The following is a 72,089-nucleotide window of genomic DNA, read 5'->3' as shown; positions in this document are numbered from 1 at the left end:
CAGGTCTGACGGCTCTCAGAACTCCTCATTCTAATTCTACAGTCAGGTCTGACGGCTCTTACAACTCCTCATTCTAATTCTACAGTCAGGTCAGACGGCTCTCAGAACTCCTCATTCTAATTCTACAGTCAGGTCTGACGGCTCTCAGAACTCCTCATTCTAATTCTACAGTCAGGTCTGACGGCTCTCAGAACTCCTCATTCTAATTCTACAGTCAGGTCTGACGGCTCTCAGAACTCCTCATTCTAATTCTACAGTCAGGTCTGACGGCTCTCAGAACTCCTCATTCTAATTCTACAGTCAGGTCTGACGGCTCTCAGGTCTGACGGAACTCCTCATTCTAATTCTACAGTCAGGTCTGACGGCTCTCAGAACTCCTCATTCTAATTCTACAGTCAGGTCAGACGGCTCTCAGAACTCCTCATTCTAATTCTACAGTCAGGTCTGACGGCTCTCAGAACTCCTCATTCTAATTCTACAGTCAGGTCTGACGGCTCTCAGAACTCCTCATTCTAATTCTACAGTCAGGTCTGACGGCTCTCAGAACTCCTCATTCTAATTCTACAGTCAGGTCTGACGGCTCTCAGAACTCCTCATTCTAATTCTACAGTCAGGTCTGACGGCTCTCAGAACTCCTCATTCTAATTCTACAGTCAGGTCTGACGGCTCTCAGAACTCCTCATTCTAATTCTACAGTCAGGTCAGACGGCTCTCAACTCCTCATTCTAATTCTACAGTCAGGTCTGACGGCTCTCAGAACTCCTCATTCTAATTCTACAGTCAGGTCTGACGGCTCTCAGAACTCCTCATTCTAATTCTACAGTCAGGTCTGACGGCTCTCAGAACTCCTCATTCTAATTCTACAGTCAGGTCTGACGGCTCTCAGAACTCCTCATTCTAATTCTACAGTCAGGTCTGACGGCTCTCAGAACTCCTCATTCTAATTCTACAGTCAGGTCAGACGGCTCTCAGAACTCCTCATTCTAATTCTACAGTCAGGTCTGACGGCTCTCAGAACTCCTCATTCTAATTCTACAGTCAGGTCAGACGGCTCTCAGAACTCCTCATTCTAATTCTACAGTCAGGTCTGACGGCTCTCAGAACTCCTCATTCTAATTCTACAGTCAGGTCTGACGGCTCTCAGAACTCCTCATTCTAATTCTACAGTCAGGTCTGACGGCTCTCAGAACTCCTCATTCTAATTCTACAGTCAGGTCAGACGGCTCTCACAACTCCTCATTCTAATTCTACAGTCAGGTCTGACGGCTCTCAGAACTCCTCATTCTAATTCTACAGTCAGGTCTGACGGCTCTCAGAACTCCTCATTCTAATTCTACAGTCAGGTCTGACGGCTCTCAGAACTCCTCATTCTAATTCTACAGTCAGGTCAGACGGCTCTCAGAACTCCTCATTCTAATTCTACAGTCAGGTCTGACGGAACTCCTCATTCTAATTCTACAGTCAGGTCAGACGGCTCTCAGAACTCCTCATTCTAATTCTACAGTCAGGTCAGACGGCTCTCAGAACTCCTCATTCTAATTCTACAGTCAGGTCTGACGGCTCTCAGAACTCCTCATTCTAATTCTACAGTCAGGTCTGACGGCTCTCAGAACTCCTCATTCTAATTCTACAGTCAGGTCTGACGGCTCTCAGAACTCCTCATTCTAATTCTACAGTCAGGTCTGACGGCTCTCAGAACTCCTCATTCTAATTCTACAGTCAGGTCTGACGGCTCTCAGAACTCGTCATTCTAATTCTACAGTCAGGTCTGACGGCTCTTAGAACTCCTCATTCTAATTCTACAGTCAGGTCAGACGGCTCTCAGAACTCCTCATTCTAATTCTACAGTCAGGTCTGACGGCTCTCAGAACTCCTCATTCTAATTCTACAGTCAGGTCTGACGGCTCTCAGAACTCCTCATTCTAATTCTACAGTCAGGTCTGACGGCTCTCAGAACTCCTCATTCTAATTCTACAGTCAGGTCAGACGGCTCTCTACAACTCCTCATTCTAATTCTACAGTCAGGTCTGACGGCTCTCAGAACTCCTCATTCTAATTCTACAGTCAGGTCTGACGGCTCTCAGAACTCCTCATTCTAATTCTACAGTCAGGTCTGACGGCTCTCAGAACTCCTCATTCTAATTCTACAGTCAGGTCTGACGGCTCTCAGAACTCCTCATTCTAATTCTACAGTCAGGTCTGACGGCTCTCAGAACTCCTCATTCTAATTCTACAGTCAGGTCTGACGGCTCTCAGAACTCCTCATTCTAATTCTACAGTCAGGTCTGACGGCTCTTCAGAACTCCTCATTCTAATTCTACAGTCAGGTCAGACGGCTCTCAGAACTCCTCATCTAATTCTACAGTCAGGTCTGACGGCTCTCAGAACTCCTCATTCTAATTCTACAGTCAGGTCTGACGGCTCTCAGAACTCCTCATTCTAATTCTACAGTCAGGTCTGACGGCTCTCAGAACTCCTCATTCTAATTCTACAGTCAGGTCTGACGGCTCTCAGAACTCCTCATTCTAATTCTACAGTCAGGTCTGACGGCTCTCAGAACTCCTCATTCTAATTCTACAGTCAGGTCTGACGGCTCTCAGAACTCCTCATTCTAATTCTACAGTCAGGTCTGACGGCTCTCAGAACTCCTCATTCTAATTCTACAGTCAGGTCTGACGGCTCTCAGAACTCCTCATTCTAATTCTACAGTCAGGTCTGACGGCTCTCAGAACTCCTCATTCTAATTCTACAGTCAGGTCTGACGGCTCTCAGAACTCCTCATTCTAATTCTACAGTCAGGTCTGACGGCTCTCAGAACTCCTCATTCTAATTCTACAGTCAGGTCTGAGCTCTTACAACTCCTCATTCTAATTCTACAGTCAGGTCAGACGGCTCTCAGAACTCCTCATTATAATTCTACAGTCAGGTCTGACGGCTCTCAGAACTCCTCATTCTAATTCTACAGTCAGGTCTGACGGCTCTCAGAACTCCTCATTCTAATTCTACAGTCAGGTCTGACGGCTCTCAGAACTCCTCATTCTAATTCTACAGTCAGGTCTGACGGCTCTCAGAACTCCTCATTCTAATTCTACAGTCAGGTCTGACGGCTCTCAGAACTCCTCATTCTAATTCTACAGTCAGGTCTGACGGCTCTTACAACTCCTCATTCTAATTCTACAGTCAGGTCTGACGGCTCTCAGAACTCCTCATTCTAATTCTACAGTCAGGTCAGACGGCTCTCAGAACTCCTCATTCTAATTCTACAGTCAGGTCAGACGGCTCTCAGAACTCCTCATTCTAATTCTACAGTCAGGTCAGACGGCTCTCAGAACTCCTCATTCTAATTCTACAGTCAGGTCTGACGGCTCTCAGAACTCCTCATTCTAATTCTACAGTCAGGTCTGACGGCTCTCAGAACTCCTCATTCTAATTCTACAGTCAGGTCTGACGGCTCTCAGAACTCCTCATTCTAATTCTACAGTCAGGTCTGACGGCTCTCAGAACTCCTCATTCTAATTCTACAGTCAGGTCTGACGGCTCTCAGAACTCCTCATTCTAATTCTACAGTCAGGTCAGACGGCTCTCAGAACTCCTCATTCTAATTCTACAGTCAGGTCTGACGGCTCTCAGAACTCCTCATTCTAATTCTACAGTCAGGTCAGACGGCTCTCAGAACTCCTCATTCTAATTCTACAGTCAGGTCTGACGGCTCTCAGAACTCCTCATTCTAATTCTACAGTCAGGTCAGACGGCTCTCAGAACTCCTCATTCTAATTCTACAGTCAGGTCTGACGGCTCTCAGAACTCCTCATTCTAATTCTACAGTCAGGTCTGACGGCTCTTCACAACTCCTCATTCTAATTCTACAGTCAGGTCTGACGGCTCTCAGAACTCCTCATTCTAATTCTACAGTCAGGTCTGACGGCTCTCAGAACTCCTCATTCTAATTCTACAGTCAGGTCTGACGGCTCTCAGAACTCCTCATTCTAATTCTACAGTCAGGTCAGACGGCTCTCAGAACTCCTCATTCTAATTCTACAGTCAGGTCTGACGGCTCTCAGAACTCCTCATTCTAATTCTACAGTCAGGTCAGACGGCTCTCAGAACTCCTCATTCTAATTCTACAGTCAGGTCTGACGGCTCTCAGAACTCCTCATTCTAATTCTACAGTCAGGTCTGACGGCTCTCAGAACTCCTCATTCTAATTCTACAGTCAGGTCAGACGGCTCTCAGAACTCCTCATTCTAATTCTACAGTCAGGTCTGACGGCTCTCAGAACTCCTCATTCTAATTCTACAGTCAGGTCTGACGGCTCTCAGAACTCCTCATTCTAATTCTACAGTCAGGTCTGACGGCTCTCAGAACTCCTCATTCTAATTCTACAGTCAGGTCTGACGGCTCTTACAACTCCTCATTCTAATTCTACACTCAGGTCTGACGGCTCTCAGAACTCCTCATTCTAATTCTACAGTCAGGTCTGACGGCTCTCAGAACTCCTCATTCTAATTCTACAGTCAGGTCTGACGGCTCTCAGAACTCCTCATTCTAATTCTACAGTCAGGTCAGACGGCTCTCAGAACTCCTCATTCTAATTCTACAGTCAGGTCAGACGGCTCTTACAACTCCTCATTCTAATTCTACAGTCAGGTCAGACGGCTCTCAGAACTCCTCATTCTAATTCTACAGTCAGGTCTGACGGCTCTCAGAACTCCTCATTCTAATTCTACAGTCAGGTCTGATGGCTCTCAGAACTCCTCATTCTAATTCTACAGTCAGGTCTGACGGCTCTCAGAACTCCTCATTCTAATTCTACAGTTCACTCTCTCTGATGCTTTGTGATGGACTGGGTCTCCTCCCCCATTGAAATGCATCCGTCCTTCTACAGCTCCATGTCTCAATCCCTTAACAGCTGTTCTATCTCTTTCTCTCTGCTGTCTAATCCTTTTCCAGCCCCTCTGTACTGCTGGGTGTTCCTCCAATGCTAGAGGAACCGCTGTTCTATCTCTTTCCCTCCCTCCCCTCCTTTCCTCTTTTTCTCTGTCTAACTGCTCTTCCAATCCTGGGCGTTCCTCCACTGCTCGGACTCTGTTCCAAATAGCTCCCTATTCCCTACGTAGTACACTACTTTCTGGGCCTGGTCAAATAGGGAACAGGGTGCCCTTTGTAACACTTCCATGATCCTGATGGCCTGAGTTAAAACACATTTAGTATTGATTATGGTTATTGACAATGGCCATCAATACAAAACGGAGTGCCTTAATTGATCCTTGTTCTGTCTGACTGTTTATAAACCATTAGTGGTTACTGTATGTGTATTTAGGCCATTTTGGTTTATTGTATGTGTGTTTGGGCCTGCAGATCACAGGAGGCTGGTGAGGGGAGGATTTTTTTCCAGCCATTACTTTGAGCCTGTCCTCCCCAATTAAGGTGCCACCAGCCCCCTGTGATGCAGATACAGGCACTTCTAAATTCTCACCATCTTTTTGTGTCTGTATTTCTGCAGGCGTTCTCCAAGTCACTGAATTCACATTCCATCATTATCATCATCAAGTTGAATTCCAAATCAACCTCCTGCCTCTACATGCTCCCGGGTGGCGCAACGGTCTAAGGCACTGCATCTCAGTGCTAGAGGCACTACAGACCTGGTTCGATTCCTGGCTGTGAGTCCCGTAGGGCGGCGCCCAGTGTCGTCCGGCTTAGGGTTTGGCCGGGGTAGGCCGTCATTGTAAATAAGAATTTGTTCTTAACTTACTTGAAGGTTAAAAATAAATAAAAACTTCCACCCAGGCTTTAGCCTCCCTCTCTGACTGTTGTCTTCTGCCACCTAGTGGACTCTGGAGGAAAGACATGGATAGGGGTGTGTCTGGAACAATGGAAACATTAGATTAGATCAGTCTACAGGATGTTAGAGACTGTTTTTCTCTCTGAAGATCTGTTTGTTTCAATGCACAACCTGTTACAAACATTTTAATTCTACGACATTGGTTGTTATATAATTCTGCTTAGGCTATAATCTCTTCTTGGGGGACAGACTGATCTCAGGAAATCACATTTGGTTGTAATTGCAACGTTGACATATTTGTTGTGTTCGACATCCAACTGTAAAAGTACATGGGGAAAATGTTAATTGCCATTTTTTTCCATCACTCCCTGAACTGTTATTCTCTCTTTCCACCACTAGGGGGCGATCACAGCCTTCCAGTGAGTTCCCCTATAGGAACCCCTGGTGGGACACAACAGCCTTTTTTTTGCCAAATTCCATGATCAGACTTGGGCTGAATTCCTATGGGCCCTGGGCAAAAGTAGTGCACTATATAGGGACTAGGGTGTTATTTGGGACGTTACAATGCTTCCAGGGCGACGGCGTGCGGACATCTGGAAAACATTAAACATCCTGCTGGTAAAAAGAACTGGGAAAGGAGGGAGGGAAGGAGGTGAGAGAGGAGGTAGGAAGGAAGGAGAGGGATGGAAGGATGAAGGAAGGAGAAAGGGATTGGAGTTGGAGGTGGGGGATGGGGGAGAGAGAACCAGGAACAAAATGATTGATAGTTTACAACTGTTTTTAGCCTGGCTGTTGTTCCCTCTCCTCCCCTCCTACATGCATGCACGCACACACACACACAGACACACACACGCATGTTACATTCGCTAGAGTGCAATTCTCTTCCTCCATACTAGACCTAACTGAACCACTCCCCAAAATCCCCTCCACCCATAGCAGATCCTATTTTGTCTTGGCTGGCTGCAGAGTTTGTGGGTGCTGTGTTATGGCTCAAAAACATACCGTTTCTGCTGCAATCCAGATTTTACTGAGGGAGGGAGAGTGTGTTTGAGGTTGGGCTGAGAGAAGGAAGATCTGACCATCCAGACAGATTTTACTGAGGGAGGGAGAGTGTGTTTGAGGTTGGGCTGAGAGAAGGAAGATCTGACCATCCAGACAGATTTTACTGAGGGAGGGAGAGTGTGTTTGAGGTTGGGGTGAGAGAAGGAAGATCTGACCATCCAGACAGATTTTACTGAGGGAGGGAGAGTGTGTTTGAGGTTGGGCTGAGAGAAGGAAGATCTGACCATCCAGACAGATTTTACTGAGGGAGGGAGAGTGTGTTTGAGGTTGGGGTGAGAGAAGGAAGATCTGACCATCCAGACAGATTTTACTGAGGGAGGGAGAGTGTGTTTGAGGTTGGGCTGAGAGAAGGAAGATCTGACCATCCAGACAGATTTTACTGAGGGAGGGAGAGTGTGTTTGAGGTTGGGGTGAGAGAAGGAAGATCTGACCATCCAGACAGATTTTACTGAGGGAGGGAGAGTGTGTTTGAGGTTGGGCTGAGAGAAGGAAGATCTGAATACCGTCCAGACAGATTTTACTGAGGGAGGGAGAGTGTGTTTGAGGTTGGGCTGAGAGAAGGAAGATCTGACCATCCAGACAGATTTTACTGAGGGAGGGAGAGTGTGTTTGAGGTTGGGCTGAGAGAAGGAAGATCTGACCATCCAGACAGATTTTACTGAGGGAGTTAGAGTGTGTTTGAGGTTGGGCTGAGAGAAGGAAGATCTGACCATCCAGACAGATTTTACTGAGGGAGGGAGAGTGTGTTTGAGGTTGGGCTGAGAGAAGGAAGATCTGACCATCCAGACAGATTTTACTGAGGGAGGGAGAGTGTGTTTGAGGTTGGGCTGAGAGAAGGAAGATCTGACCATCCAGACAGATTTTACTGAGGGAGGGAGAGTGTGTTTGAGGTTGGGCTGAGAGAAGGAAGATCTGACCATCCAGACAGATTTTACTGAGGGAGGGAGAGTGTGTTTGAGGTTGGGCTGAGAGAAGGAAGATCTGACCATCCAGACAGATTTTACTGAGGGAGGGAGAGTGTGTTTGAGGTTGGGCTGAGAGAAGGAAGATCTGACCATCCAGACAGATTTTACTGAGGGAGGGAGAGTGTGTTTGAGGTTGGGGTGAGAGAAGGAAGATCTGACCATCCAGACAGATTTTACTGAGGGAGGGAGAGTGTGTTTGAGGTTGGGCTGAGAGAAGGAAGATCTGCCCATCCAGACAGATTTTACTGAGGGAGGGAGAGTGTGTTTGAGGTTGGGCTGAGAGAAGGAAGATCTGACCATCCAGACAGATTTTACTGAGGGAGGGAGAGTGTGTTTGAGGTTGGGCTGAGAGAAGGAAGATCTGAATACCGTCCAGACAGATTTTACTGAGGGAGGGAGAGTGTGTTTGAGGTTGGGCTGAGAGAAGGAAGATCTGACCATCCAGACAGATTTTACTGAGGGAGGGAGAGTGTGTTTGAGGTTGGGCTGAGAGAAGGAAGATCTGACCATCCAGACAGATTTTACTGAGGGAGGGAGAGTGTGTTTGAGGTTGGGCTGAGAGAAGGAAGATCTGACCATCCAGACAGATTTTACTGAGGGAGGGAGAGTGTGTTTGAGGTTGGGCTGAGAGAAGGAAGATCTGACCATCCAGACAGATTTTACTGAGGGAGGGAGAGTGTGTTTGAGGTTGGGCTGAGAGAAGGAAGATCTGACCATCCAGACAGATTTTACTGAGGGAGGGAGAGTGTGTTTGAGGTTGGGCTGAGAGAAGGAAGATCTGACCATCCAGAAAGATTTTACTGAGGGAGGGAGAGTGTGTTTGAGGTTGGGCTGAGAGAAGGAAGATCTGACCATCCAGACAGAATTTACTGAGGGAGGGAGAGTGTGTTTGAGGTTGGGCTGAGAGAAGGAAGATCTGACCATCCAGACAGATTTTACTGAGGGAGGGAGAGTGTGTTTGAGGTTGGGCTGAGAGAAGGAAGATCTGACCATCCAGACAGATTTTACTGAGGGAGGGAGAGTGTGTTTGAGGTTGGGCTGAGAGAAGGAAGATCTGACCATCCAGACAGATTTTACTGAGGGAGGGAGAGTGTGTTTGAGGTTGGGGTGAGAGAAGGAAGATCTGACCATCCAGACAGATTTTACTGAGGGAGGGAGAGTGTGTTTGAGGTTGGGCTGAGAGAAGGAAGATCTGACCATCCAGACAGATTTTACTGAGGGAGGGAGAGTGTGTTTGAGGTTGGGGTGAGAGAAGGAAGATCTGACCATCCAGACAGATTTTACTGAGGGAGGGAGAGTGTGTTTGAGGTTGGGCTGAGAGAAGGAAGATCTGACCATCCAGACAGATTTTACTGAGGGAGGGAGAGTGTGTTTGAGGTTGGGGTGAGAGAAGGAAGATCTGACCATCCAGACAGATTTTACTGAGGGAGGGAGAGTGTGTTTGAGGTTGGGCTGAGAGAAGGAAGATCTGAATACCGTCCAGACAGATTTTACTGAGGGAGGGAGAGTGTGTTTGAGGTTGGGCTGAGAGAAGGAAGATCTGACCATCCAGACAGATTTTACTGAGGGAGGGAGAGTGTGTTTGAGGTTGGGCTGAGAGAAGGAAGATCTGACCATCCAGACAGATTTTACTGAGGGAGGGAGAGTGTGTTTGAGGTTGGGCTGAGAGAAGGAAGATCTGACCATCCAGACAGATTTTACTGAGGGAGGGAGAGTGTGTTTGAGGTTGGGCTGAGAGAAGGAAGATCTGACCATCCAGACAGATTTTACTGAGGGAGGGAGAGTGTGTTTGAGGTTGGGCTGAGAGAAGGAAGATCTGACCATCCAGACAGATTTTACTGAGGGAGGGAGAGTGTGTTTGAGGTTGGGCTGAGAGAAGGAAGATCTGACCATCCAGACAGATTTTACTGAGGGAGGGAGAGTGTGTTTGAGGTTGGGCTGAGAGAAGGAAGATCTGACCATCCAGACAGATTTTACTGAGGGAGGGAGAGTGTGTTTGAGGTTGGGCTGAGAGAAGGAAGATCTGACCATCCAGACAGATTTTACTGAGGGAGGGAGAGTGTGTTTGAGGTTGGGCTGAGAGAAGGAAGATCTGACCATCCAGACAGATTTTACTGAGGGAGGGAGAGTGTGTTTGAGGTTGGGCTGAGAGAAGGAAGATCTGACCATCCAGACAGATTTTACTGAGGGAGGGAGAGTGTGTTTGAGGTTGGGCTGAGAGAAGGAAGATCTGACCATCCAGACATATTTTACTGAGGGAGGGAGAGTGTGTTTGAGGTTGGGCTGAGAGAAGGAAGATCTGACCATCCAGACAGATTTTACTGAGGGAGGGAGAGTGTGTTTGAGGTTGGGCTGAGAGAAGGAAGATCTGACCATCCAGACAGATTTTACTGAGGGAGGGAGAGTGTGTTTGAGGTTGGGCTGAGAGAAGGAAGATCTGACCATCCAGACAGATTTTACTGAGGGAGGGAGAGTGTGTTTGAGGTTGGGCTGAGAGAAGGAAGATCTGACCATCCAGACAGATTTTACTGAGGGAGGGAGAGTGTGTTTGAGGTTGGGCTGAGAGAAGGAAGATCTGACCATCCAGACAGATTTTACTGAGGGAGGGAGAGTGTGTTTGAGGTTGGGCTGAGAGAAGGAAGATCTGACCATCCAGACAGATTTTACTGAGGGAGGGAGAGTGTGTTTGAGGTTGGGCTGAGAGAAGGAAGATCTGACCATCCAGACAGATTTTACTGAGGGAGGGAGAGTGTGTTTGAGGTTGGGCTGAGAGAAGGAAGATCTGACCATCCAGACAGATTTTACTGAGGGAGGGAGAGTGTGTTTGAGGTTGGGCTGAGAGAAGGAAGATCTGACCATCCAGACAGATTTTACTGAGGGAGTGAGAGTGTGTTTGAGGTTGGGGTGAGAGAAGGAAGATCTGACCATCCAGACAGATTTTACTGAGGGAGGGAGAGTGTGTTTGAGGTTGGGCTGAGAGAAGGAAGATCTGAATACCGTGCAGACAGATTTTACTGAGGGAGGGAGAGTGTGTTTGAGGTTGGGCTGAGAGAAGGAAGATCTGACCATCCAGACAGATTTTACTGAGGGAGGGAGAGTGTGTTTGAGGTTGGGCTGAGAGAAGGAAGATCTGAATACCGTGCAGACAGATTTTACTGAGGGAGGGAGAGTGTGTTTGAGGTTGGGCTGAGAGAAGGAAGATCTGACCATCCAGACAGATTTTACTGAGGGAGGGAGAGTGTGTTTGAGGTTGGGCTGAGAGAAGGAAGATCTGACCATCCAGACAGATTTTACTGAGGGAGGGAGAGTGTGTTTGAGGTTGGGCTGAGAGAAGGAAGATCTGACCATCCAGACAGATTTTACTGAGGGAGGGAGAGTGTGTTTGAGGTTGGGCTGAGAGAAGGAAGATCTGAATACCGTGCAGACAGATTTTACTGAGGGAGGGAGAGTGTGTTTGAGGTTTGGCTGAGAGAAGGAAGATCTGAATACCGTCCAGACAGATTTTACTGAGGGAGGGAGAGTGTGTTTGAGGTTGGGCTGAGAGAAGGAAGATCTGACCATCCAGACAGATTTTACTGAGGGAGGGAGAGTGTGTTTGAGGTTGGGCTGAGAGAAGGAAGATCTGAATACCGTCCAGACAGATTTTACTGAGGGAGGGAGAGTGTGTTTGAGGTTGGGCTGAGAGAAGGAAGATCTGACCATCCAGACAGATTTTACTGAGGGAGGGAGAGTGTGTTTGAGGTTGGGATGAGAGAAGGAAGATCTGACCATCCAGACAGATTTTACTGAGGGAGGGAGAGTGTGTTTGAGGTTGGGCTGAGAGAAGGAAGATCTGAATACCGTGCAGACAGATTTTCCCAGGGTCTGCTACACATTCAGTGTCTATGACCGAATAAACACACACAGTCCCGAGTGGCTCAGTTGGTAGAGCATGGCACATGCAACACCAGGGTGGTGGGTTTGATTCCCAGCTCAAATGTACATGTTAAAATGGTGCATATCTGTTAGTGGGAATAGTATACTGTATGTTGGTGAGAGGTCTTGTACTGTATGTTGGTGAGAGGTCTTGTACTGTATGTTGGTGAGAGGTCTTTGTACTGTATGTTGGTGAGAGGTCTTGTACTGTATGTTGGTGAGAGGTCTTTGTACTGTATGTTGGTGAGATGTCTCGTACTGTATGTTGGTGAGAGGTCTTGTACTGTATGTTGGTGAGAGGTCTTGTACTGTATGTTGGTGAGAGGTCTTGTACTGTATGTTGGTGAGAGGTCTTGTACTGTATGTTGGTGAGAGGTCTTGTACTGTATGTTGGTGAGAGGTCTTGTACTGTATGTTGGTGAGAGGTCTTGTACTGTATGTTGGTGAGAGGTCTTGTACTGTATGTTGGTGAGAGGTCTTGTACTGTATGTTGGTGAGAGGTCTTGTACTGTATGTTGGTGAGAGGTCTTGTACTGTATGTTGGTGAGAGGTCTTGTACTGTATGTTGGTGAGAGGTCTTGTACTGTATGTCTAGAACAGATGAATCAGGTTGTCTAGAACAGATGAATCAGGTTGTCTAGAACAGATGAATCAGGTTGTCTAGAACAGATGAATTAGGTTGTCTAGAACAGATGAACCAGGTTGTCCTATTGATGTCAAATAGCAGAAAGTAGACTTATCTCCCCTTATCTAGTAGAGAGACAGACTGATAGCTCTAACCCTGGGTAGACAGACAGTGATGATAGCTCTAACCCTGGGTAGACAGACAGACTGGTAGCTCTAACCCTGGGTAGACAGACAGACTGATAGCTCTAACCCTGGGTAGACAGACAGACTGATAGCTCTAACCCCTGGGTATACAGACTGACGATAGCTCTAACCCTGGGTAGACAGACTGACGATAGCTCTAACCCTGGGTAGACAGACAGACTGGTCGCTCTAACCCTGGGTAGACAGACAGACTGATGATAGCTCTAACCCTGGGTAGACAGACAGACTGGTAGCTCTAACCCTGGGTATACAGACTGACGATAGCTCTAACCCTGGGTAGACAGACTGACGATAGCTCTAACCCTGGGTAGACAGACAGACTGATGATAGCTCTAACCCTGGGTAGACAGACTGACGATAGCTCTAACCCTGGGTAGACAGACAGACTGATGATAGCTCTAACCCTGGGTAGACAGACAGACTGGTAGCTCTAACCCTGGGTAGACAGACAGACTGATGATAGCTCTAACCCTGGGTAGACAGACAGACTGGTAGCTCTAACCCTGGGTATACAGACTGACGATAGCTCTAACCCTGGGTATACATACAGACTGATAGCTCTAACCCTGGGTATACAGACTGATGATAGCTCTAACCCTGGGTAGACAGACTGATGATAGCCATAACCCTGGGTAGACAGACAGACTGGTAGCTCTAACCCTGGGTATACAGACTGACGATAGCTCTAACCCTGGGTATACAGACAGACTGATAGCTCTAACCCTGGATATACAGACTGACGATAGCTCTAACCCTGGGTAGACAGACTGACGATAGCCATAACCCTGGGTAGACAGACTGACGATAGCCATAACCCTGGGTAGACAGACTGACGATAGCCATAACCCTGGGTAGACAGACTGATGATAGCCATAACCCTGGGTAGACAGACTGACGATAGCCATAACCCTGGGTAGACAGACTGATGATAGCCCTAACCCTGGGTAGACAGCCTGATGATAGCCATAACCTTGGATAGACAGACTGATGATAGCCATAACCCTGTAGGTCTCCAGACAACATCCAGCTGGTGGGACCATAAGACACAGAGAGGCCACCCCTGGTCCCACCCCAACGGGAGCAGGCAGGTCACCCCTGGTCCCACCCCAAGGGGAGCAGGTAGGTCACCCCTGGTCCCACCCCAAGGGGAGCAGGCAGGTCACCCCTGGTCCCACCCCAAGGGGAGCAGGTAGGTCACCCCTGGTCCCACCCCAAGGGGAGCAGGCAGGTCACCCCTGGTCCCACCCCAAGGGGAGCAGGCAGGTCACCCCTGGTCCCACCCCAAGGGGAGCAGGCAGGTCACCCCTGGTCCCACCCCAAGGGGAGCAGGCAGGTCACCCCTGGTCCCACCCCAAGGGGAGAAGGCAGGTCACCTGCGATACAAGTCAGTATTCGACGTTCATCCATGTCGGAGGATGTCAGGAGATGTTGTGGAAAGTGGCCACTAGCGGAAACAGTGAGCGCTGTTACCTCTCGTCTCATTGCTGCAACTCCCCAACGGGCTCGGGAGGCGAAGGTCAAGTCATTTGTCCTCAGAAACATGACCCGCCAAACCGTGCTTCTTAACACCCACTCGCTTAACCCAGAAGCCAGCCGCACCAACGTGTCAGAGGAAACACCGTGGTCAGCCTGCAGGAGCCCGGCCCGCCACAAGGAGTCGCTGGAGAGTGATAAGCCAAGTAAAGCCCCCCCCCGGCCCAACCCTCCCCTAACCTGGACGACGCTGGGCCCAACCCTCCCCTAACCTGGACGACGAGGGACAATTGTGTGCAGCCCTAGGGGACTCCTGATTACGTCTGGTTGTGACACAGCCTGGGATCCAACCCGGGTCTGTAGTGACACCTTTAGCACTGTGATGCAGTGCCTTAGACAGCTGCGCCACTCGGGAGGCCCAGAAAGTAGTTTTATATATATATTTTTACCCCCCCCCCCCACACACATACACACAGGGGCCACCCCAGTCCCTGAGGCCAAACCCCTCAAGCATGTCACAGCCCAGGCATCTCAGGCATGCAGCAGAACCTAGATCTCTGCTCTCACAGCTACATAAACACACCCTGCCCTGCTCACCACATGTGACTCCCTATCACTGAGTATGGATGTGTGTGGGGGGGGTCAGGGGGAGAGAGAGAGAGATGAATTGTGGGATGAGGTTGTAACACTGGGTTGTGTGCGTGCATGTGTGTCCTCTCCTCCCATCCCAGGGGCCCATAAACGTGTGACTTCACCATGCTGCCTACACCCCTCTACATCACACTCCTCCTCTTCTACACCCCTCTACATCACACTCCTCCTCTCCTCCACATCACACTCCTCTCCTCCACATCACACTCCTCTCCTCCACATCACACTCCTCTCCTCTAGATCACACTCCTTCTCTCCTCCACATCACACTCCTCTCCTCTACATCACACTCCTCCTCTCCTCCACATCACACTCCTCTCCTCCACATCACTCTCCTCTCCTCTACATCGCACTCCTTCTCTCCTCCACATCACACTCCTCTCCTCCACATCACACTCCTCTTCTCCACATCACACTCCTCTCCTCCACATCACACTCCTCTCCTCCACATCACACTCCTCGCCTCCACATCACACTCCTCTCCTCCACATCACACTCCTCTCCTCCACATCACACTCCTCTCCTCCACATCACACTCCTCTCCTCTACATCACACTCCTCTCCTCCACATCACACTCCTCTCCTCTACATCACACTCCTCTCCTCTACATCACACTCCTCATCTTCTCCACCCCTCTCCACATCACACTCCTCCTCTTCTACACCCCTCTCCATCACACTCCTCCTCTTCTACACGCCTCCACATCACACTCCTCCACCCCTCTACATCACACTCCTCCTCTTCTACACCCCTATCCATCACACTCCTCCTCTTCTACACCCCTCTACATCACACTCCTCCTCTCCTCTCCATCACACTCCTCCTCTCCATTACACTCCTCCTCTTCTACACCCCTCTCCATCACACTCCTCCTCTCCTCTCCATCACACTCCTCCTCTCCTCTCCACCACACTCCTCCTCTCCTCTCCTCCACATCACACTCCTCCTCTTCTACACCCCTCCACAACACACTCCTCCTCTCCTCCACATCACACTCCTCCTCTCCTCTACATCACACTCCTCCTCTTCTACACCCCTCTACATCACACTCCTCCTCTCCTCCACATCACACTCCTCCTCTTCTACACCCCTCCACATCACACTCCTCCTCTTTTATACCCCTCTACATCACACTCCTACTCTCCTCCACATCACACTCCTCCTTTCCTCCACCCCTCTCTATCACACTCCTCCTCTTCTACACCCCTCTACATCACACTCCTCCTCTCCTCCACATCACACTCTTCCTCTCCTCCACATCACACTCCTCCTCCTCTCCACCACACTCCTCCTCTCCTCATCACACTCCTCCTCTTCTACACCCCTCTACATCACACTCCTCCTCTCCTCTCCATCACACTCCCCCTCTCCTCCACATCACACTCCTCCTCTTCTACACCCCTCTACATCACACTCCTCCTCTCCTCTCCATCACACTCCTGCTCTTCTACACCCCTCTACATCACACTCCTCCTCTCATCCACATCACACTCCTCTCCTCCTCTACCCCTCTCCATCACACTCCTCCTCTCCTCTACCCCTCTCCATCACACTCTTCCTCTCCTCCACATCACACTCCTCCTCTCCTCTACCCCTCTCCATCACACTCTTCCTCTCCTCCACATCACACTCCTCCTCTTCTATACCCCTCTACATCACACTCCTCCTCTCCTCCACATCACACTCCCCCTCTTCTACACTCCTCCTCTCCTCCACACCTCTCTTTAACACTCCTCCTCTTCTACACCCCTCTCCATCACACTCCTCCTCTTCTACACCCCTCTACATCACACTCCTCCTCTCCTCTCCATCACACTCCCCCTCTCCTCCACATCACACTCCTCCTCTTCTACACCCCTCTACATCACACTCCTCCTCTCCTCTCCATCACACTCCTGCTCTTCTACACCCCTCTACATCACACTCCTCCTCTCATCCACATCACACTCCTCTCCTCCTCTACCCCTCTCCATCACACTCCTCCTCTCCTCTACCCCTCTCCATCACACTCTTCCTCTCCTCCACATCACACTCCTCCTCTCCTCTACCCCTCTCCATCACACTCTTCCTCTCCTCCACATCACACTCCTCCTCTTCTATACCCCTCTACATCACACTCCTCCTCTCCTCCACATCACACTCCCCCTCTTCTACACTCCTCCTCTCCTCCACACCTCTCTTTAACACTCCTCCTCTTCTACACCCCTCTCCATCACACTCCTCCTCTTCTACACGCTTCCACATCACACTCCTCCACCCCTCTACATCACACTCCTCCTCTTCTACACCCCTCTCCATCACACTCCTCCTCTTCTACACCCCTCTGCATCACATTCCTCCTACTACATCCCTCTACATCACACTCCTTCTCTCCTCTCCATCACACTCCTCCTCTTCATCACACTCCTCCTCTTCTACACCCCTCTCCATCACACTCCTCCTCTACTCTCCACCACACTCCTCCTCTCCTCTCCACCACACTCCTCCTCTCCTCTCCACCACACTCCTCCTCTTCTACACCCCTCTCCATCACACTCCTCCTCTCCTCTACATCACACTCCTCCTCTTCTACACCCCTCCACATCACACTCCTCCTCTCCTCTACATCACACTCCTCCTCTTCTACATCCCTCTACATCACACTCCTCCTCTCCATCACACTCCTCCTCTTCATCACACTCCTCCTCTTCTACACCCCTCTCCATCACACTCCTCCTCTACTCTCCACCACACTCCTCCTCTCCTCTCCACCACACTCCTCCTCTCCTCTCCACCACACTCCTCCTCTCCTCTCCACCACACTCCTCCTCTCCTCCACATCACACTCCTCCTCTTCTACACCCCTCCACATCACACTCCTCCTCTCCATCACACTCCTCCTCTTCTACACCCCTCTACATCACACTCCTCCTCTCCTCTCCATCACACTCCTCCTCTTATACACCCCTCTACATCACACTCCTCCTCTCCTCCACATCACACTCCTCATCTCCTCTACATCACACTCCTCCTCTCCTCTACATCACACTCCTCCTCTCCTCTACATCACACTCCTCCTCTACACCCCTCCACATCACACTCCTCCTCTTCTACACCCCTCTCCATCACACTCCTCCTCTTCTACACCCCTCTACATCACACTCCTCCTCTCCTCTCCATCACACTCCCCCTCTCCTCCACATCACACTCCTCCTCTTCTACACCCCTCTACATCACACTCCTCCTCTCCTCTCCATCACACTCCTGCTCTTCTACACCCCTCTACATCACACTCCTCCTCTCATCCACATCACACTCCTCTCCTCCTCTACCCCTCTCCATCACACTCCTCCTCTCCTCTACCCCTCTCCATCACACTCTTCCTCTCCTCCACATCACACTCCTCCTCTCCTCTACCCCTCTCCATCACACTCTTCCTCTCCTCCACATCACACTCCTCCTCTTCTATACCCCTCTACATCACACTCCTCCTCTCCTCCACATCACACTCCCCCTCTTCTACACTCCTCCTCTCCTCCACACCTCTCTTTAACACTCCTCCTCTTCTACACCCCTCTCCATCACACTCCTCCTCTTCTACACGCTTCCACATCACACTCCTCCACCCCTCTACATCACACTCCTCCTCTTCTACACCCCTCTCCATCACACTCCTCCTCTTCTACACCCCTCTGCATCACATTCCTCCTACTACATCCCTCTACATCACACTCCTTCTCTCCTCTCCATCACACTCCTCCTCTTCATCACACTCCTCCTCTTCTACACCCCTCTCCATCACACTCCTCCTCTACTCTCCACCACACTCCTCCTCTCCTCTCCACCACACTCCTCCTCTCCTCTCCACCACACTCCTCCTCTTCTACACCCCTCTCCATCACACTCCTCCTCTCCTCTACATCACACTCCTCCTCTTCTACACCCCTCCACATCACACTCCTCCTCTCCTCTACATCACACTCCTCCTCTTCTACATCCCTCTACATCACACTCCTCCTCTCCATCACACTCCTCCTCTTCATCACACTCCTCCTCTTCTACACCCCTCTCCATCACACTCCTCCTCTACTCTCCACCACACTCCTCCTCTCCTCTCCACCACACTCCTCCTCTCCTCTCCACCACACTCCTCCTCTCCTCTCCACCACACTCCTCCTCTCCTCCACATCACACTCCTCCTCTTCTACACCCCTCCACATCACACTCCTCCTCTCCATCACACTCCTCCTCTTATACACCCCTCTACATCACACTCCTCCTCTCCTCCACATCACACTCCTCATCTCCTCTACATCACACTCCTCCTCTCCTCTACATCACACTCCTCCTCTCCTCTACATCACACTCCTCCTCTACACCCCTCCACATCACACTCCTCCTCTTCTACACCCCTCTCCATCACACTCCTCCTCTTCTACACCCCTCTCCATCACACCCCTCCTCTTCTACACCCCTCTCCATCACACTCCTCCTCTCCTCTCCATCACACTCCTCCTCTTCTACACCCCTCTCCATCACACTCCTCCTCTCCTCTCCATCACACTCCTCCTCATCTACACCCCTCTCCATCACACTCCTCCTCTCCATCACACTCCTCCTCTTCTACACCCTTCTACATCACACTCTCTGTCTGTCCCTCCCTCTCTCTCTGACCCGCCCTCTCTCTCTCTAGTTCAGGTATTCCCGAACTGGGGTACGTACAATGCCATCGGGGGTACGCCAAATAAAAATGTGATTCACTTCTTTCTTTCTTGTATTTTTATACAGTCTGGGTGAGGTTTTTGCCTCGCCTGGGTATCCTCGTTTTACAGTCTGGGTGAGGTGTTTGTCTCACCTGAGTATCCTCGTTTTACAGTCTGGGTGAGGTTTTTGTCTCACCTGAGTATCCTCGTTTTACAGTCTGGGTGAGGTTTTTGTCTCACCTGAGTATCCTCGTTTTACTGTGAGTGAGGTTTTTGTCTCACCTGAGTATCCTCGTTTTACTGTCTCAGTGAGGTTTTTGTCTCACCTGAGTATCCTCGTTTTACTGTGGGTGAGGTGTTTGTCTCACCTGAGTATCCTCGTTTTACTGTCAAAAATAAAATGCAAACGTCTAGTGTTCAGCGAGAATGTCCAATACAGGTAACCTAGTCAAACAATTAATATCCAATCACATTAACCGTTACTCTCTCTCAGGAATTCCACTAACGGTCCGTATGTAGCCTAACGTAGCTGCTGCTCATTCCGTTTGCTCCAAAAGGTATTAAGGTTTTAAAAAAGTAAGGCCCTGCGTCCATAGAGACACATACCAGCTCTACTGGTGGTACTGCTACTACTACTAGGACATCATACTGCTACCACCAGCAGTACTACACCTGCACCTGTCGACCACACAAGTTGTTCTGCTTCCCACAAGAACATCCAATGCAAGCATCAGTAATTCTACATTTGTTGTTAGCCCAGCTAGCATGGACACTAACAGCTGTGAATCTGATGCAGCCGAAGAGCTACTGCCCCCTTACCTGGGAAAGTACCGAACAACAGACAGGGATGTAGGAGAACTACGTTGATTTGGGGTTCACTTATATTGGGAGTAATGCCTTTCCTCAGCCACAGTGTGTTATATGTGCAAAAGTACTATCTCACAACTCAATGAAACCTTCACTCTTGTACAGACATTTAGAAACAAAACATGCCAATTTGAAAAATAAGCCACAGGAGTGTTTTGAGCGAGAAATAAGGTGACTTTCAAGTAGTAAGACTGTATAAAAGCAACAGATACCATTAATAAGAAGGGGCTAGAAGAGTCTTATATGGTGAGCTACCGACGGCTAGGACAGGCAAGACCCATACTATTGTAGAGGACTTCATTCTTCCTGCTGCCGCGGATATGGCTGTAACAATGGGGAAAAGGCCAACAAAAACTATACAGACAATGCCTTCATCAAACACTGTTTCACGACGCATCAGTGACATGGCAGGGGATGTTTTGAAACAATTACTGCTTCACATACAAGCCAGTGAATTCTATGTGTTACAGCTGGATGAGTCAACAGACGTGGAGGGCCTGGCACAGCTCCTGGTATATGTCTGTTACAGCTGGATGAGTCAACAGGCCTGGCACAGCTCCTGGTATATGTCTGTTACAGCTGGATGAGTCAACAGGCCTGGCACAGCTCCTGGTATATGTCTGTTACAGCTGGATGAGTCAACAGACGTGGCGGGCCTGGCACAGCTCCTGGTATATGTCTGTTACAGCTGGATGAGTCAACAGACGTGGCGGGCCTGGCACAGCTCCTGGTATATGTCTGTTACAGCTGGATGAGTCAACAGACGTGGCGGGCCTGGCACAGCTCCTGGTATATGTCCATTACAGCTGGATGAGTCAACAGACGTGGCAGGCCTGGCACAGCTCCTGGTATATGTCTGTTACAGCTGGATGAGTCAACAGACGTGGCGGGCCTGGCACAGCTCCTGGTATATGTCTGTTACAGCTGGATGAGTCAACAGACGTGGCGGGCCTGACACAGCTCCTGGTATATGTCTGTTACAGCTGGATGAGTCAACAGGCCTGGCACAGCTCCTGGTATATGTCTGTTACAGCTGGATGAGTCAACAGACGTGGCAGGCCTGGCACAGCTCCTGGTATATGTCTGTTACAGCTGGATGAGTCAACAGACGTGGCGGGCCTGGCACAGCTCCTGGTATATGTCTGTTACAGCTGGATGAGTCAACAGGCCTGGCACAGCTCCTGGTATATGTCTGTTACAGCTGGATGAGTCAACAGACGTGGCAGGCCTGACACAGCTCCTGGTATATGTCTGTTACAGCTGGATGAGTCAACAGACGTGGCAGGCCTGACACAGCTCCTGGTATATGTCTGTTACAGCTGGATGAGTCAACAGACGTGGAGGGCCTGGCACAGCTCCTGGTATATGTCTGTTACAGCTGGATGAGTCAACAGGCCTGGCACAGCTCCTGGTATATGTCTGTTACAGCTGGATGAGTCAACAGGCCTGGCACAGCTCCTGGTATATGTCTGTTACAGCTGGATGAGTCAACAGATCTGGCACAGCTCCTGGTATATGTCTGTTACAGCTGGATGAGTCAACAGGCCTGGCACAGCTCCTGGTATATGTCTGTTACAGCTGGATGAGTCAACAGACGTGGCGGGCCTGACACAGCTCCTGGTATATGTCTGTTACAGCTGGATGAGTCAACAGACGTGGCGGGCCTGGCACAGCTCCTGGTATATGTCTGTTACAGCTGGATGAGTCAACAGACGTTGTGGGCCTGACACAGCTCCTGGTATATGTCTGTTACAGCTGGATGAGTCAACAGACGTTGTGGGCCTGACACAGCTCCTGGTATATGTCTGTTACAGCTGGATGAGTCAACAGGCCTGGCACAGCTCCTGGTATATGTCTGTTACAGCTGGATGAGTCAACAGACGTGGCGGGCCTGACACAGCTCCTGGTATATGTCTGTTACAGCTGGATGAGTCAACAGACGTTGTGGGCCTGACACAGCTCCTGGTATATGTCTGTTACAGCTGGATGAGTCAACAGACGTGGCGGGCCTGGCACAGCTCCTGGTATATGTCTGTTACAGCTGGATGAGTCAACAGATCTGGCACAGCTCCTGGTATATGTCTGTTACAGCTGGATGAGTCAACAGGCCTGGCACAGCTCCTGGTATATGTCTGTTACAGCTGGATGAGTCAACAGATCTGGCACAGCTCCTGGTATATGTCTGTTACAGCTGGATGAGTCAACAGACGTGGCAGGCCTGACACAGCTCCTGGTATATGTCTGTTATGTTTACGGGGTCAATTAAGGAAGACGTCCTCTTCTACAAACCACTGGAAACCAGGACAACAGGAGAGGATATTTTTAATGTACTGGACAGTTTTGTGACATCAAATGGACTTTGGTGGTCAAGATATGTTGGTATCTGTACTGATGGTGCAAAAGCCATGACAGGGAGACATAGTGGAGTGGTAATGTGTGTGTAAGCTGTTGTTCCCTACAGGGAGACATAGTGGACTGGTAACGTGTGTAAGCTGTTGCTCCCTACAGGGAGACATAGTGGACTGGTAACGTGTGTAAGCAGCTGCTCCCTACAGGAAGACATAGTGGACTGGTAACGTGTGTAAGCTGTTGCTCCCTACAGGGAGACATAGTGGACTGGTAACGTGTGTAAGCTGCTGTTCCCTACAGGGAGATATAGTGGACTGGTAACGTGTGTAAGCAGCTGCTCCCTACAGGGAGACATAGTGGACTGGTAACGTGTGTAAGCTGATGTTCCCTACAGGGAGACATAGTGGACTGGTAACGTGTGTAAGCTGTTGATCCCTACAGGGAGACATAGTGGACTGGTAACGTGTGTAAGCTGTTGATCCCTACAGGGAGACATAGTGGAGTGGTAATGTGTGTAAGCTGTTGTTCCCTACAGGGAGACATAGTGGACTGGTAACATGTGTAAGCTGTTGTTCCCTACAGGGAGACATAGTGGACTGGTAACGTGTGTAAGCTGTTGTTCCCTACAGGGAGACATAGTGGACTGGTAACGTGTGTAAGCTGTTGTTCCCTACAGGGAGACATAGTGGACTGGTAACGTGTGTAAGCTGTTGCTCCCTACAGGGAGACATAGTGGACTGGTAACGTGTGTAAGCTGTTGTTCCCTACAGGGAGACATAGTGGACTGGTAACGTGTGTAAGCTGTTGTTCCCTACAGGGAGACATAGTGGACTGGTAACGTGTGTAAGCTGTTGTTCCCTACAGGGAGACATATTGGACTGGTAATGTGTGGAAGCTGTTGTTCCCTAACAGGGAGACATAGTGGACTGGTAACGTGTGTAAGCTGTTGTTCCCTACAGGGAGACATAGTGGAGTGGTAACGTGTGTAAGCTGTTGTTCCCTACAGGGAGACATAGTGGACTGGTAACGTGTGGAAGCTGTTGTTCCCTACAGGGAGACATAGTGGAGTGGTAATGTGTGTAAGCTGTTGTTCCCTACAGGGAGACATAGTGGACTGGTAACGTGTGCAAGAATTTGCTCTCGACGCTACTTGGGTTCACTGCAGCATCCACCGAGAGGCTCTTGCTGCCAAGGGAATGGCTGACAGCTTGAAAGATGTTTTGGGCACGATAGTGAAAATGGTTAACTCTTGTGTATTTTCTGCGTTATGTAATGCTATGGGCAGTGACCATGTAACGCTTTTACAACATACAGAAGTGCACTGGTTATCAAGGGGCAAAGTACTGACACGTTTTTGTTAAATTGAGAGACAAGCTTAAAGTTGTCTTAGTTGTCTGACCGCTTGCATGATGACGTGTGTTTAATGACTACATATGATGACGTGTGTTTAATGTCTACACACGTGTGACGTGTGTTTCTCACACGACTGACCTATCTGGGTGATGTTTTTTCTCGCCTGAATGATCTGAATCTAGGATTACAGGGACTCTCCACAACTGTATTCAATATGCAGGACAAACTTGAGGCTATGATGAAGAAGTTGGAGCTCTTCTCTGTCGGCATTAACAAGGACAACACACAGGTCTTTCCATCCTTGGTTTGATTTTTTGTGATCAAATTAACTCAAGCTTACGGACCATGTCAAATGTGATATAGCGAAGCACCTGAGTGAGTTGGGTGCGTAATTACACAGGTACTTTCCCGAAACGGTCGACACAAACAACTAGATTCGTTATCCCTTTCATGCCCTGCCTCCAGTCCACTGCCTCCAGTCCACTGCCTCCAGTCCACCAATATCTGAACAAGATAACAACAAGTGGTTCTGTGAAAATGTAATTTAATCAGAAGCCACTGCCAGGTTTCTGGATAGGGCTGCGCTCAGAGTATCCTGCCTTGGCAAATCGCACTGTGTGTGGAAAATGATTTAAGACAGACTCTTTTCTATGTGTGGCAGGCTTACAATGATGTCAAAAACACTACATTTGTGAGTGCGCTGACCCTGGTGCTAGAGGGGAACACAGCTGGAGGTTCAATGTCTGAATGGGATACAGGACTATAAGTTTGGGAACCACTGCACTAGTTGATTTAGCTGAGTCTGTTTGGACTCCGCTAAATCAATATTTACTTTCTACAATCAAAGTAAACAAACACAAGGTGAAAGGCCTGAGTAGTGGTTCTTGGATAGACAGTCTATCATGGCAGCTCTGGTCTGAGACAGTCTATCATGGCAGCTCTGGTCTGAGACAGTCTTTATCATGGCAGCTCTGGTCTGAGACAGTCTATCATGGCAGCTCTGGTCTGAGACAGTCTTTATCATGGCAGCTCTGGTCTGAGACAGTCTTTATCATGGCAGCTCTGGTCTGAGACAGTCTTTATCATGGCAGCTCTGGTCTGAGACAGTCTATCATGGCAGCTCTGGTCTGAGACAGTCTATCATGGCAGCTCTGGTCTGAGACAGTCTATCATGGCAGTTCTGGTCTGAGACAGTCTATCATGGCAGTTCTGGTCTGAGACAGTCTATCATGGCAGCTCTGGTCTGAGACAGTCTATCATGGCAGTTCTGGTCTGAGACAGTCTATCATGGCAGTTCTGGTCTGAGACAGTCTATCATGGCAGCTCTGGTCTGAGACAGTCTATCATGGCAGCTCTGGTCTGAGACAGTCTATCATGGCAGCTCTGGTCTGAGACAGTCTATCATGGCAGCTCTGGTCTGAGACAGTCTATCATGGCAGCTCTGGTCTGAGACAGTCTATCATGGCAGTTCTGGTCTGAGACAGTCTATCATGGCAGTTCTGGTCTGAGACAGTCTATCATGGCAGCTCTGGTCTGAGACAGTCTATCATGGCAGCTCTGGTCTGAGAGTCTATCATGGCAGCTCTGGTCTGAGACAGTCTTTATCATGGCAGCTCTGGTCTGAGACAGTCTTTATCATGGCAGCTCTGGTCTGAGACAGTCTATATCATGGCAGCTCTGGTCTGAGACAGTCTATCATGGCAGCTCTGGTCTGAGACAGTCTATCATGGCAGCTCTGGTCTGAGACAGTCTATCATGGCAGCTCTGGTCTGAGACAGTCTATCATGGCAGCTCTGGTCTGAGACAGTCTATCATGGCAGCTCTGGTCTGAGACAGTCTTTATCATGGCAGCTCTGGTCTGAGACAGTCTATCATGGCAGCTCTGGTCTGAGACAGTCTTTATCATGGCAGTTCTGGTCTGAGACAGTCTTTATCATGGCAGTTCTGGTCTGAGACAGTCTTTATCATGGCAGCTCTGGTCTGAGACGGTCTTTATCATGGCAGCTCTGGTCTGAGACAGTCTATCATGGCAGTTCTGGTCTGAGACAGTCTATCATGGCAGTTCTGGTCTGAGACAGTCTATCATGGCAGTTCTGGTCTGAGACAGTCTATCATGGCAGCTCTGGTCTGAGACAGTCTATCATTGCAGCTCTGGTCTGAGACAGTCTATCATGGCAGTTCTGGTCTGAGACAGTCTATCATGGCAGCTCTGGTCTGAGACAGTCTTTATCATGACAGTTCTGGAGCTCTGGTCTGAGACGGTGTTTATCATGGCAGCTCTGGAGCACACACACACACACACACACACACACCTTTTTATGTCCCTCACTGTTTGTTTTTAGTCAACTTTGCATAACTCTCCTCATAGACGTTCAGACTAAACTTTACAATATTACATCAACATCAGAGGAGATATGATGGACGTGAGGTCAAAGGGATGTTTCAACACTGTGGATGAGAACCGTTTTGTACTTCTGTCTGTTCCTCTGATACTGCACTCTCTACTGGAGAAGAGCATTCACTGAGATACACTGTGCATATACACACCCACATACACAATCACGCACACTAACACACTAACACACTAACACGCACACTAACACACACACACACACACACGCACACTAACACACACGCACACTAACACACACGCACACTAACACACACGCACACTAACACACACACACACACACACACACACACACACACACACACACACACACACACACACACACACACACACACACTAACACACACACTAACACACACACTAACACACACACACACAGCCACTGGACTAGTTAAGTGTACTGAGCCAATCAGAGCTGGCAGCCCAAAGACAGCTGGTCACAGATGAGCAAGGGTGTGTGTGTGTGTGTGTGTGTGTGTGTGTGTGTGTGTGTGTGTGTGTGTGTGTGTGTGTGTGTGTGTGTGTGTGTGGAGTCAGTTCCTCGCGTATACAGTTGTTCAGCGAGCCAGAACCCTGCAGTACTTTCCCCCTTCTCCTCTCCAACTCTGTGACGATGAGGAAAGTAGTAGTTTATATCCCTCGGTACGTGTGGTTTGTACCCCTCCTGTGTGTAGAGCACTGACAGTGAGTGTGTGGCCTTCAATCCCACAGCTACCTTGATTCATAAGGCTCCTGAGATCTGCTGAGGAGGAACAGGACAAGGCAATGTTTCCACCATGCAATCAGTGATCTGAGGCTTTGTTCCAAATGGCCTCTATATTCCCTGTAGTGCACTACTTCTGATTAGGGCCCATAGGGCTCTTACTGACCCTTTAAAAAAATATTTTTTAACAGGATGTGATGTCACAGTAATGGAAAAGTCTGCAATGTTATCTGGGCTTGCTGAGCACACACATACAAACATACACTCAGCTCTGCCATTACTGCTGATATTAACTGGGTCCATGCAGGCAGGATGACATCACCATGGTTTTCCCTATGAAAACACTGGACAGACTGTTCCCAAAACAGCCAATAAAGAGATGTACAGAACCCCATGGGCCCTGGTCAAACGTAGTGCACTAAATAAGGAATAGGGTGCCATTCGGGAGGCGACCCCAGTCCCCTTCTATAGGGACCAAGGCTGAAGTCAGAGAGATGTGGGTCAGTCCCCTTCTATAGGGCTGAAATCAGAGGGGTGTGGGCTGTGGAAGACTGTGGCTTTAAATAATCCGGAAGTCTTTAAGAGTGTATTTGAGAGATATGCCTGTACAATTACCAACTAATCATATTGCCTGTACAGTTATCAGATAATCCTATTGCCTGTACAGTTATCAGATAATCCTAATCCTGTACAGTTATCCGATAATCCTATTGCCTGTACAGTTATCAGATAATCCCATTGCCTGTACAGTTATCAGATAATCCTGGACAGTTATCAGATAATCCTAATCCTGGACAGTTATCAGATAATCCTAATCCTGGACAGTTATCAGATAATCCCATTGCCTGTACAGTTATCAGATAATCCTAATCCTGGACAGTTATCAGATAATCCTAATCCTGTACAGTTATCAGATAATCCTAATCCTGGACAGTTATCAGATAATCCTAATCCTGGACAGTTGTCAGATAATCCTATTGCCTGTACTGTTATCAGATAATCCTAATCCTGGACAGTTATCAGATAATCCCATTGCCTGGACACTTTTCCTTTTTGCTACATATGTGCTGATTATAAAAAGCATGCTCTTTAAATAGAACTAAAGGTCTATCTTTCAATAAGCTCGTGACCATTTATCAAGAGGAAGTGCATTGCTATGGAACAGAAGCACTGTGATGCCTCTAAATTCAGCACATATGACCAAAGACAAGAATCTGCAGCCCGTTGATGGTCGGTGGTCTAACTGGAAGAGTTATAAAGAGGGTCGTTGGGTGGGGTCAAGGGTTAATGCTGGCCTATAGGAAATGACTCTTCTTGATCCCTCACTTCCTCCCCCACCAGTCTCTCTGTCGCCCCTCAAAGGACTGTGTGGTCTGTGTCTGCAGGACAAGGAACGCATTATAAACTCAGACAAAAAAGAAACATCCCTTTTTCAGGACCCTGTCTTTCAAAGATAATTCATAAAAATCTAAATAACTTCACAGATCTTCATTGTAAAGGGTTTAAACACTGTTTCCCATGCTTGTTCAATGAACCATAAACAATGAATGAACATGCACCTGTGGAACGGTCGTTAAAACACTAACAGCTTACAGACGCTAGGCAATTAAGGTCACAGTTATGAAAACTTAGGACACTAAAGAGGCCTTTCTAAAACACCAAAAGAAAGATGCTCAGGGTCCCTGATCATCTGCGTGAACTCGCTTTAGGCATGCTGCAAGGAGGCATGAGGACTGCAGATGTGGCCAGGGGAATTTTTTTTTGCAATGTCCGTACTGTGAGACGCCTAAGACAGCGCTACAGGGAGACGGGACGGACAGCTGATCGTCCTCGCAGTGGCAGACCACGTGTAACAACACCTGCACAGGATCGGTACATCCGAACATCATACCTGCGGGACAGGTACAGGATGGCAGCAACAACTTACACCAGGAACGCACAATCCCTCTATCAGTGCTCAGACTGTCCGTAATAGGCTGAGAGAGGCTGGACTGAGGACATGTAGGCCTGTTGTAAGGCAGGTCCTCACCAGACATCACCGGCAACAACGTTGCCTATGATCAAAAACCCACCGTTGCTGGACCAGACAGGACTGGCAAAAAGTTATTACTCTAGTACACAGTCTAGACATAGAGAGAGACAATATGTATTCATTACTATAGTACACAGTCTAGAGAGAGATAATATGTTATCATTACTATAGTACACAGTCTAGAGAGAGATAATATGTTATCATTACTATAGTACACAGTCTAGAGATAGACAATATGTAGTCATTACTATAGTACACAGTCTAGAGAGACAATATGTAGTCATTACTATAGTACACAGTCTAGAGAGAGAGACAATATGTAGTCATTACTATAGTACACAGTCTAGAGAGAGAGAGAGACAATATGTAGTCATTACTATAGTACACAGTCTAGAGAGACAATATGTAGTCATTACTATAGTACACAGTCTAGAGAGAGATAATGTTATCATTACTATAGTACACAGTCTAGAGATAGACAATATGTATTCATTACTATAGTACACAGTCTAGAGAGAGAGAGAGACAATATGTAGTCATTACTATAGTACACAGTCTAGAGAGAGAGACAATATGTATTCATTACTATAGTACACAGTCTAGAGAGACAATATGTAGTCATTACTATAGTACACAGTCTAGAGACAATATGTAGTCATTACTATAGTACAGTCTAGAGAGACAATATGTAGTCATTACTATAGTACACAGTCTAGAGAGAGAGAGAGACAATATGTAGTCATTACTATAGTACACAGTCTAGAGAGACAATATGTAGTCATTACTATAGTACACAGTCTAGAGAGAGAGACAATATGTAGTCATTACTATAGTACACAGTCTAGAGAGACAATATGTAGTCATTACTATAGTACACAGTCTAGAGAGAGAGAGAGACAATATGTAGTCATCACTATAGTACACAGTCTAGAGAGAGACAATATGTAGTCATTACTATAGTACACAGTCTAGACAGAGAGACAATATGTAGTCATTACTATAGTGCACAGTCTAGAGAGAGAGAGACTATATGTAGTCGAGTCTTGCTGCAGCCCAGGAGAAACATCATAGGGGAGGAAGGAAGCACATGGCTGCAGACCAGGACCAGAGTGTCCTGCAGGAAGAATCAAAAGGCTGCAGGCTACAGTTGTTCTTCTCTTCATGGACTGAACTGGGGTCAGAACTAAACAGAAGTTACAGAGAGAGGAGAGACAGAGCAGAGAGAATGGAATGGAATGGAAAGGAATGGGGAATGGAAAGGAATAGGGAATGGAAAGGAATAGGGAATGGAAAGCAATGGGGAATGGAAAGGAATAGGGAATGGAAAAGGAATAGGGAATGAAAAGGAATAGGGAATGGAAAGCAATAGGAAAAGGAATAGGGAAAGGAAAAGGGATAGGGAATGGAAAAGGAATAGGAAAAGGAATAGGGAATGGAAAGGAATAGGGAATGGAAAGCAATGGGGAATGGAAAGGAAAAGGAATAGGGAATGGAAAGGAATAGGGAATGGAAAGCAATAGGAAAAGGAATAGGGAATGGAAAATGAATAGGGAATGGAAAGCAATAGGAAAAGGAATAGGGAAAGGAAAAGGAATAGGGAATGGAAAGCAATAGGAAAGGAATAGGGAAAGGAAAAGGAATAGGGAATGGAAAAGGAATAGGGAAAGGAAATGAATAGGGAATGGAAAGGAATAGGGAATGGAAAGGAATAGGGAATGGAAAGGAATAGTTCATGGAAAGGAATAAGGAATGGAAAGGAATAGTTCATGGAAAGGAATAAGGAATGGAAAGGAATAGTTCATGGAAAGGAATAGGGAATGAAAAGGAATAGGGAATGGAAAGGAATAGGGAATGAAAAGGAATAGGCAATGACAATGAATAGGGAATGACAAGGAATAGGGAATGGAAAGCAATGGGGAATGGAAAGGAATAGGGAATGGAAATGAATAGGGAATGGAAAGCAATAGGAAAAGGAATAGGGAAAGGAAAAGGGATAGGGAATGGAAAAGGAATAGGGAAAGGAAAAGGAATGGAAAAGGAATAGGGAATGGAAAGGGAATAGGGAATGGAAAGGAATAGGGAATGGAAAGCAATGGGGAATGGAAAGGAAAAGGAATAGGGAATGGAAAGCAATAGGAAAAGGAATAGGGAATGGAAAGCAATAGGAAAAGGAATAGGGAATGGAAAATGAATAGGGAAAGGAAAGCAATAGGAAAAGGAATAGGGAAAGGAAAAGGAATAGGGAATGGAAAGCAATAGGAAAGGAATAGGGAAAGGAAAAGGAATAGGGAAAGGAACATGAATAGGGAATGGAAAAGGAATAGGGAATGGAAAAGGAATAGGGAAAGGAATAGGGAATGGAAAGCAATAGGAAAAGGAATAGGGAATGGAACAGGAATAGGGAATGGAAAAGGAATAGGGAATGGAAAGGAATAGGGAATGGAAAGGAATAGGGAATGGAATAGGGAATGGAAAGGAATAGGGAATGGAATAGGGAAAGGAAAAGGAATAGGGAATGGAAAGCAATAGGAAAAGGAATAGGGAAAGGAATAGGGAAAGGAAAAGGAATAGGGAATGGAAAAGGAATAGGGAAAGGAAAATGAATAGGGAAAGGAAAAGGAATAGGGAATGAAAAGGAATAGGGAAAGGAAAAGGAATAGGGAATGTAAAGCAATAGGAAAGGAAAGGAAAAGGAATAGGGAAAGGAAAATGAATAGGGAATGGAAAAGGAATAGGGAATGGAAAGCAATAGGAAAAGGAGTAGGGAAAAGAAAAGGAATAGGGAAAGGAAAATGAATAGGGAATGGAAAGCAATAGGAAAAGGAATAGGGAATGGAAAAGGAATAGGGAATGGAAAAGGAATAGGGAATGGAAAGGAATAGGGAATGGAAAAGGAATAGGGAATGGAAAGGAATAGGGAATGGACAAGGAATAGGGAATGGAAAGGAATAGGGAATGGAAAGCAATAGGAAAAGGAGTAGGGAAAGGAAAAGGAATAGGGAAAGGAAAAGGAATAGGGAATGGAAAGCAATAGGAAAAGGAATAGGGAAAGGAAAAGGAATAGGGAATGGAAAAGGAATAGGGAATGGAAAAGGAATAGGGAATGGAAAGGAATAGGGAATGGAAAATGAATAGGGAATGGAAAAGGAATAGGGAATGTAAAGGAATAGGGAAAGGAAAAGGAATAGGGAAAGGAAAAGGAATAGGGAATGGAAAGCAATAGGAAGAGGAATAGGGAAAGGAAAAGGAATAGGGAATGGAAAATGAATAGGGAATGGAATAGGGAATGGAAAGGAATAGGGAATGGAAAGGAATAGGGAATGGAAAGGAATAGGGAATGGGGAAGGGAAGATGTGATGGAAAGAAAGAGACCATCACTGTGCTTTGGTTTTAAGTCAGATGATGAGAAGTCTAAAGTCAGTTTTGGTATTAAATGTGTAGGAAACAGTAAAACATGAAGAGGAAAGGGAACTGACAGTGCCAGTCAGATAAGACCACATGTTAAACTATGACATGATGGTGTTAGAATGAGCACGTGTTTAGATATATGTTACACCTTTCATCCATACTAAACGTCAGTAATAATCTATTGCATTGAGTCCTCCTGCATGGAGAGTTGAAGTCTGAGTGAGTCTGTCCACTGCCAGATGAGAGATGGAAAAGCTGGGGTTTAACATAGTAGATTTGAGCCCAGCCCAAAAGAGTTACGACAGAATCTCCAGATTCAATCATGGAAACAACTGTCTATTGCACAAGCCAGTCTGGGCTGACTGGAGGAGCGAGAGAGAGGGGGGAGAGAGAGAGAGGTAGGAGGGAGGGGGAGAGAGAGAGAGGGAGAGAGAGAGGTAGGAGGGAGGGAGGGGAGAGAGAGAAATATAGAGAGGAGAGACGTAGGAGGGAGAGGAGAGAGAGAGAAATATAGAGTAGAGAGAGAGGTAGGAGGGAGGGGAGAGAGAAATATAGAGAGGAGGGAGGGGAGAGAGAGGTAGGAGGGAGGGGAGAGAGAGAGAGAGAAATATAGAGTAGAGAGAGAGGTAGGAGGGAGGGGAGAGAGAAATATATTTCCCGTGACTGTGCCTCAAAACCAGATGTTTTCCTGGCCCACCATTCCACCCTGGACTTGAACAGTCTTTATGATCAGGTCCACCAAGGCAGCAGTGCCCACCTTCGCCAGGACCCTAAAGGACATCACCCTCAACTGCAGCCCCAACACCTCACACAGGAGTATCAGATCAACAGACACCCCACCCAGACCTGTGTGACCCCCCTCCCCGGACCTACACATAGAGGACCCACGCTGGGAGGACCTACATCCAGACCACAGCACCACCAGCCACATCCACACAAATTCTTCACTATTTCATCCTGGACTATCCAGAGCCTGAGGTCATCTGCCTTTGGCCTAAAGAGCAGGAACCTGGAAATCAGAAATACAGAAAATGACATCCTACAAGAAACCTGGTATAGAAGAGATGGACCCACTGGTTGCCCTCTAGGTTACAGACAGCTGGTAGTCCCATCCACCAAACTACCAGGTATGAAACAGGGAAGGGACTCAGGAGGTATGCTAATTTGGTATATGAATCAAAACAGGAAGCTTTTACATTTAGCTAGAAATTCTAAAGGAAATGATGTCAACAGAGAAACATATCCTCCTGTTTGCTAACTAAGGAAACGCCCCTCTAACCACTTGGCTACCTGCCGCCCCAACTAACCACTAAACTACCAAACGCGCCTCTAACCACTTGGCTACCTGCCGCCCCTCTAACCACTTGGCTACCTGCCGCCCCAACTAACCACTAAACTACCAAACGCGCCTCTAACCACTTGGCTACCTGCCGCCCCTCTAACCACCTGCCGCCCCAACTAACCACTAAACTACCTAACGCCCCTCTAACCACTTGGCTACCTGCCGCCCCAACTAACCACTAAACTACCTGCCGCCCCTCTAACCACTTGGCTACCTGCCGCCCCTCTAACCACTTGGCTACCTGCCGCCCCAACTAACCACTAAACTACCTAACGTCCCTCTAACCACTTGGCTACCTGCCGCCCCAACTAACCACTAAACTACCTAACGCCCCTCTAACCACTTGGCTACCTGCCGCCCCTCTAACCACTTGGCTACCTGCCGCCCCTCTAACCACTAGGCTACCTGCCGCCCCTCTAACCACTTGGCTACCTGCCGCCCCTCTAACCACTTGGCTACCTGCCGCCCCTCTAACCACTTGGCTACCTGCCGCCCCAACTAACCACTAAACTACCTAACGTCCCTCTAACCACTTGGCTACTTGCCGCCCCAACTAACCACTAAACTACCTAACGCCCCTCTAACCACTTGGCTACCTGCCGCCCCAACTAACCACTAAACTACCTAACGCCCCTCTAACCACTTGGCTACCTGCCGCCCCAACTAACGTCTACAATTTTTCAACTGTGATCCTTTTTTGGCCACTGGAACCATCCTCCCCACTGTGCGTGGGGTCAATATAGACACACGTCCTCTTCCAGGCCCGTTGTTAACATCTCCAGTTGCTTTAACCTTCTTCATTATCACCCTGATGGTGGAAATGGGCATTTTCAACCGTTGGGCTATTAACTTATAGCCATTTCCTGAATTATGCAGCTCAACAACCTTTTCTCGCACATCATTACTATATTCGCGGGTCTTTCCCATAGTGATGGATGACTATGGGAACTTGGCCTGTGTCACCTCATATTTATACCCCAGTGAAACAGGAGGTCATGGCTTACCATTTAAGTGTTCCTAATCACTCAGGTAAACTTAAAAACGTAAAATACGAATGAGAATATACTTCAGATTTTACTCATATGAATTTCTAGGGGTGCCAATAATTGTGTCACACATGTTTCAGAGAACAATATGTATTTCTAGGGGTGCCAATAATTGTGTCACACATGTTTCGGAGAACAATATGTATTCCTAGGGATGCCAATAATTGTGTCACACGTGTTTCGGAGAACAATATGTATTTCTAGGGATGCCAATAATTGTGTCACACATGTTTCGGAGAACAATATGTATTTCTAGGGATGCCAATAATTGTGTCACACATGTTTCGGAGAACAATATGTATTTCTAGGGGTGACAATAATTGTGTCACACATGTTTCGGAGAACAATATGTATTTCTAGGGGTGCCAATAATTGTGTCACACATGTTTCGGAGAACAATATGTATTTCTAGGGGTGCCAATAATTGTGTCACACATGTTTCGGAGAACAATATGTATTTCTAGGGGTGCCAATAATTGTGTCACACATGTTTCGGAGAACAATATGTATTTCTAGGGGTGCCAATAATTGTGTCACACATGTTTCGGAGAACAATATGAATTTCACATGTATTTTTCCCTAATAATTTTACTTCAATTAAAGGTTAGATTTTTGTGAATATTTTGAATGAAAGACACCAACTGTCGCAGGAGTACTGTACATAGTCAATGGTAGGCTTCGAGGGGACTCCTACGGTAGGTACAGTACACCTGTAGCTCATTTCTTGGCAGTAGTACTGTCGACTACATTATCACTGACCTCAACCCAGAGTGTTCACAGTCAGCCAACTGACACCCATATCAGATCACAGCAAAATCACAGTCTACTTGAACAGAGCATTACAAAGGAACTGAATAATATTAAGAAATGCTAAGGAAAGTAGTTAGGAAACCTACCAAAAAAAATAAAAAATGAGGCAACAACAAATCCAATCCCTTTTAGACAACTTCCTGGGTAAAATGTTCCACTGTAAACTTGGTAGTAGAAAACCTAAACACTATATTTGACCTCTCAGCTTCCCTATCAAATCTAAACATATCAAGCAGAGAACCTAAGAAAATGAACAACACTGACAAATGGTTTGATGAAGAATGCAAAAACCTATGAAAGAAATTGAGAAACCTGTCCAACCAAAAACAGAGACTCAGAAAACCTGAGTCTACACCTTCACTACGGTGAATCACTAAAACAATACAGAAATACAGTACGGATAAAGAAGGAACAGAACGTCAGAAATCAGCTCAATGTCATTGAAGAATCCATAGACTCCAACCGCTTCTGTGAAAATTGGAAAACACTAAACAAACAACAACAAGAGTTAACTATCCGAAAAGGAGATGTATGGGTAAACCACTTCTCCAATCTTTTTGGCCCTACACCAAACAACAAACAGAGAAAACATCAAATACAAATCTTAGAATCAACTATTAAAGACGACCAGAACCCACTGGATTCTCCAATTACATTGAATGAACTGCAGGACAAAATACAAACACTCCAACCCAAAAAGGCCTGTGGTGTTGATGTTATCCTAAATGAAATGATACAATATACAGACCACAAATTCCAAATGGCTGTACTTAAACGCTTTAACATCATCCTTAGCTCTGGCATCTTCCCCAATATTTGGAACCAAGGACTGATCATCCCAATTCACAAAAGTTGAGACATATTTGACCCCAATAACTAAAGTGGGATATGTGTCAACAGCAAGCATGGGAAAATCCTCTGCATTATCATTAACAGCAGACTCTTACATTTCCTCAGTGAAAACAATGTACTGAGCAAATGTCAAATTGGCTTTTTACCAAATGACCATACAACAGACCATGTATTCACCCTGCACACCCTCATTGATAAACAAAGAAAGCAAAATAAAGGCAACGTATTCTTGTGGGTTGTTGATTTCAAAATTGCTTTTGACTCAATTTGGCATGAAGGTCTGCTGTACAAATTGATGGAAAGTGGTGTTGGGGGAAAAACATACGACATTACAAAATCGATGTACACAAACAAGTGTGTAAAAGAAATTGGCAAAAAACACACATTTCTTTCCACATGGCCATAGGGTGAGACAGGGATGCAGCTTAAGCCACACCGTCTTCAACATATATATCAGTGAATTGGCGAGGGCACTATTCTACTGTTTGCTGATGATCCGGTGCTTCTCTCCCCAACCAAGGAGGGCCTACAGCAGGAACCTAGATCTGTCACCAACCAAGGAGGGCCTACAGCAGGAACCTAGATCTGTCACCAACCAAGGAAAGCCTACAGCAGCACCTAGATCTTCTGCACAGATACTGTCAGACCAGGGCCTGACAGTAAATCTCAGTAAGTCAAAACTAATGGTGTTCATAAAAAGGTCCAGTTGCCAGGACCACAAATACAAATTCCATCTAGACATCGTTGCCCTAGAGAAAAAAACTACACGTACCTCAGCCTGAACATCAGCGCCACAGGTAACTTCCACAAAGCTGTGAACCATCTGAGAGACAAGAAGGGCCTTCTATGCCATCAAAAGGAACATCGAATCCTGTTATCAACATTGGACTAAGGCCTAATGTGATAACACTGGACTAGGGCCTAACGTGATAACATTGGACTAGGGCCTAACGTGATAACATTGGACTAGGGCCTAACGTGATAACATTGGACTAGGGCCTAACGTGATAACATTGGACTAGGGCCTAACGTGATAACATTGGACTAGGGCCTTACGTGATAACATTGGACTAGGGCCTAATGTGATAACACTGGACTAGGGCCTAATGTGATAACACTGGACTAGGGCCTAACGTGATAACATTGGACTAGGGCCTAACGTGATAACACTGGACTAGGGCCTAACGTGATAACATTGGACTAGGGCCTAACGTGATAACATTGGACTAGGGCCTAACGTGATAACATTGGACTAGGGCCTAACGTGATAACACTGGACTAGGGCCTAACGTGATAACATTGGACTAGGGCCTAACGTGATAACATTGGACTAGGGCCTAACGTGATAACATTGGACTAGGGCCTAACGTGATAACATTGGACTAGGGCCTAACGTGATAACATTGGACTAGGGCCTAACGTGATAACATTGGACTAGGGCCTAACGTGAAAACATTGGACTAGGGCCTAACGTGATAACATTGGACTAGGGCCTAACGTGATAACACTGGACTAGGGCCTAACGTGATAACATTGGACTAGGGCCTAACGTGATAACACTGGACTAGGGCCTAACGTGATAACATTGGACTAGGGCCTAACGTGATAACATTGGACTAGGGCCTAACGTGATAACATTGGACTAGGGCCTAACGTGATAACATTGGACTAGGGCCTAACGTGATAACATTGGACTAGGGCCTAACGTGATAACATTGGACTAGGGCCTAATGTGATAACATTGGACTAGGGCCTAATGTGATAACATTGGACTAGGGCCTAATGTGATAACATTGGACTAGGGCCTAACGTGATAACATTGGACTAGGGCCTAATGTGATAACATTGGACTAGGGCCTAACGTGATAACATTGGACTAGGGCCTAATGTGATAACATTGGACTAGGGCCTAACGTGATAACACTGGACTAGGGCCTAACGAGATAACATTGGACTAGGGCCTAACGTGATAACATTGGACTAGGGCCTAACGTGATAACATTGGACTAGGGCCTAACGTGATAACATTGGACTAGGGCCTAACGTGATAACATTGGACTAGGGCCTAATGTGATAACACTGGACTAGGGCCTAACGTGATAACATTGGACTAGGGCCTAACGTGATAACATTGGACTAGGGCCTAATGTGATAACACTGGACTAGGGCCTAACGTGATAACACTGGACTAGGGCCTAACGTGATAACATTGGACTAGGGCCTAACGTGATAACGTTAATAACGTGATAACGTGATAACGTGATAACTATATGACTATAATGCTTCTCCTGAGTTGAAACAGCCTAATGTGAGCCGGGAATAACAACATTGCACGCTAACTCAAACTACAAAAGATACTAAGTCGTTCGGACGAGATAATTGTGTCCTTGTTTTGCCTTGGACTGGAAGTCTTTCTTACTCAAACACACCAGAAGTGGAATGGAACTGAAGTGGAATTTTCGCAATGGGATGTCAGAGATTTGTTTGTGTTCTTGCTAGATGATTCCACGTGCATCAGTATTTTGTGATAAATGTGAACATTGACAGGGCACTCTGGGTTTTACATTCCAAGTTTTTGTCTCTTTTCCAGTAAACTGTAAATGAACTTCACAAGTACTTCCCGATCATAATGAATCCTTCAAAGTGACGTGTTGTTTACCAATGTCTTTATAAGTTGCTGCACCAACCCATTTCTCTATCATTCTGTTGCAAAGCAGGACAGAAACATCACATTCATTCCCAGCACATCAACTTAAGAGGTATGGTTCCCACTTGTTTAGTTTTTGTCTTAATTATATTACTGCAGTTTAAAGGCACAATATGTAAGCTGTACGGATGTTCAACGGTCATTTCAATCATTACAACCATCGATTATGGAAGAATATATATTATCAATGTGTTATGAGCTGATTCTAACTGTGTTATCCTGTCATCAATCGATGTTCCTATTACTTCACTGGTTCTGTTGCTGTTTCTATTTGAGTCTTTGTAAACACACCAATAGCTTCTGTTTAAACTAGCATGTTGATCTCCTGTTAGTCCCGTCATCAATCAGTCCATCTGTCTCATTTGAGAGAGGTTACATTTTCGTTCCATCCCTCAACTGGCAACAAAGTGGCAGAGTCAAGCTGTTGAAATGACACATTCACATATTCTACATGCTGCTTTTCAACAGCTTGTATTCTTGTCGATCCCATTGACAGTAAAGGTTCCCATCATGTAATTTATGAGCAGATGTTTCCTGTTCTTCTGTTTGTTTGACACCAGTGATTTACTGTCCCTTTGGTCTCTGTTCTTCTCCCTGATGTTTTAGGTTATGGCTCTGAGCAGACCTCTGACTTTGGTCTCTGTGTTCTTCTCCCAGATGTTTTAGGTTATGGCTCTGAGCAGACCTCTGACTTTGGTCTCTGTGTTCTTCTCCCTGGTGTTTTAGGTTATGGCTCTGAGCAGACCTCTGACTTTGGTCTCTGTGTTCTTCTCCCAGATGTTTTAGGTTATGGCTCTGAGCAGACCTCTGACTTTGGTCTCTGTGTTCTTCTCCCAGATGTTTTAGGTTATGGCTCTGAGCAGACCTCTGACTTTGGTCTCTGTGTTCTTCTCCCTGGTGTTTTAGGTTATGGCTCTGAGCAGACCTCTGACTTTGGGGCTCTGTGTCTTCTCCCTGCTGGTTCTGCCAGGCCAGATGGAGAAGTGTGAATGCCAGGGTCCTAGAGGAATGCCTGGGTTTCCTGGTTCTCCTGGCCCTCGTGGGCCTGTTGGGCCTTCTGGAGGTAAATGAGTTGCAAGCTTAGTACAACTGCCTTACCCTATCATAACCCAAAATATAAGACGGTTGATTTTGGAGTAAACTGTCACTTTAAACATGTACATTCATTTGCGTACCTGATGATGGAGAACAAAGAACTCTGAATTACCTCGGTTAGATAAACCCTCCTACTCCTACAACAGGCCTTGTCTGTACCAGTTGCCAAACATAACTGGGGCTAGGGTATAATGTGAATGGCCAATCCCGGTATATTTCCTGCTGTTAGCCTTTGATAAAAAATAAAACATAAAAAAACAATAACATAGACTGTTGATTTTGTAATAAAGTGCCACTTTAAGCCAGATCAGACTGCAGAGCACTTTACAGGCTAATTGAAGCTGTCTTTGGTGTGTACAGTATGGTGATGAACCCTATACCTGTTGTCTCTCCATAGGCATGCCTGGACTTCCTGGTCCACCTGGAGAGAGAGGTAGAGTCTGACAGGGTCACAACACCCCTCACGGAAGGGGGTCACAACACCCCTCATGTAAGGGGGTCACAACACCCTTCATGTAAGGGGGTCACAACACCCTTCACGTAAGGGGGTCACAACACCCCTTATGTAAGGGGGTCACAACACCCTTCACGTAAGGGGGTCACAACACCCTTCACCATTTTTTTGGAAGACAAAGAACTCTGAAGACCTCAATTAAATAACCACATCAATTCCTAGAAAGAGGTTTTGTCTGTGCCATTTGCCAAAATAAACCTGGCCTATGAACAGTGGGTTAACTGCCTGTTCAGGGGCAGAACGACAGATTTGTATCTTGTCAGCTCGGGGAATTGAACTAGTCCAACGCTCTAACCACTAGGCTACCCTGCCGCCCCATTAAAAGGGGCTGAGACTAGTCCAACGCTCTAACCACTAGGCTACTCTGCCGCCCCATTAAAAGGGGCTGAGACTAGTCCAACGCTCTAACCACTAGGCTACTCTGCCGCCCCATTAAAAGGGTCTGAGACTAGTCCAACGCTCTAACCACTAGGCTACTCTGCCGCCCCATTAAAAGGGGCTGAGGCTAGTCCAACGCTCTAACCACTAGGCTACCCTGCCGCCCCATTAAAAGGGGCTGAGACTAGTCCAACGCTCTAACCACTAGGCTACCCTGCCGCCCCATTAAAAGGGGCTGAGGCTAGTCCAACGCTCTAACCACTAGGCTACCCTGCCGCCCCATTAAAAGGGGCTGAGGCTAGTCCAACGCTCTAACCACTAGGCTACCCTGCCGCCCCATTAAAAGGGGCTGAGGCTAGTCCAACGCTCTAACCACTAGGCTACCCTGCCGATCCCATTAAAAGGGGCTGAGACTAGTCCAACGCTCTAACCATCAGGCTACTCTGCCGCCCCATTAAAAGGGGCTGAGACTAGTCCAACGCTCTAACCACCAGGCTACTCTGCCGCCCCATTAACAGGGGCTGAGACTAGTCCAACGCTCTAACCACTAGGCTACTCTGCCGCCCCATTAAAAGGGGCTGAGGCTAGTCCAACGCTCTAACCACTAGGCTACTCTGCCGCCCCATTAAAAGGGGCTGAGGCTAGTCCAACGCTCTAACCACTAGGCTACCCTGCCGCCCCATTAAAAGGGGCTGAGGCTAGTCCAACGCTCTAACCACTAGGCTACCCTGCCGCCCCATTAAAAGGGGCTGAGGCTAGTCCAACGCTCTAACCACTAGGCTACCCTGCCGCCCCATTAAAAGGGGTTGAGGCTAGTCCAACGCTCTAACCACTAGGCTACCCTGCCGCCCCATTAAAAGGGGCTGAGGCTAGTCCAACGCTCTAACCACTAGGCTACCCTGCCGCCCCATTAAAAGGGGCTGAGGCTAGTCCAACGCTCTAACCACTAGGCTACTCTGCCGCCCCATTAAAAGGGGCTGAGGCAAGTGAATTATAAGTAAAGCTGTGAATGTTCTTCTTAGATAATGAAACAAAGATCCTTAACAAGGTCAGATGACTCAAGTATAGACTGGTAACTTGTTTCTAATTTGTATGTAAGTGTCTTTCCTCATGCTGAACACATTTGACTCTACAACCCATAAAGCCTGTCAGGATAGATTTGCCTCCATCTTGGTAATTTGGGAAAACCTTTAAAATTATAAAGCCATCCACATCTCTCGGGTCCAACGCTACTCCTATCATTATACAGCCATCCACATCTCTCTTATCTCCTATCATTATACATCCATCCACATCTCTCTTATCTCCTATCATTATACAGCCATCCACATCTCTCTTATCTCCTATCATTATACAGCCATCCACATCTCTATTATCTCCTATCATTATACAGCCATCCACATCTCTATTATCTCCTATCATTATACAGCCATCCACATCTCTATTATCTCCTATCATTATACAGCCATCCACATCTCTATTATCTCCTATCATTATACAGCCATCCACATCTCTCTTATCTCCTATCATTATACAGCCATCCACATCTCTATTATCTCCTATCATTATACAGCCATCCACATCTCTATTATCTCCTATCATTATACAGCCATCCACATCTCTCTTATCTCCTATCATTATACAGCCATCCACATCTCTATTATCTCCTATCATTATACAGCCATCCACATCTCTATTATCTCCTATCATTATACAGCCATCCACATCTCTATTATCTCCTATCATTATACAGCCATCCACATCTCTATCTCCTATCATTAAACAGCCATCCACATCTCTATTATCTCCTATCATAATACAGCCATCCACATCTCTATCTCCTATCATTATACAGCCATCCACATCTCTATTATCTCCTATCATTATACAGCCATCCACATCTCTATTATCTCCTATCATTATACAGCCATCCACATCTCTATCTCCTATCATTAAACAGCCATCCACATCTCTATTATCTCCTATCATTATACAGCCATCCACATCTCTATCTCCTATCATTAAACAGCCATCCACATCTCTATTATCTCCTATCATAATACAGCCATCCACATCTCTATCTCCTATCATTATACAGCCATCCATATCTCTATCTCCTATCATTATACAGCCATCCACATCTCTTTATCTCCTATCATTATACAGCCATCCACATCTCTCTTATCTCCTATCATTATACAGCCATCCACATCTCTATTATCTCCTATTATTAAACAGCCATCCACATCTCTATCTCCTATCATTAAACAGCCATCCACATCTCTATTATCTCCTATCATAATACAGCCATCCACATCTCTATCTCCTATCATTATACAGCCATCCATATCTCTATCTCCTATCATTATACAGCCATCCACATCTCTTTATCTCCTATCATTATACAGCTATCCACATCTCTGTATCTCCTATCATTATACAGCCATCCACATCTCTTTATCTCCTATCATTAAACAGCCATCCACATCTCTATTATCTCTCCATAGGGCCACCTGGACCTCCTGAACTCTCTGGAGTTCCTTGTTTAGTTGGTGAAGATGAACGAGTCCCTGGTCCACCTGGTCCACCTGGACCCCCGGGCCCTGCAGGAGCTACTGGTATACAGCTGATTGATCTCTTCCTGGTTATGTATTTATTATTTGGTTCTCTCTAGTCACACCTTCTGTTTTCACAGACTTAGACCTGGAACCCCTGCAAGAAAGCTTGGTCAAACTGGAGTTGGGTAAGGAAGTGAATTTCAGAGAGCATGAGGATATGTACTTGAATGCAACATTACAGATCCCGGATCTTAATTTGATCACTCAGTTGTCACTGAGAATTTTCCTGCACAATAGTAAATGCAAACTTGTAGTGTCCTCGAGGTTTAAAAAGGCTTCTAAAGTTTAATTTCCACTTAACAATGTCAGACTTGTTTTTCCTTAACAAAACATGGATCATCAATCCCTGCAAATAATGTCCATTCTTTATAATCCACATAACAATTCATATTTCTGCAGGTTCATTGTTGCTGCAGGTTCATTTTCCTGCTGTGTGAAACTGGCTCAAATTAAGATACTGCATCCGTAGATTATATTGTCTCTTACTAAGTATCCATTCAACATATATTATGCAGTATTCGTAATTTGGGAAAAGGAGGTGTGAATTTAGTCATGTGTTGGCGTTAGGGAAATATAAAAAGGCAACTTTTGTTTCCCCTTTTAATGTTAGACTGACTGCATTAATACCTGGTTTCTCTTCAGCCATAAACTATGACTTCACCAGAAGAGTTGACAAGAAGTACTTTGTGTCACACAAGAGACCGGGTTCCTTCGACGATGCTGTTCAGTTCTGTACCAAGAGGGGCTTGGTGTTGGCTTTGCCGAAGAACGAGGAGGAAAACACTGCTCTCACTCAGGTCTTTGAAGGGGCATTGAAGAATGCATGGCTCAATGTTGACAACAGGAAAGAGGGGAAGTTTCAGGTAGATTCGAAAGGCCAACCCCTCACCTTTTCCAAATGGGCAGATGGGGAACCAAAAGTGCCTGATGGGGAACCAAAAGTGCCTGATGGGGAACCACAAGTGCCTGATGGGGAACCAAAAGTGCCTGATGGGGATAGAGGCTGTACAATGTTGACCGAGTCAGGTGCATGGCAGGTGACATATGATTGCTCCTTCAATGCCTATATCGTGTGTGAGATATAGGGACATGTCTATGAAAAGCTGTTTCAGAGTTTACCATGAAAGCTTTCTTCACTTCAATTATCATTCTCTAGGTCTTGTCTCTAGGTCTTGTCTCTAGGTTTTATCTCTAGGTCTTGTCTCTAGGTCTTGTCTCTAGGTCTTGTCTCTAGGTCTTGTCTCTAGGTCTTGTCTCTAGGTCTTGTCTCTAGGTCTTGTCTCTAGGTCCTGTCCCTAGGTCTTGTCTCTAGGTCCTGTCTCTAGGTCTTGTCTCTAGTTCTTGTCTCTAGGTCTTGTCTCTAGGTCTTGTCTCTAGGTCTTGTCTCTAGGTCCTGTCTCTAGGTCTTGTCTCTAGGTCTTGTCTCTAGGTCCTGTCTCTAGGTCTTGTCTCTAGGTCTTGTCTCTAGGTCTTGTCTCTAGGTCTTGTCTCTAGGTCTTGTCTCTAGGTCTTGTCTCTAGGTCTTGTCTCTAGGTCCTGTCTCTAGGTCCTGTCTCTAGGTCTTGTCTCTAGTTCTTGTCTCTAGGTCCTGTCTCTAGGTCTTGTCTCTAGTTCTTGTCTCTAGGTCTTGTCTCTAGGTCTTGTCTCTAGTTCTTGTCTCTAGGTCTTGTCTCTAGGTCTTGTCTCTAGGTCCTGTCTCTAGGTCTTGTCTCTAGGTCTTGTCTCTAGGTCTTGTCTCTAGGTCTTGTCTCTAGGTCTTGTCTCTAGTTCTTGTCTCTAGGTCTTGTCTCTAGGTCTTGTCTCTAGGTCTTGTCTCTAGGTCTTGTCTCTAGGTCTTGTCTCTAGGTCTTGTCTCTAGGTCTTGTCTCTAGGTCTTGTCTCTAGTTCTTGTCTCTAGGTCTTGTCTCTAGGTCTTGTCTCTAGGTCTTGTATCTAGGTTTTATCTTATACACATTTTCAGTTTTTCACATTTCATAATTTTTTTATTCAAATGAGCTCATTAAAATGTGGGTCACAATATAAAATGGAAAGGTAAACTTGTTGATTAAAGCAGCAAACACATTTACTTTGGTACTTGTCTGTCTCCTTCATGCTCCTTCTCTCTGAACAGATTGGCTACTGATCAAACACATTTACTTTGGTACTTGTCTGTCTCCTTCATGCTCCTTCTCTCTGAACAGATTGGCTACTGATCAAACACATTTACTTTGGTACTTGTCTGCCTCCTTCATGCTCCTTCTCTCTGAACTGATTGGCTACTAAGCACATGGCTACTTTTGACCTACAGTTTGATGACAGAGGAATAGCAACTATATATTTCCAAACAACAAAATATCAAGTTAAACTTTAATGAATAGGCTGACATAGACCTGGACAATGTGGAGGCTATATACAGGGGGAACCGGTACAGAGTCAATGTGGAGGCTATATACAGGGGGTACCGGTACAGAGTCAATGTGGAGGCTATAGACAGGGGGAACCGGTACAGAGTCAATGTGGAGGCTATATACAGGGGGTACCGGTACAGAGTCAATGTGGAGGCTATAGACAGGGGGAACCGGTACAGAGTCAATGTGGAGGCTATAGACAGGGGGTACCGGTACAGAGTCAATGTGGAGGCTATATACAGGGGGTATCGGTACAGAGTCAATGTGGAGTCTATAGACAGGGGGTACCGGTACAGAGTCAATGTGGAGTCTATAGACAGGGGGTACCGGTACAGAGTCAATGTGGAGGCTATAGACAGGGGGAACCGGTACAGAGTCAATGTGGAGGCTATAGACAGGGGGTACCGGTACAGAGTCAATGTGGAGGCTATATACAGGGGGTATCGGTACAGAGTCAATGTGGAGGCTATATACAGGGGGTACCGGTACAGAGTCAATGTGGAGGCTATAGACAGGGGGTATCGGTACAGAGTCAATGTGGAGTCTATATACAGGGGGTACCGGTACAGAGTCAATGTGGAGGCTATATACAGGGGGTACCGGTACAGAGTCAATGTGGAGGCTATAGACAGGGGGAACCGGTACAGAGTCAATGTGGAGTCTATATACAGGGGGTACCGGTACAGAGTCAATGTGGAGGCTATATACAGGGGGAACCGGTACAGAGTCAATGTGGAGGCTATAGACAGGGGGTACCGGTACAGAGTCAATGTGGAGGCTATATACAGGGGGAACCGGTACAGAGTCAATGTGGAGGCTATAGACAGGGGGTACCGGTACAGAGTCAATGTGGAAGCTATATACAGTGCCTTGCGAAAGTATTCGGCCCCCTTGAACTTTGCGACCTTTTGCCACATTTCAGGCTTCAAACATAAAGATATAAAACTGTATTTTTTTGTGAAGAATCAACAACAAGTGGGACACAATCATGAAGTGGAACGACATTTATTGGATATTTCAAACTTTTTTAACAAATCAAAAACTGAAAAATTGGGCGTGCAAAATTATTCAGCCCCTTTACTTTCAGTGCAGCAAACTCTCTCCAGAAGTTCAGTGAGGATCTCTGAATGATCCAATGTTGACCTAAATGACTAATGATAATAAATACAATCCACCTGTGTGTAATCAAGTCTCCGTATAAATGCACCTGCACTGTGATAGTCTCAGAGGTCCGTTAAAAGCACAGAGAGCATCATGAAGAACAAGGAACACACCAGGCAGGTCCGAGATACTGTTGTGAAGAAGTTTAAAGCCGGATTTGGATACAAAAAGATTTCCCAAGCTTTAAACATCCCAAGGAGCACTGTGAAAGCGATAATATTGAAATGGAAGGAGTATCAGACCACTGCAAATCTACAAAGACCTGGCCGTCCCTCTAAACTTTCAGCTCATACAAGGAGAAGACTGATCAGAGATGCAGCCAAGAGGCCCATGATCACTCTGGATGAACTGCAGAGATCTACAGCTGAGGTGGGAGACTCTGTCCATAGGACAACAATCAGTCGTATATTGCACAAATCTGGCCTTTATGGAAGAGTGGCAAGAAGAAAGCCATTTCTTAAAGATATCCATAAAAAGTGTTGTTTAAAGTTTGCCACAAGCCACCTGGGAGACACACCAAACATGTGGAAGAAGGTGCTCTGGTCAGATGAAACCAAAATTGAACTTTTTGGCAACAATGCAAAACGTTATGTTTGGCGTAAAAGCAACACAGCTGAACACACCATCTCCACTGTCAAACATGGTGGTGGCAGCATCATGGTTTGGGCCTGCTTTTCTTCAGCAGGGACAGGGAAGATGGTTAAAATCGATGGGAAGATGGATGGAGCCAAATACAGGACCATTCTGTAAGAAAACCTGATGGAGTCTGCAAAAGACCTGAGACTGGGACGAAGATTTGTCTTCCAACAAGACAATGATCCTAAACATAAAGCAAAATCTACAATGGAATGGTTCAAAAATAAACATATCCAGGTGTTAGAATGGCCAAGTCAAAGTCCACACCTGAATCCAATCGAGAATCTGAGGAAAGAACTGAAAACTGCTGTTCACAAATGCTCTCCATCCAACCTCACTGAGCTCGAGCTGTTTTGCAAGGAGGAATGGGAAAAAATGTCAGTCTCTCGATGTGCAAAACTGATAGAGACATACCCCAAGCGACTTACAGCTGTAATCGCAGCAAAAGGTGGCACTACAAAGTATTAACTTAAGGGGGCTGAATAATTTTTCACGCCCAATTTTTCAGTTTTGATTTGTTAAAAAAGTTTGAAATATCCAATAAATGTCGTTCCACTTCATGATTGTGTCCCACTTGTTGTTGATTCTTCACAAACAAATACAGTTTTATATCTTTATGTTTGAAGCCTGAAATGTGGCAAAAGGTCGCAAAGTTCAAGGGGGCCGAATACTTTCGCAAGGCACTGTACAGGGGGTACCAGTACAGAGTCAATGTGGAGGCTATAGACAGGGGGTACCGGTACAGAGTCAATGTGGAAGCTATATACAGGGGGTACCGGTACAGAGTCAATGTGGAGGCTATATACAGGGTGTACCGGTACAGAGTCAATGTGGAGGCTATATACAGAGGGTACCGGTACAGAGTCGATGTGGAGGCTATATACAGGGGGTACTGGTACAGAGTCAATGTGGAGTCAATGTGGAGTCTATATACAGGGGGTACCGGTACAGAGTCAATGTGGAGGCTATATACAGGGGGTACCGGTACAGAGTCAATGTGGAGGCTATATACAGGGGGTACCGGTACAGAGTCGATGTGGAGGCTATATACAGGGGGTACCGGTACAGAGTCAATGGGGAGGCTATATACAGGGGGTACCGGTACAGAGTCGATGTGGAGGCTATATACAGGGGGTACCGGTACAGAGTCGATGTGGAGGCTATATACAGGGGGTACTGGTACAGAGTCAATGTGGAGGCTATATACAGGGGGTACTGGTACAGAGTCGATGTGGAGGCTATATACAGGGGGTACCGGTACAGAGTCAATGTGGAGACTATATACAGGGGGTACCGGTACAGAGTCGATGTGGAGTCTATATACAGGGGGTACCGGTACAGAGTCAATGTGGAGGCTATATACAGGGGGTACTGGTACAGAGTCAATGTGGAGGCTATATAAAGGGGGTACCCGTACAGAGTCGATGTGCGGTGTCACCGGTGTCGTGGTAATTGAGGTAATATGTACATGTAGGTAGAGTTATTAAAGTGACTATGCATAGATAACAACGGAGTTGTAACAGCGTAGTTGGGGTGCGGGGGGAGGGAGCAATGTAAATAGTCTGGGTGGCCATTTGATTAGCTGTTCAGGAGTCTTATGGCTTGGGGGTAGAAGCTGTTTAGAAGCCTCTTGGACCTGGACTTGGAGCTCCGGTACTGCTTGCCGTGCGGTAGCAGAGAGAACATTCTATGACTAGGGTGGCTGGAGTCACAATTTTTAGGGCCTTCCTCTGACACCGCCTGGTAGAGAAGTCCTGAATGGCAGGAAGCGTGGTGGATTGTATTTATCATCATTAGTCATTTAGGTCAACATTGGATTATTCAGAGATCCTCAGTGAACTTCTGGAGAGAGTTTGCTACACTGAAAGTAAAGGGGCTGAATAATTTTGCACGCACAATTTTTCAGTTTTTGATTTGTTAAAAAAGTTTGAAATATCCAATAAATGTCGTTCCACTTCATGATTGTGTCCCACTTGTTGTTGATTCTTCACAAAAAAATACAGTTTTATATCTTTATGTTTTGAAGCCTGAAATGTGGCAAAAGGTCGCAAAGTTCAAGGGGGCCGAATACTTTCGCAAGGCACTGTATATGCTTAGGTTGCAGTCAAAACAACTCCTAAAAGTCTGTAAGTGATATGAATACTAGTATAACTGTAGTACAGAAACCATCTGCCCTCTGAATGTACTCATAATGCCGTATAGGTGTGTATTCCTAAAAAAATAATTAGTCTCCTGACAATTTGATATAAATACAAGAATTCCTATAATATCCTCCAATATTCTTTATGTGCAACTTGTTAAGTTATTTTTTGGTGGTATGGTCATTTCCGGTTACAACTTGCAGAGTTGTTTACATGTTGCTGTGAGTTCTGTTGTTAACCTTTGCTACCTAACAACTTTACAGTTTTTAGTATTAAATTACAATTTCTATTTTTAGTTTTTCCCTCTCTCTACTTTTTTTCATTCAACTTTTTCACTCCGGACGCTTTATCTGGACCTGGTTCGTCAGGACCTCCAACAGCCGAAGATAAGTAGTAACATTAACATGATGCTTTATCTGGACGTGGTTCGTCAGGACCTCCAACAGCCGAAGCTAAGTAGTAACATTAACATGATGCTTTATCTGGACGTGGTTCGTCAGGACCTCCAACAGCCGAAGCTAAGTAGTAACATTAACATGATGCTTTATCTGGACGTGGTTCGTCAGGACCTTCAACAGCCGAAGCTAAGTAGTAACATTAACATGATGCTTTATCTGGACGTGGTTCGTCAGGACCTCCAACAGCCGAAGCTAAGTAGTAACATTAACATGATGCTTTATCTGGACCTGGTTCGTCAGGACCTCCACCAGCCGAAGCTAAGTAGTAACATTAACATGATGCTTTATCTGGACCTGGTTCGTCAGGACCTTCAACAGCCGAAGCTAAGTAGTAACATTAACATGATGCTTTATCTGGACCTGGTTCGTCAGGACCTCCACCAGCCGACCAGTAGTAACATTAACATGATGCCTTCTAATTGCAGACGTTGTACTCATAATATACAGGAGAACGATAAGAGAACACTTCCGGCGCCGACAGAGATGGCCGCCTCGCTTCGCGTTCCTAGGAAACTATGCAGTTTTTTGTTTTTTTACGTGTTATTTCTTACATTAGTACCCCAGGTCATCTTAGGTTTCATTACATACAGTCGAGAAGAACTACTGAATATAAGATCAGCATCAACTCACCATCAGTACGACCAAGAATATGTTTTTCGCGACGCGGATCCTGTGTTCTGCCTTACAAACAGGACAACGGAGTGGATCCTATGCAGCGACCCAAAAAAACGACTCCGAAAGAGAGGGAAACGAGGCGGTCTTCTGGTCAGACTCCGGAGACGGGCACAGCGCGCACCACTCCCTAGCATTCTTCTTGCCAATGTCCAGTCTCTTGACAACAAGGTTGATGAAATCCGAGCAAGGGTAGCATTCCAGAGGGACATCAGAGACTGTAACGTTCTTTGCTTCACGGAAACGTGGCTTACTGGAGAGACGCAATCCGAAGCGGTGCAGCCAACAGGTTTCTCCACGCATCGCGCAGACAGGAAAAAACATCTTTCTGGTAAAAAGAGGGGCGGGGGCGTATGCCTTATGACTAACGTGACATGGTGCGATGAAAGAAACATACAGGAACTCAAATCCTTCTGTTCACCTGATTTAGAATTCCTCACAATCAAATGTAGACCGCATTATCTACCAAGAGAATTCTCTTCGATTATAATCACAGCCGTATATATCCCCCCCCAAGCAGACACATCGATGGCTCTGAACGAACTTTATTTAACTCTCTGCAAACTGGAAACAATTTATCCGGAGGCTGCATTCATTGTAGCTGGGGATTTTAACAAGGCTAATCTGAAAACAAGACTCCCCAAATTTTATCAGCATATCGATTGCGCAACCAGGGGAGGAAAGACCTTGGACCATTGTTACTCTAACTTCCGCGACGCATATAAGGCCCTGCCCCGCCCCCCTTTCGGAAAAGCTGACCACGACTCCATTTTGTTGATCCCTGCCTACAGACAGAAACTAAAACAAGAGGCTCCCACGCTGAGGTCTGTCCAACGCTGGTCCGACCAAGCTGACTCCACACTCCAAGACTGCTTCCATCACGTGGACTGGGAGATGTTTCGTATTGCGTCAGATAACAACATTGACGAATACGCTGATTCGGTGTGCGAGTTCATTAGAACGTGCGTTGAAGATGTCGTTCCCATAGCAACGATTAAAACATTCCCTAACCAGAAACCGTGGATTGATGGCAGCATTCGTGTGAAACTGAAAGCGCGAACCACTGCTTTTAATCAGGGCAAGGTGTCTGGTAACATGACCGAATACAAACAGTGCAGCTATTCCCTCCGCAAGGCTATCAAACAAGCTAAGCGCCAGTACAGAGACAAAGTAGAATCTCAATTCAACGGCTCAGACACAAGAGGCATGTGGCAGGGTCTACAGTCAATCACGGACTACAGGAAGAAACCCAGCCCAGTCACGGACCAGGATGTCTTGCTCCCAGGCAGACTAAATAACTTTTTTGCCCGCTTTGAGGACAATACAGTGCCACTGACACGGCCTGCAACGAAAACATGCGGTCTCTCCTTCACTGTAGCCGAGGTGAGTAAGACATTTAAACGTGTTAACCCTCGCAAGGCTGCAGGCCCAGATGGCATCCCCAGCCGCGCCCTCAGAGCATGCGCAGACCAGCTGGCCGGTGTGTTTACGGACATATTCAATCAATCCCTATACCAGTCTGCTGTTCCCACATGCTTCAAGAGGGCCACCATTGTTCCTGTTCCCAAGAAAGCTAAGGTAACTGAGCTAAATGACTACCGCCCCGTAGCACTCACATCCGTCATCATGAAGTGCTTTGAGAGACTAGTCAAGGACCATATCACCTCCACCCTACCTGACACCCTAGACCCACTCCAATTTGCTTACCGCCCAAATAGGTCCACAGACGATGCAATCTCAACCACACTGCACACTGCCCTAACCCATCTGGACAAGAGGAATACCTATGTGAGAATGCTGTTCATCGACTACAGCTCGGCATTCAACACCATAGTACCCTCCAAGCTCGTCATCAAGCTCGAGACCCTGGGTCTCGACCCCGCCCTGTGCAACTGGGTACTGGACTTCCTGACGGGCCGCCCCCAGGTGGTGAGGGTAGGCAACAACATCTCCTCCCCGCTGATCCTCAACACTGGGGCCCCACAAGGTTGCGTTCTGAGCCCTCTCCTGTACTCCCTGTTCACCCACGACTGCGTGGCCACGCACGCCTCCAACTCAATCATCAAGTTTGCGGACGACACAACAGTGGTAGGCTTGATTACCAACAACGATGAGACGGCCTACAGGGAGGAGGTGAGGGCCCTCGGAGTGTGGTGTCAGGAAAACAACCTCACACTCAACATCAACAAAACTAAGGAGATGATTGTGGACTTCAGGAAACAGCAGAGGGAACACCCCCCTATCCACATCGATGGAACAGTAGTGGAGAGGGTAGCAAGTTTTAAGTTCCTCGGCATACACATCACAGACAAACTGAATTGGTCCACTCACACAGACAGCATCGTGAAGAAGGCGCAGCAGCGCCTCTTCAACCTCAGGAGGCTGAAGAAATTCGGCTTGTCACCAAAAGCACTCACAAACTTCTACAGATGCACAATCGAGAGCATCCTGGCGGGCTGTATCACCGCCTGGTATGGCAACTGCACCGCCCTCAACCGTAAGGCTCTCCAGAGGGTAGTGAGGTCTGCACAACGCATCACCGGGGGCAAACTACCTGCCCTCCAGGACACCTACACCACCCGATGTCACAGGAAGGCCATAAAGATCATCAAGGACATCAACCACCCGAGCCACTGCCTGTTCACCCCGCTATCATCCAGAAGGCGAGGTCAGTACAGGTGCATCAAAGCTGGGACCGAGAGACTGAAAAACAGCTTCTATCTCAAGGCCATCAGACTGTTAAACAGCCACCACTAACACTGAGTGGCTGCTGCCAACACACTGACACTGACTCAACTCCAGCCACTTTAATAATGGGAATTGATGGGAAATGATGTAAATATATCACTAGCCACTTTAAACAATGCTACCTTATATAAATGTTACTTACCCTACATTATTCATCTCATACGCATACGTATATACTGTACTCTATATCATCGACGGTATCCTTATGTAATACATGTATCACTAGCCACTTTATACTATACTATGCCACTTTGTTTACATACTCATCTCATTTGTACATACTGTACCCGATACCATCTACTGTATCTTGCCTATGCTGCTCTGTACCATCACTCATTCATATATCCTTATGTACATATTCTTTATCCCCTTACACTGTGTACAAGACAGTAGTTTTGGAATTGTTAGTTAGATTACTTGTTATTACTGCATTGTCGGAACTAGAAGCACAAGCATTTCGCTACACTCGCATTAACATCTGCTAACCATGTGTATGTGACAAATAAAATTTGATTTGATTTGATTTGATTTGATTTGATTTACAGTAGGTACAGATAGTAGTATAAATCCCCTCGCACGGTCCCCGCAGCCGGACAACTTTCTCATGGCTTCTGGAGGGAAATGCTGTAGGACTGCTCAACCTGTGTCGCTCATTCAGCCGACAGAAACTTTCAACCGGTTCTCCCCATTAAGCAGCGAGTCAGAGTCAGAGGACGAGCCTTCTCTTGTCTCTACTCCACGGGGTCTGAGACGCCAAAGCTTCCCACCATTAGCTCTGACAAATTGAAAACTCTAGTCATTGGCGAGTCCATTACCTGCAGTATTAGACTTAAAACGAATCATCCAGCGATCATACACTGTTTACCAGGGGGCAGGGCTACCGACGTTAAGGCTAATCTGAAGATGGTGCTGGCTAAAGCTAAAACTGGCGAGTGTAGAGAGTATAGAGATATTGTTATCCACGTTGGCACCAACGATGTTAGGATGAAACAGTCAGAGGTCACCAAGCGCAACATAGCTTCAGCGTGTAAATCAGCTAGAAAGATGTGTCGGTATCGAGTAATTGTCTCTGGCCCCCTCCCAGTTAGGGGGAGTGATGAGCTCTACAGCAGAGTCTCACAACTCAATTCCTGGTTGAAAACAGTTTTCTGCCCCTCCAAAAAGATTGAATGATGTAGATAATTGGCCCTCTTTCTGGGACTCACCCACAAACAGGACCAAGCTTGGCCTGTTGAGGGGTGATGGACTCCATCCTAGCTGGAGGGGTGCTCTCATCTTATCTACGAACATAGACAGGGCTCTAACTCCCCTAGCTCCACAATGAGATAGGGTGCAGGCCAGGCAGCAGGATGTTAGCCAGCCTGCCAGCTTAGTGGAGTCTGCCACTAGCACAGTCAGTGTAGTCAGCTCAGCTATCCCCATTGAGACTCTGTCTGTGACTCGATCTAGGTTGGGCAAAACTAAACATGGCGGTGTTCGCTTTAGCAATCTCACTAGGATAAAGACCTCCTCCATTCCTGCCATTATTGAAAGAGATTGTGGTATCTCACATCTCAAAATGGGGCTACTTAATGTTAGATCCCTCCCTTCCAAGGCAGTTATAGTCAATGAACTAATCACTGATCATAATCTTGATGTGATTGGCCTGACTGAAACATGGCTTAAGCCTGATGAATTTACTGTGTTAAATGAGGCCTCACCTCCTGGTTACACTAGTGACCATAACCCTGTGCATCCCGCAAAGGCGGAGGTGTTGCTAACATTTATGATAGCAAATTTCAATTTACAAAAAAACCCAGACGTTTTTGTCTTATGAGCTTCTATTCAGGAAATCTATGCAGCCTACTCAATCACTTTTTATAGCTACTGTTTACAGGCCTCCTGGGCCATATACAGCGTTCCTCACTGAGTTCCCTGAATTTTTATCGGACCTTGTAGTCATGGCAGATAATATTCACATTTTTGGTGACTTTAATATTCACATGCGAAAGTCCACAGACCCACTCCAAAAGGCATTCCTGAGCCATCATCGACTCAGTGGGTTTTGTCCAACATGTCTCCAGACCTACTCACTGCCACAGTCATAGTCTGGACCTAGTTTTGTCTCGTGGAATAAATGTTGTGGATCTTAATGTTTTTCCTCATAATCCGAGACTATCGGAACACACGTTTGCAATCGCAACAAATAATCTGCTCAGACCCAACCAAGGATCATCAAAAGTCGTGCTTTAAATTCTCGGACAACCCAAAGATTCCTAGATGCCCTTCCAGACTCCCTCCGCCCACCCAAGGACATCAGAGTACAAAAATCAGTTAACCACCTAACTGAGGAACTCAATTTAACCTTGCGCAATACCCTAGATGCAGTCGCACCCCTAAAAACAAAAAACATTTGTCATAAGAAACTAGCTCCCTGGTACACAGAAAATACCCGAGCTCTGAAGCAAGCTTCCAGAAAATTGGAACGGAAATGGCGTCACACCAAACTGGAAGTCTTCCGACTAGCTTGGAAAGACAGTACCGTGCAGTACCGAAGAGCCCTCACTGCTGCTTGATCATCCTATTTTTAGCTCGCAAAGCTAACTAAAAAGCATTCACTCAAGAGAGGAGTGAATAGATCATGATCATTAGAAAGCAAATTACGGACTCCTCTTTGAATCTGCGTATTCCTCCAAAGCTCTGCACAATTCTGTCTGCACAATTCTGCCAGGACCTAGGATCAGGGGAGACACTCAAGTTTTTTAGTACTGTATCTCTTGACACATTGATGAAAATAATCAAGGCCTCTAAACCTTCAAGCTGCATACTGGACACTATTCCAACTAAACTACTGAAAGAGCTGCTTCCTGTGCTGGGCCCTCCTATGTTAAACATAATAAATGGATCTCTATCCACCGAATGTGTACCAAACTCACAAAAAATTGGCAGTAATAAAGCCTCTCTTGAAAAAGCCGAACCTTGTTGAAAAAAGCTCTCTAGGTTGAAATGTCAGAATAATAGTAGAGAGAATTATTTCTTTCAGATTTTATTTCTTTCATTACATTCCAAGTGGGTCAGAAGTGTACATACACTAAATTAGTATTTTGGTAGCATTGCCTTTAAATGGTTTAATTTGGGTCAAACGTTTCGGGTAGCCTTCCACAAGCTTCCCACAATAAGTTAGGTGAATTTTGGCCCATTCCTCCTGACAGAACTGTTTGTAGGCGTTCTTGCTTGCACACGCCTTTTCAGTTCTGTCCACAAATGTTCTATAGGATTGAGGTCAGGGCTTTGTAATGGCCACTCCAATACCTTGACTTTGTCATGACTTGGGGTCATTGTCCATTTGGAAGACAAATTTGCTACCAAGCTTTAACACTGATGTCTTGAGATGTTGCTTCAATATATCCACGTAATTTTCCTACCTCATGATGCCATCTATTTTGTGAAGTGCACCAATCCCTCCTGCAGCAAAGCACAACATGATGCTGCCACCCGGTGCTTCATGGTTGGGATGGTGTTCTTCGGCTTGCAAGCCTCCCGCTTTTTCCTCCAAACATAACGATGGGCATTATGTCCAAACAGTTCTATTTTTGTTTCTTCAGACCAGAGGACATTTCCCCAAAAAGTTAAATCTTTGTCCCCAGGTGTAGTTGCAAACCGTAGCACAGGCGGGTTTGGAGCAGTGGCTTCTTCCTTGCTGAGCCGCCTTTCAGGTTATGTCGATATAGGACTTGTTGTACTGTGGATATAGGTACTTTTGTACCTGTTTCCTCCAACATCTTCACAAGGTCCTTTGCTGTTGTTCTGGGATTGATTTGCACTTTTCAAACCAAAGTACGTTCATCTCTAGGAGACAGAATGCGTCTCCTTCCTGAGCGGTATGACGGCTGCGTGGCCCATGGTGTTTATACTTGCGTACCATTGTTTGTACAGATGAATGTGGTACCTTCAGGCATTTTGAAATTGCTCCCAAGGATGAACCGGACTTGGTTATTTTCTACAATCTACAATTATTTTCTGAGGTCTTGGCTGATTCCTTTAGATTTTCTCAATATGTCAAGCAAAGAGGCACTGAGTTTGAAGGTAGGCCTTGAAATACATCCACAGGTACACCTCCGATTGACTCAAATTATGTCAATTAGCCTATCAGAAGCTTCTAAAGCCATGACATAATTCTTTGGAATTTTCCAATCTGTTTAAAAACAGTTAACTTAGTGTAGGTAAACATCTGATCCACTGGAATTGTGCTACAGTCAATTATAAGTGAAATAATCTGTCTGTAAACAATGACTTGTGTCATGCACGAAGTAGATGTCCTAACCGACTTGCCAAAACTCTAGTTTGTTAACAATACATTTGTGGAGTGGTTGAAAAACGAATTTAAATCACTCCAACCTAAGTGTATGTAAACTTCCGACATCAACTGTACATCCTATGCCATGGTAGCCAAAATAATGGCCTGCCCAGCATTTTTATACATGACAGGATGTTAATGATGGGATGTTAACTGCTTAATTAACTCAGGAACCACACCTGTGTGGAAGCACCTGCTTCCAATATACTTTCTATCCCTCATTTACTCAATTGTTGTCATTATTTTGGCAGTTACCTGTATACATTTTAAGGCTACATACATCTATTTTCGTGCCAAATGTGGTGCTTTTATCGCAAAGTGCACAATTGAGTCAACATTTTTGGATTTGCCCCTAGATTATTTTTAATTCCTCCGTATTAACACAGAAATCATAGTAAACTATTGTTTTGAAGGATTCAATTACATTTTATTTTAACAATGACGTTTTTGACCCCTTAAGGTTAACATTGACACCTGTTGGCGCTTTAAGGGTTAATTACATGTCTAATGAATTGATAATAAATAAGTTAACATTTTGTTGTGATTGTTGATTTTTCCAATAGTTTCTTCTTCGGTCAAAATCACCCTAGGTGGTAATCAAGAAGAGATTTTAACCTCTACGGGATTGGTTTCCTCCCACGGGACGGTTGAGCTAACATGCGCTAATGTGATTAGCATGAGGTTGTAGGTAACAAGAACATTTCCCAGGACATAGACATATCTGATATGGGCAGAGAGCTTACATTCTTGTTAATCTAACTGCACTATCCAATTTACAGTAGCTATTACAGTGAAAGAATACCATGCTATTGTTTGAGGAGAATGCACAGTTATGAACTTGAAAATGTATTAATAAACCAATTAGGCACATTTGGGCAGACTTGATACAACGTTTTCAACAGAAATGCAATGGTTCATTGGATCAGTCTAAAACTTTGCACATACACTGCTGCCATCCAGTGGCCAAAATTGGGCCTAAACTGAAATGATAAACAGTGGCCTTTCTCTTGCATTTCAAAGATGATGAAAAAATATAAAATAAAACACATTTTTTCCTTTGTATTATCTTTTACCAGATCTAATGTTATATTCTCCTACATTAATTTCACATTTCCACAAACTTCAAAGTGTTTCCTTTCAAATGGTATCAAGAACATGCATATCCTTGGTTCAGGTCCTGAGCTACAGGCAGTTAGATTTGGGTGTCATTTTAGGCAAAAATTGAAAACAAGGGTCCGATTCATAATTAACAGCCGAGCTAAGCCGAAACCAGAAAGGGGTTTGGCAGTCTCCTTCAATCTGTAATGTGGAAGTTCCTTGGTCATGGTCAACTAAAGAATTTAGAATTCTTCAAGAAGTAAAGCAGATTTACCATCACCACCAAGTTTCTTTCCAGTTTGTTCTGTAAGTTTCCAGTCTGTTCTGTAAGTTTCCGGTCTGTTCTGTAAGTTTCCAGTCTGTTCTGTAAGTTTCCAGTCTGTTCTGTAAGTGTCCAGTCTGTTCTGTAAGTGCCCAGTCTGTTCTGTAAGTTTCCAGTCTGTTCTGTAAGTTTCCAGTCTGTTCTGTAAGTTTCCAGTCTGTTCTGTAAGTGTCCAGTCTGTTCTGTAAGTTTCCAGTCTTTTCCATCAGTTTTAGTTTTAGCCAATTTGACACAATAACATTCATCCTGGTCTGTTTATTATTATTTATGTCCAGTTACAATCTCAGACCAGTCCTTCTTTCCAATAAGGTTATAATGGGAGAGTTAGTCCATCTTTCCAATAAGGTTATAATGGGAGAGTTAGTCCTTCTCTCCAATAATGGGAGAGTTAGTCCTTCTCTCCAATAATGGGAGAGTTAGTCCTTCTCTCCAATAATGGGAGAGTTAGTTCTTCTCTCCAATAAGGTTATAATGGGAGAGTTAGTCCTTCTCTCCAATAATGGGAGAGTTAGTTCTTCTCTCCAATAAGGTTATAATGGGAAAGTTAGTCCTTCTCTCCAATAAGGTTAAAAACAGATTAAATACAAATGAAATAATCCTCACATCCGGTGATGACCATCATAGACCGCTCTCTCCCTCCAATGAGGATATAATGGGTGATTTTGTCCAGATTAAGAACCCACATCCTATCTAACATTGACACTATCAGTGCTTCTCAAATGGTACCCTATTCCCTATGTAGTGCACTACTGCCATTCAGGGCCAATAGGTCTCTGGTGAAACGTAATGCACTGTATAGGGAATAGGGCTCCATTTGGAACACAAGCTGTGTTAGTTTCCAACCCTGACTGAGCTCCCTCGTAAAAACAAACCTGGCTCACTGACCATACATTACAGACCTAGAGTCAGAAAGAGAGGTGGTGTGTGTGTGTACACTTACTATACATATGTTGTGCTGGGGGCTGTAGGGCCTGTAGGGGCTGTAGGGCTGTAGGGGCTGTAAGGGCTGAAAGGGGCTGTAAGGGCTGTAGGGGCTGTAGGGGCAGTCGGGCTGTAGGGGCGTGGGGCTGTAGGGGCTGTAGGGGCGTGGGGCTGTAGGGGCTGTAAGGGCTGTTACGGGTGTAGGGCTGTAGGGGCTGTAGGGACGTGGGGCTGTAGGGGCTGTAGGGGCTGTAAGGGCTGTTATGGGTGTAGGGCTGTAGGGGCTGTAGGGGCTGTAGGGCTATAGGTGCTGTAAGGGCTGTAGGGCTGTAGGTGCTGTAAGGGCTGTAGGGCTGTAGGGCTGTAGGGCTGTAGGGGCTGTAAGGGCTGTAGGGGCTGTAGGGGCTGTAAGGGCTGTAGGGGCTGTAGGGGCTGTAGGGGCTGTAGGGGCTGTAAGGGCTGTATGGGCTGTAAGGGGCTGTAGGGGCTGTATGGTTGTAGGGGCTGTATGGCTGTAGGGGCTGTAGGGGCTGTAGGGGCTGTAAGGGCTGTAGGGGCTGTAGGGGCTGTAGGGCTGTATGGCTGTAGGGCTGTAGGGGCTGTAGAGTTGTAGGGGGTGTAGCGCTGTAGTGGTGTAGGGGCTGTAGGAGCTGTAGAGTTGTAGGGGGTGTAGCGCTGTAGTGGTGTAGGGGGTTGTAGGGGCGGGAGAGTTGTAGGAGCTGTAGGGGCTGTAGAGTTGTAGGGGGTGTAGCGCTGTAGTGGTGTAGGGACTTTATGGGTGTGTAGAGTTGTAGGGGGTGTAGGAGCTGTAGAGTTGTAGGGGGTGTAGGAGCTGTAGAGTTGTAGGGGGTGTAGGAGCTGTAGAGTTGTAGGGGGTGTAGGAGCTGTAGAGTTGTAGGGGGTGTAGGAGCTGTAGAGTTGTAGGGACTGTAGGGGCTGTAGAGTTGTAGGGGGTGTAGTGCTGTAGTGGTGTAGGGACTTTATGGGTGTGTAGAGTTGTAGGGGGTGTAGGGGCTGTAGTGGTGTAGGGACTTTATGGGTGTGTAGAGTTGTAGGGGCTGTAGGGGCTGTAGTGGTGTAGGGACTTTATGGGTGTGTAGAGTTGTAGGGGGTGTAGCGCTGTAGTGGTGTAGGGACTGTAGGGGCTGTAGAGTTGTAGGGGGTGTAGCGCTGTAGTGGTGTAGGGACTTTATGGGTGTGTAGAGTTGTAGGGGGTGTAGGGGCTGCAGTGGTGTAGGGACTTTATGGGTGTGTAGAGTTGTAGGGGGTGTAGGGGCTGTAGAGTTGTAGGGGGTGTAGCGCTGTAGTGGTGTAGGGACTTTATGGGTGTGTAGAGTTGTAGGGGGTGTAGGGGCTGTAGTGGTGTAGGGACTTTATGGGTGTGTAGAGTTGTAGGGGGTGTAGGGGCTGTAGTGGTGTAGGGACTTTATGGGTGTGTAGAGTTGTAGGGGTGTAGGGGCTGTAGTGGTGTTGGGACTTTATGGGTGTGTAGAGTTGTAGGGGGTGTAGGGGCTGTATTGGTGTAGGGACTTTATGGGTGTGTAGAGTTGTAGGGGGTGTAGGGGCTGTAGGGCTGTAGGAACTTTATGGGTGTGTAGAGTTGTAGGGGGTTTAGGGGCTGTAGTGGTGTAGGGACTTTATGGGTGTGTAGAGTTGTAGGGGGTGTAGCGCTGTAGTGGTGTAGGGACTTTATGGGTGTGTAGAGTTGTAGGGTGTTGTAGGGGCTGTAGTGGTGTAGGGACTTTATGGGTGTGTAGAGTTGTAGGGGGTTGTAGGGGCTGTAGTGGTGTAGGGACTTTATGGGTGTGTAGAGTTGTAGGGGGTGTAGGGGCTGTAGTGGTGTAGGGACTTTATGGGTGTGTAGAGTTGTAGGGGGTTTAGGGGCTGTAAAGTTGTAGGGGCTGTAGTGGTGTAGGGACTTTATGGGTGTGTAGAGTTGTAGGGGGTTGTAGGGGCTGTAGTGGTGTAGGGACTTTATGGGTGTGTAGAGTTGTAGGGGGTGTAGGGGCTGTAGTGGTGTAGGGACTTTATGGGTGTGTAGAGTTGTAGGGGGTGTAGGGGCTGTAGTGGTGTAGGGACTTTATGGGTGTGTACATACATGTGTTTACTATTGAGGGAGTACCAATCCAATGCTGCACGTGTGGTTATTGAGAGCAATAGACTTCAATTAAGACGTGCAAGAGCTGGGCTTTAACAGGGCTGGAGTCTAGCTGTACAGTGAGTGTAATGAAAAGCCAGGTAATTGTTTTCGAAAGGGTAACTTTATCTTGGAAAAATAACATATAAACACACACACACACACACGCACACACACACACGTTCACACACACACACACACACACACACACACACTCTCTCTCAAGCAAGAAAGAAGCCGTTTCAATGAGGTTGTCCTCCGTCCCAACCCCCACCACCACATAACACAAGGTAGAAAGAAGCCTTCCGTCCAATCCAACAACACCGCAAATAAAATGATCAGGCCACCTCTCTCTAGTTTTCACTTTAGCAGAGTTGTTTTAGTAGAGAGAGAGACTGTAAGGGGAGAGAGAGAGGCTGTAAGGAGAGAGAGAGAGAGCGAGACTGTAAGGAGAGAGAGAGAGAGAGACTGTAAGGAGAGAGAGTGACTGTAAGGAGAGAGAGAGAGAGAGAGAGAGAGACTGTAAGGAGAGAGAGAGAGAGAGAGACTGTAAGGAGAGAGTTACTGTAGGGAGAGAGAGAGAGAGAGACTGGGGAGAGAGAGAGAGAAACTAGGGAGAGAGAGAGAGACTGTAAGGAGAGAGAGAGAGACTGTAGGGAGAGAGAGACTAGGGAGAGAGAGAGACTGTAAGGAGAGAGAGAGAGACTGTAAGGAGAGAGAGAGACTGTAAGGAGAGAGAGAGACTGTAAGGAGAGAGAGAGAGAGAGCGAGAGAGAGAGAGAGAGAGAGAGAGAGAGAGACTGTAAGGAGAGAGAGAGACTATAAGGAGAGAGAGATACTGTAGGGAGAGAGAGAGAGAGATTAGGGAGAGAGAGAGACTGTAGGGAGAGAGAGACTAGGGATAGAGAGAGAGAGAGACTGTAAAGAGAGAGACTGTAGGGAGAGAGAGACTGTAGAGAGAGAGAGACTAGCGAGAGAGAAAAAGAGAGAGACTAGGGAGAGAGAGAAAGAGAGAGACTAAGGAGAGAGAGAGCAAAAGACAGAGACTAGGGAGAGAGAGAGAGACACTAGGGAGAGAGATAGAGAGAGAGACTAAGGAGGGAGAGAGACTGTAGGGAGAGCAAGAGAGACTAGGGAGAGAGAGATACTGTAGGGAGAGAGAGAGATGTAGAGGGTGTTAAATTATATTTCTTAATTTTTTCTAACTTGAAGTTTTCTTTTTAGCCAAACCCAAGTCTTGAGTGGGAGACAGTTAAATTATTACTTTAGTGCAACACATGTTTTGAAACACACTCACTAGGGTGAGGAAATAGTCTCCAGTTCCCATCTGGAATGCATAACAATGCATCTCTACATCTCCTCTGGCTCAGGATCAGGAGAGGAGGAGGTCCTGTTCAGCTACATCTGTCCTACTCTGTTCCCAGATTTCACCACTCTTATCTCTCTCTCTCTCATCTCAGGGTGTTTTCTCTCTGTTTGGGTTGCATTTTCTGTCCGTTCTTTATTTCCACCCTCGGATTGTGAGTGAATTAGTGACATTCTGTAGTATCTGAGAACAGCAGCCCAGAACCCAGCTGTAAGGTTCGGGATGAGGGATGAGTATAGAGCGAGGAACGGGATGTTACAACGAGTACTACTAGTTCCTCCCTCGTCCCTGTCTTCCTGACCTGGGATGAGAACTCACAACCTTCTGCACAATGAACTAGGTCATGTCTGTTGTATTATACACTACTGGACAATCGTGGGTTCATCTATGGTTCATCTATGGTGCAGACCAGCTGCAGGAGGGTGGGGTGAGGAAGGGATGTGAAGTGGAATGTGATATATTACCTACTTACATTAAACATAGCAGAGTAACAGAGTAATTCCCTCCCTGTCTTCCTGACCTGGGATGTTCAGAAGAACCCTCTTCACAATAACCAAATCAACATATGCTTCTCTAATGTGAGTGTGTGTGTGTTTGTCTGTGTCTGTGTGAGTGTGTGAGTGAGTGTGTGTGTGTGTGTCTGTGTGTCTGTGTGAGTGTGTGTGCGTGAGTGTGTGAGTGTGTGTGCGTGTGTGAGTGAGTGTGTGTGTGTGTGTGTGTGCGTGCGTGTGTGTGTGTGTGTGTGTGTGTGCATGCTACACTAATAGAACTAACATGGTTATCTGTCCCAAGATCAGGGTCAGTTGTAGACTTGACGTGTCACCCTGCTGTTGATACTGTCCACCCAGAGGAAGATGGAATTGATATACCCTGTGGACTGCTGCTTTCTTGCCAGTGTGTTTCTGTTAGGAGATGACTGTCTGATCCGTGGCTGGGTCAGGGAGATGGATAAACACGTTGCTTAAAAGAGATCCATTCAACTGTTAACGGAGTAATATCTGAATATCTGAATATCTATACCAAGAATATCTGTTTTTAGCACCTAGAACTACACAACTAGTTTAACGTGTTCCTGCCAGTGTGTTGGGAGGGGATGTTGTGGCCTGACCGTGGTTGGACTGGGATCTCCAGGTTCTCAACTAGTTCAACGTGTTCCTGCCAGTGTGTTGGGAGGGAATGTTGTGGCCTGACTGTGGTTGGACTGGGATCTCCAGGATCTCAACTAGGTCAACGTGTTCCTGCCAGTGTGTTGGGAGGGGATGTTGTGGCCTGACCGTGGTTGGACTGGGATCTCCAGGATCTCAACTAGGTCAACGTGTTCCTGCCAGTGTGTTGGGAGGAGATGTTGTGGCCTGACCGTGGTTGGACTGGGATCTCCAGGATCTCAATTAGGTCAACGTGTTCCTGCCAGTGTGTTGGGAGGGGATGTTGTGGCCTGACCGTTGTTGGACTGGGATTTCCAGGATCTCAACTAGTTCAACGTGTTCCTGCCAGTGTGTTGGGAGGGGATGTTGTGGCCTGACCGTGGTTGGACTGGGATCTCCAGGATCTCAACTAGGTCAACGTGTTCCTGCCAGTGTGTTGGGAGGGGATGTTGTGGCCTGACCGTGGTTGGACTGGGATCTCCAGGATCTCAACTAGGTCAACGTGTTCCTGCCAGTGTGTTGGGAGGGGATGTTGTGGCCTGACCGTGGATGGACTGGGATCTCCAGGATCTCAACTAGGTCAACGTGTTCCTGCCAGTGTGTTGGGAGGGGATGTTGTGGCCTGACCGTGGTTGGACTGGGATCTCCAGGATCTCAACTAGGTCAACGTGTTCCTGCCAGTGTGTTGGGAGGGGATGTTGTGGCCTGACCGTGGTTGGACTGGGATCTCCAGGATCTCAACTAGGTCAACGTGTTCCTGCCAGTGTGTTGGGAGGGGATGTTGTGGCCTGACCGTGGTTGGACTGGGATCTCCAGGATCTCAACTAGGTCAACGTGTTCCTGCCAGTGTGTTGGGAGGGGATGTTGTGGCCTGACCGTGGTTGGACTGGGATCTCCAGGATCTCAACTAGGTCAACGTGTTCCTGCCAGTGTGTTGGGAGGGGATGTTGTGGCCTGACCGTGGTTGGACTGGGATCTCCAGGATCTCATTGGATGTGGGTGTAATGTTTATGTGGTCAGGGGGATCCACATGTGAGAAAGAACCAACAGGACCGAAAACACTCACAAACTTTTACAGATCCACAATCGAGAGCATCCTGTCTGACCGCCTGGTACAGCAACTGCTCCGCCCACAACCGTAAGGCTCTCCAGAGGGTAGTGAGGTTTGCACAACGCATCACCGGGGGCAAACTACCTGCCCTCCAGGACACCTACACCACCCGATGTTACAGGAAGGCCAAAAGATCAATAAGGACCTCAACCACCCGAGCCACTGCCTGTTCACCCCGCTATCATCCAGAAGGCGAGGTCAGTACAGGTGCATCAAAGCACGGACCAAGAGACTGAAAAACAGCTTCTATCTCAAGGCAATCAGACTGTTAAACAGCCACCACTAACACTGAGTGGCTGCTGCCAACATACTGACTCAATCTCTGGTCACTTTAATAATTAAACAATGGATGTAATAAATGTATCACTTGTTACTTTAAATAATGCCAGTTTATATTGTGTTTACATACCCTACATTACTCATCTCATATGTATATACTGTATTCTATACCATCTACTGCATCTTGCCTAAGCCGCACGGCCATCAGTCATCCATATATTTATATGTACATATTCTTATTCATTCCTTTACACTTGTAAGGTAGTTGTTATGAAATTGTTAGATTACTTGTTAGATATTACTGCATTGTCGGAACTAGAATCACAAGCATTTCGCTACACTCGCATTAACATCGGCTAACCATGTGTATGTGACCAATAAAATTTGATTTGGTGGCTGTAGAGAGACTGCCTAGACAGACCGTTGTGGTCAACCAGCCAGGGGTATGTTGCTGTAGTCAATTAGGGGCTCATGCCCTGTGCTGCTAAGATGTGTGTGTGTGTGTGTGTGTGTGTGTGTGTGTGTGTGTGTGTGTGTGTGTGTGTGTGTGTGTGTGTGTGTGTGTGTGTGTGTGTGTGTGTGTGTGTGTGTGTGTGTGTGTGTGTATTCATCCGCCTGCATGGTCTGGAAAGCTGCCCAGGGTAGCCACTCTCAGAACCACTAATGCTCTGTAATGACTGTCATCTCACACAGTGGCAGCAGGCTGCAGAAGGCTTGGCAAGGGGGAATGGACGGACACACACACACACACACACACACACACACACACGTGCATGATCAAAACAAACTACTGCAGCAGGACATGGATCAGCTACAGCAACAGGGCAGTCAGGGCAGTCAAACATGATGTAGTTCTTTCTTTATCTCCATTTTGACCTCTCTTCTAACTCTCTGTGGTGCTGTGTAGGCTGTAGTGTTAACAGGGTGCTATCACTATAATGAATGTTACGGCTAACAGATAGCTAACATGTTGTTATCACTATAATGAATGTTACGGCTAACAGATAGCTAACATGTTGTTATCACCATAATGAATGTTACGGCTAACAGATAGCTAACATGTTGTTATCACCATAATGAATGTTACGGCTAACAGATAGCTAACATGTTGTTATCACCATAATGAATGTTACGGCTAACAGATAGCTAACATGTTGTTATCACTATAATGAATGTTACAGCTAACAGATAGCTAACATGTTGTGATCACTATAATGAATGTTACGGCTAACAGATAGCTAACATGTTGTTATCACTATAATGAATGTTACAGCTAACAGATAGCTAACATGTTGTGATCACTATAATGAATGTTACGGCTAACAGATAGCTAACATGTTGTTATCACTATAATGAATGTTACAGCTAACAGATAGCTAACATGTTGTGATCACTATAATGAATGTTACGGCTAACAGATAGCTAACATGTTGTTATCACCATAATGAATGTTACGGCTAACAGATAGCTAACATGTTGTTATCACTATAATGAATGTTACAGCTAACAGATAGCTAACATGTTGTGATCACTATAATGAATGTTACGGCTAACAGATAGCTAACATGTTGTTATCACCATAATGAATGTTACGGCTAACAGATAGCTAACATGTTGTTGTCACTATAATGAATATTACAGCTAACAGACAGCTAACATGTTGTTATCACTATAATGAATGTTACAGCTAACAGATAGCTAACATGTTGTTATCACTATAATGAATGTTACAGCTAACAGATAGCTAACATGTTGTTATCACTATAATGAATGTTACGGCTAACAGATAGCTAACATGTTGTTATCACTATAATGAATGTGAGAGACCTGGAGAGGGGAGTCACCTAGCTAACCCTGTTAGAGACCTGGAGAGGGGAGTCACCTAGCTAACCCTGTTAGAGACCTGGAGAGGGGAGTCACCTAGCTAACCCTGTTAGGGCCCTGTAGAGGGGAGTCACCTAGCTAACCCTTTTAGAGCCCTGGAGAGGGGAGTCACCTAGCTAACCCTGTTAGAGCCCTGGAGAGGGGAGTCACCTAGCTAACCCTGTTAGAGCCCTGGAGAGGGGAGTCACCTAGCTAAACCCTGTTAGAGCCCTGGAGAGGGGAGTCACCTAGCTAAACCCTGTTAGAGCCCTGGAGAGAGGAGTCACCTAGCTAAACCCTGTTAGAGCCCTGGAGAGAGGAGTCACCTAGCTAACCCTGTTAGAGCCCTGTAGAGGGGAGTCACCTAGCTAAACCCTGTTAGAGCCCTGGAGAGAGGAGTCACCTAGCTAACCCTGTTAGAGCCCTGGAGATAGGAGTCACCTAGCTAAACCCTGTTAGAGCCCTGGAGAGAGGAGTCACCTAGCTAACCCTGTTAGAGCCCTGGAGAGGGGAGTCACCTAGCTAAACCCTGTTAGAGCCCTGGAGCGAGGAGCAAGGAGGGAGGAGTCAGGAATAACAACATTTATAACAACAACACTCTTATCAAGCTTGATGCTTCACAGGAGAAATGGGTTGAAGGTTTACAAGACCTGAAGTTCAGCAGGCAATGTCCTCACCCCCCCCCCCACACACACATAGTAGATCTGGGGCTCATCAACGTATGTTAAGACTGTGATATATCTGGTTGTTGTTGCTGCTCAGGGAGGGGCAGTCTATGCAGCCGGCTAGGCTCTGCTCTGACTGGGGTTGTGGTCTCCTTTCCTCCCTCTCCCCCTCTCTCCTCTCTCTCTTCAGGGAGGGGCAGTCTATGCAGCCGGCTAGGCTCTGCTCTGACTGGGGTTGTGGTCTCCTCTCCTCCCCCTCTCTCCTCTCTCTCTCTTCAGAGAGGGGCAGTCTATGCAGCCGGCTAGGCTCTGCTCTGACTGGGGTTGTGATCTCCTCTCCTCCCCCTCTCTCCTCTCTCTCTCTTCAGAGAGGGGTAGTCTATGCAGCCGGCTCTGCTCTGACTGGTGTTGTGACCTCCTCTCCTCCCCCTCTCTCCTCTTTCCTCTCTCTCTCTTCAGGGAGGGGCAGGCTAGGCATTATAGGCTAGTCTCTGGGCTGTTCTGACTGGGGTCATGTTCTGTCCACACAGTGTGTGTGTGTGTGTGTGTGTCAGTGTGCATTTGTGTCTGTATGTGTGTGTATAAACGTCTCTGTTTGTCCATGCCTGAGTCTATGTGTATCTTGTGGAATGTCTATATTACTATCTCTGTGTGTCTAATGGAATTTTTATACAGCCATATTAAGTGTGTAGTCTTGTGCTTGTATTTGGGCCCCCTCTCCCTCTTCTTCTTCTTCCTCCTCCTCCTCTTCCTCCTCCTCTGTCCTCCCCTCTTTTCTCCCAGGTCAGTGGATTGTTATCTGATAGTCACTAAGTGGTGAACCATAAACACACCAGACATCACAGTGAGGCCATCGAGGAACAAAGCATTCTGCTGCCTGATGAATTAACCAGAACTACAGATATCCTGGAAATAATTCTGAGACTGTTCAATCTAAGATAGAAGAGCGAAGAGAATTTCCAGAGAGAATGTTCCAAGAGCGAAGAGAATTTCCAGAGAGAATGTTCCACCCATAGACATACATAAATCATTACTCCCACCCTTCAGCTTTCACAATACTGTAATTCCCTCATCAGATTCTTACACTTCCTCGGCAGCTTTGGGAGGACTCAAAGACGTCTGGTAACATGACTAATATTTCTCCTCTGGACACGCCCGAGGGGCGGAGTTTATTCTCTTGGTGACACTAGCCCTCATCAAGACTTCAGTGGTTGAGTGTTTCCTCTTGTTTCGGTCAGGGTGTCGGGAGTGTGTGTGTGTGTGTGTGTGTGTGTGTGTGTGTGTGTGTGTGTGTGTGTGATGTGTGTGTGATGTGTGTGTGATGTGTGTGTGTGTGTGTGTGTGTGTGTGTGTGCGTGCGTGCGTGTGTGTGTGTGCGCTGCAGGGAGGAGTGGGGAGTTACAATATTTTCTTCATCCTAACATCTGAAATTCCCAGCTGCCGCTTGTAATGCTCTCCAGTCAGCAGCCAGGCCATGGGCCAGGCCAGGCTCGTTTCCACAATCAATCACCATTACCTAACGCCTTAATTCCGTCAGCTGCTGTCCCAGTCCTGGCTTAGTCCTAGCCAACTCACACCCTGTCCAGTTCTGGCCAACTCACACCCTGTCCAGTTCTGGCCAACTCACACCCTGTCCGGTTCTGGCCCAGTCCCATTCCTGCATGTGAGAACAGTCCCTGTCTCAGTCCTGTCTCAGTCCCATCTCTGCACTTGAGAACAGTCCCTGTCTCAGTCCTGTCTCAGTCCCATCTCTGCACTTGAGAACAGTCCTGGCCCAGTCTCATCTCTTGATGTGAGAGTGGCCCCAGTCCCAGAACCTATCAGACCAGCTAAGGGCTGTAATAGATCATTGTCATAATGAAGCAGACTGGGTCCTGTCCGTCATGAGACTGACTCACTGTCACTATATAGTAATGCACCTTCTTTTCCCACAGTACATGATGCTGATGTCCCAGTTCCATCCCTGATGGGAGAGTAGAGTCCCACTCCTATAGTCACTCCAGCTGACCAGCTGAGAGCTGGAGATGTTAACCAGGCTGAGAGTCTCTGGTCTTGAGTCTGACTCACTACAACCGTTTATTAGCACACCTTCCCATGATGATCATATCCCAGTACTGGATATCAGAGAGTCTCTGCTGACTCCGCTCCCTTGGATTTATTACAGTTCAGATATGGACATTTGATTTTTGCTTTTGAAACAAAACAAGAATTTGAATACAATAGAAGACTGTATTAAACAGGGGAATACAATAGAAGACTGTATTAAACAGGGGAATACAATAGAATACTGTATTAAACAGGGGAATACAATAGAAGACGGTATTAAACAGGGGAATACAATAGAATACTGTATTAAACAGGGGAATACAATAGAAGACTGTATTAAACAGGGGAATACAATAGAATACTGTATTAAACAGGGGAATACAATAGAAGACTGTATTAAACAGGGGAATACAATAGAAGACTGTATTAAACAGGGGAATACAATAGAATACTGTATTAAACAGGGGAATACAATAGAATACTGTATTAAACAGGGGAATACAATAGAAGACTGTATTAAACAGGGGAATAAAATAGAAGACTCGCACGCACACACACACACACACACCACGCTCGCACGCACACACACACACACACACACACACCACGCTCTCAAACACACACACACACACACACACACACACACTCCCCTGCTGTCTCTGTTTTATCGCTATAGCCCCCAGCCCTCACATTGACTGATCCCTGTTCTGGCATGATACACTGTATATCATTTCAACACAAGGAGACCCTT

General features: G+C 46.5%; 1 protein-coding gene across 3 annotated transcripts; it reads left to right on the top strand.

Moving 5' to 3' along the window:
- Positions 1 to 33,421: 33,421 nt before the first annotated feature.
- Positions 33,422 to 45,057, top strand: LOC139422345 (mannose-binding protein C-like). 3 transcript variants are annotated; one of them, XM_071173547.1, is made up of 6 exons: positions 33,422 to 33,611; positions 40,148 to 40,304; positions 40,734 to 40,769; positions 43,736 to 43,846; positions 43,924 to 43,971; positions 44,489 to 45,057. In XM_071173547.1, the coding sequence occupies exons 2-6, from the start codon at positions 40,151 to 40,153 to the stop codon at positions 44,929 to 44,931; spliced, it is 792 nt and encodes a 263-aa protein (XP_071029648.1). In that variant the 5' UTR covers positions 33,422 to 33,611; positions 40,148 to 40,150; the 3' UTR covers positions 44,932 to 45,057. The 3 variants fall into 3 exon arrangements, with proteins under 3 accessions (XP_071029648.1, XP_071029647.1, XP_071029649.1); XM_071173546.1 differs by lacking the exon at positions 33,422 to 33,611 and adding an exon at positions 39,244 to 39,293; XM_071173548.1 differs by lacking the exons at positions 33,422 to 33,611; positions 43,924 to 43,971 and adding an exon at positions 39,244 to 39,293.
- The last annotated feature ends 27,032 nt before the right edge of the window (positions 45,058 to 72,089 follow it).

The sequence above is a fragment of the Oncorhynchus clarkii genome, chromosome 12 (genome assembly GCF_045791955.1).
Source record: "Oncorhynchus clarkii lewisi isolate Uvic-CL-2024 chromosome 12, UVic_Ocla_1.0, whole genome shotgun sequence".
Classification (NCBI taxonomy): domain Eukaryota; kingdom Metazoa; phylum Chordata; class Actinopteri; order Salmoniformes; family Salmonidae; genus Oncorhynchus; species Oncorhynchus clarkii.
Note: the sequence above shows the minus strand (reverse complement) of the source record. Positions and strands in the feature narration are given on the sequence as shown.

What these genes read in the sequence shown, in the direction of transcription:
- LOC139422345 (XM_071173547.1), top strand. Translation starts at nt 40,151, where the DNA reads ATGGCTCTGAGCAGACCTCTGACTTTGGGGCTCTGTGTCTTCTCCCTG. An exon ending in GGGCCCTGCAGGAGCTACTG is followed by an intron (nt 43,847 to 43,923) that starts GTATACAGCTGA and finishes CTGTTTTCACAG; the next exon opens with ACTTAGACCTGGAACCCCTG. An exon ending in CTTGGTCAAACTGGAGTTGG is followed by an intron (nt 43,972 to 44,488) that starts GTAAGGAAGTGA and finishes GTTTCTCTTCAG; the next exon opens with CCATAAACTATGACTTCACC.